We start from the raw sequence: 72,089 nt of genomic DNA, 5'->3' as shown, positions 1-72,089 counted from the left end.
CGGGAAGCAAGACCAAACGACACCTCTGTCTCCTCCTTGTCTGAGCTTGCCACATTGGTGTCAGAAGTGGGATGATGGTGGCACCCCATGTTCTGACCCGAGTGACTTTTCCCCCGCCGGTCGTGACCGGCCGGTGCGCCAAAAGAAGGCACCTGGACATTTGCAGGACTTTGTGTGGGGTAATGGGGTCGTCGGGGACGACTGACCCCTTAGGTGGGGGCTATGTAGCGGGTCAGGGCTGTTCGGGGTTCTGTTTGTACAGTTATGTTTTGTTTATGTTGCCATAGTGACGGGTGACGCCCTCTCGCTGCGACGGTGTGTCCTTCCGGGGTCAGAGGGCGCCCTGTGTGTTGTTGTTGTTGTTGCTGTGCGGTTGCCGCGCTGAGCAGTTAGCTAGCGGCAGTGTTCTTCTGCAGATGTCAATAAACGGCTGTGCTCCCTGGCTAGCTCACGGGAAGCAAGACCAAACAACACCTCCGTCTCCTCCTTGTCTGAGCTCGCCACAATATTAAACATATCAGGTCCCCATAAGGAGAATCATGTGCTAACGGCTGTCTAAATGACTCGGGTAAAGTTTGTAGCATGCATGCTTGTTGTTTTTGTCTGCTTCCACTTGTCTTTGCACTAGGATGATGTCGGCGTAAATGTGCAGTCATATTCGTTGTGTTCCCACTAGTGCTGTCAGCGTTAATCTCGTTGAAATGACGTTAACGCCACAACACGGCAAATCTCCGTTAACGAGCTACCCCTGATGCGTGGGGCTAGACGGCCAACACGTTAACGAGCTAACTGCGCTAACACACTAGTTCCCACCCATGTAATTGAGCATTGCGTGGCACATCCAACATACTGTTTTACTTTAGTCCATGACGCGCTTACCTTCAGGGTCATACGTTACATGAAAACCAAAATAATTCCAAACGCCAGATCTGAATGAGGGTGGGGAGGTTCAATTTGCCATGTTGCAAGGAGAGCTTAACTTCTGTCTCGCTAGCTTGCCCTGCGCTCTTCCTTCTGACAATGCTGTCTGTGTTGAAAGCTCAGTGGATCTGCGCTCGACAGTGCAGCCTAGGCGGAGTAGTCGAACGCAGATTCACTGAGCGCTCAACACAGACAGCATCGTCAGAAGGAAAGTTGATAAAATAAATTACAAATTTTGTATTGTTCGATACATATGCGTACCGAACCGAAAGCACTGTATCGAACGGTTCAATATCGATACGAGTATCGTTGCACCCCTAGTAAATAGTTGTCGATACTTTTTTTTTTTTACTTGGTAGCTGTAGGGGTGAGAAGCCATTTTTCTTTGGGAACCTTTTCTCCTGTTTTTGGTTAGGGAGGCAGGTAAGACACCTTTAATTTTCGTTTGGGGTTTTCTGTGAAGGTAAGCCAGCTGCATTTCATTTCTAGAGTTTATGTTTGTTGTTTTGGCCATGCTCACCCTGATGCCTGCTACCTTTTGGGACTCAACTGGCAACTGACTGGCTGTTGTGAAATCCGTGGTAGCTGTTTTTTGTTGGTTCGTCCTCCTTGAGAGCAGGGAGTGTGGGGGCATTTTTCCTTATTTTTATTTTCCTTATGTTGCACGCCAGTTTTCCCTGGGCTGGGGTGTAACAGCTTAAATGATGCCCTTTTCAGTGCAATCTGGAAATACAGAAGAACTTATGAAGGTCAATGACAACAAGCACAACAACCAAATTTTTAAAATTTGCTTAAGGAAAAGCACGAGGGTTGATTAGGTTCACAGGACACAAACAAATTATATTGTTGGTTGACAGGACAAAGTTGTTTTCATGTTACATCATCGTACTTGGAGAACAAATGAAGATGACAAGAGAATAAATTTAAGTTTCATCCTGTCAAAATGTTTAGCATGCACTGACTGAACTAGTCTCTGGGCATCCCACAAATAAGTTTAATAAGTCCAAGAAGCAAATATGAAAATAATAATAACAAGAGGAACCTAATAAACAGAAGAACTAACATGGCAACTTAGAATGAGCTTTTGGATCACTAGATGAACCTAACCTAAATAATGAAAACAAAATACAAGGACTAACAAATCTTAGCTAATAATAGCAACAACAAAAAGTTAACATATCTTCAATACTTCTATAAGAACTCAACAATACATGAACTCAAAATGCTTGGTCAGAGACCCAGCCCATGACACCATCCCAGCCACTCTTTTTGTTTGTACAAGCAAGCAAGACCATGCTACTTAACTCAAAGTCCACCTTTTTCCATCTCAGTTCTTGCAACAAACAAACCAGGAATACTGGTCCAGTCCTATAACTGTTGTAAATTAACATTCTCAATAACCCTTCCACAGCAAGTTCTGATGATCACAAATTTGGGTCCTAACTAACAATTAGGTATGTTTTCAAAACTCCAATTGACTGGAAGTCGACAAATGACCAAGATTCTCAAGGTCATGAACAGCAACTTCTCAGTTATTTCCATGACTATACATTTGTGCTGACAGGACTACTCGTTCTCCTTATAGTGTACAGACTCATTTACATTTTACATCAAGGTGATGCTCCTTGCTCCTTGTGTGTCTACTTCACCTTTGTCCAAGTCCCATGAACAACTACTTATTTGAAGACTGGGGATTAGGAGGTAGACTGGTTTACAAACACTTCCACCTTTGGATGCAGTGGTGGGTCCTGATCTTGCTTAGTAGCAAATAAAATCCTAGTCATAAACCCTGAAACACTGGTACATGGATCCCTTGTAAACGTAACCCACCCGAGGTTTACAGAATACTGGAATGTAGGTAGGACCATTTCAGTATTCTGAAAGTCAAGCAGCCAAGCCTATCCTAGCAGCCATAGGGACACTCTGAACAAGTCTCCAGTCTGCCCCCGGGCTAACACAATGAGTAGGACAACCATCCGTACTCACATTCACACCTAGCAACAATTTAGATTGACCTATTTACTGACACAAAAATAACAGAAGGACAGAGGCTCACATACCATTAGGGGAGATTAGAAGAAGGCATGGCAGAGAACAGAGGGAACTGACGAGACAGAAGAAGCAAAACTGAACAAATATAGATGAGCCAGGAGACTATCAGAATAAAACAGGAAGAAACACACACTGACACTCAGATGGCTATGTAGACTTGACACTGGGACTGGGGATAAACAGACATGGAGACCTGAAGGGAGAAAACAGACACACGTACATGAAAGAATAATGCATATACGTATACTCAGGAACTACAACATAATTAACTTATTCTTTCATAGAAACAAATAAGTCCAAAACCATACTCAACAACCTGTGCCAGCGGTGCATGGACCATGACACTGAACCATTGAGCTACATTTTCTTCTAAACATCTTACACTTAAATGATGCCCTTTTCAGTGCAATCTGGAAATACAGAAGAACTGATGAAGCCCAAGGTCAATGACAACAAGCACAACAACCAAATTTTTAAAATTTGCTTAAGGAAAAGCACGAGGGTTGATTAGGTTCACAGGACACAAACAAATTATATTGTTGGTTGACAGGACAAAGTTGTTTTCATGTTACATCATCGTACTTGGAGAACAAATGAAGATGACAAGAGAATAAATTTAAGTTTCATCCTGTCAAAATGTTTAGCATGCACTGACTGAACTAGTCTCTGGGCATCCCACAAATAAGTTTAATAAGTCCAAGAAGCAAATATGAAAATAATAATAACAGAAAAAAAGTTTTTTTTTCTCAAAGCATTGTTAGTTTTGTGATTAATGTCATCTGAAGAAAACAAATACCATTATTATTTTTGCAGGGTTACATTTAATCCAACATACTCTTTAGTAGTAGAGCTCTTTAGCCTCCAGCCTCTGAGGGTGAGCCCAACCACACAAGGATTCTCATTTCTGCCTCCTCTATTTGCATTCTTATTCTTTTAGTCACCACCCACTCTTTTTGTTAGCCCGGCAACTTGTGCAAGGATAGGCTTCAGCCTCCCTAAACCAGAATTTAATAAATAAAAGAAAATGGATGGGCAAGTCAAAGCAGAAATAGAAAAACAAAAAATGACATCATTGGGAACAAACTCATCGACAAACTCACAGATTTATTAGCTTTCAAACTCCAAAAAGTCAGCTGTTGACAGTGTTTGAATAAGATTCATCATTCCCGTATGTAGATTTACAGATAAATCATAAAAAAAAATCAAACAATCAATAAATCAAAGTGAGCCACTGCAGATGATGCTCTGTGAGGCAAGCCAAAAAATAAGTGTGTCATTCAAGCAGACTGTTTATTAGGAATGTAGTGGTTTGTTAAATAAATGCACAAGCAGCCAGCCCAGAGATATAATTTGTCCAGCATTCCCTGGGTCTGTCCTGTGATATTCTCCAGGGAGAAAACATCTCACCAAGTCCATTCAACCAAGACCAAAACCAGCTCCACAATCAGCTTGGTCATTCAAGAGGGACCCCTTGTCTGTATCACTTTCTCTCCCTGGTGGTAGAATCAAAAGTGATGCCAACACAATGTTTATGGAAACTGTCACTAATGAAGTGCTTTTTTTTTGTTCTTTTAGCGCTGGATTTTCTTTAGGTGACTGTATCCCATAATCTTGGTAACCTACCTACTGTCATTATGATATGGAGAACACAATAACAACTAAATCGAATCCTTTGCAAATAATTGACAGTAAATTGTCTTCAAAAAGCAAAGACATCTAATGCTGAAGCTAAAAGATTGCTTTTTGTTTGTTTTTGAAAAATATAATAATATTTTTGGTTCTATGTCAACAACATATCCCAAATAAAGTTTACAGCATGCTTCACTCTGTGGCATCATCTGCTTATTTAACAAAATCTAGATAAGATAAAAGAAAACGTTAAATGACGAAGCCCCAAAAGTTGTTTCTGTTCATCTGGACGTAGCGTTGTCAGTGAGAGAAATGTTTTGTCACTCATCCAAGTGACTTCTTCAGTCTCAGCTGACTGCAGGTTTCCCCAATCTTATAAACAGTACCTTTTCACAATGACTGAAACTAGCCGGCTGAATGAAAAATGGGCTCTGAGGTCAGTTCCTTGATCATTTATATGCAAATTGTCATGACCATTGATCAACAACCACTGATCAATGGCCATGAGGGAATGATTGCAATCACAGCATTGTAAGATGGTGAAAGTTGTACCCTTAGGCCCCCTCCTTGATTCAGAGATGGTCTTTCCCGTTTCACGTAAATGGCCTCCTTGACTCTGCACTCAAACTAGCGTTCCTCCTGCCCAGGATGTGCACATCCTCATCACTGAAAGAGTGTCCACTGGCCTGTAGGTGTGATTAGACTGTGAAGTCCAGGTCTGACAAGTTAGCTCTTCTGTGTTGTGCCATCCGCTTTGGTTTTCCCAATGTATAAATCATCGCAATCCTCCTGGCACTTAACAGCGTACACTATGTTACTCTGTGTTGGGGGACTCGATCCTTTGGGTGGAACAAATTTGGCGCAGCGTGTTTTGGGGTTTAAAAGCCACAGAGGTGCGGTGTTTAGAAAAAAATGCGTCTCAACTGCTCCTATACTCCTGACACTAGAGATGGCACGATACCACTTTTTAATGTCTGATATCGGTTCCGATATCATAAATTTGGATATCTGCCGATACCGATATGAATCCGATATAGCGTATTTTGTAATCAATAAAACAGTTTTTTTTATAAATATCTTGCTGCATTTTGTATAAGTTTATACTCAAGTTTTAAAAAACAAGAGACTGAAGCTATTCTGTTATACCTGTATGCAAAAAATACACTGCACCCAAAACATTTTATAGTTCAGCAACACTGATCAATCTAATAAATTTAAACCTACACCAACCTCCCTATTCTGGCTTTTTATAGAGTACTTACCTACCTAACTAATAGGGTTGCCAACTCCCAGCAAAAATATTAGGGAACCACCGTCCGCCCTTAATCGATGTAATCACCTTTAATTTAATGCAAGTGTAAAACAAATGCACAGAAATCAATTATTTTTCTACAATAATTAAATAGATTCAACATCTTTCTTCAACAGAATTACAGACTGCACAGATGGTACCTTCCCAAAGGAAAAAGTACTATAGCTTACTAGGGTGTATATTAGACTTATTAGTTACTATATGCAATAATGGATTTCTATACATTTAATCAGGTGACCACTTTTGTTGTAAGATTCAGATAATTATTTATTCAAAGTTTTTAAATGACATAACAAAGAAAAAAAATTTCTTTGTGCCCCCCTTTCCCTGTTAATGCCCCCGACAAAACTTTGCTAGACCCGCCCCTGCACAGTTACCAGCCGTCAGCTACGTAGAAAAAGGATCCTGGTGTTATTTGTCTCTCAGAAACAGTTCATAACTTCCCTTCAACTCATTCATGTCACCTAAAAGGTAAACCTGTTTCTCCATCACCTGTTCAGCTCTGATGATTCAGTAAGGACATCTCCTGGTTTCATCTTCATGTTTCCCTCTCATCACATATTCAAACACATATCATGACCAGCAGCTTTTAAAGCTGTGGCTCCAGCAAACCTCAGCTGATACTAGAAAGTAATATTAAATAAATTCTAACAACAGCTCATCAAGCTTTTTTTTTTTTTTTTTTGTGTCCCGTTTGGATCTTTAGCCATCAGAATTGTTGTCTTAAGGCCAAGAAAGATGCCAAGCGGATTTATTTTACCAAGTGGATCATCATGGCCTTGCCATATTGGTCCATTTGATTGACCTTTATTATAATTATGAATTTATTTTATTTTCAGTTGCTACAAACGGGACAGACATGACTGGGGGATAGGACAGGGAGAAAGAATGAAAGAAAGAGAGGGAGAGAAAGAAAACCAAAGGGGAGAAGAGACGGTGAGAAGGGGGGGAAGAAAGAAAAAAAAAAAAAACAAAACAAAACACCTGGGTCACCTGTATGGAGAAAAAAAACAGAAGAGAAAGCAAACAACAAAGAGCAACATAATTTAAAAAACGGCACCATCACAATAAACTAGCTAGCAGTAGATATCAGTAGATACTAGAGATGGACCGATCCGATATTCAGTATCGGTATCGGTCCGATATTGACGTAAGTTACTGGATCGGATATCGGAGAGAAATTTAAAATTTTTTATCCGATCCAGTGAATATCACAAAAGCACCTCAAAAACTCGCTAACATGGTATAACCCAGGTCATGACCTTAGCACGTCAGAGCAGTATGCGTCACGTGATCGAGCGGTTATCGTGTGGGAGAGCTCAGAGCCATCATGTCAGCAGTGTGGATTTATTTCAAACTAAAAGACGAAAAAAGCAAGACTGCCGAATGCAACTTATGCGATGCAAGTGTTTCGCGGGGTGGTAGCAGTGTGGGGAATTTTAACACCACAAACATGATTAAACACTTACAGAAACACCACGCAAAGGAGTACGCGGAATTTAGCCTGGCCTCCAAAGCTAAGCAGAAAAGTGTACCATATCAACAAACGCTTTTGGAAAATATTCAGAGACGTGAGAAATTCCCTCCGGAAAGCAATAGAGCGAAGCTGATAACGGAGAAAATAGTTGAATTTGTTGTGCTTGATGACCAGCCCCTTTCCGTTGTGGAAAATGATGGTTTTCGACGCTTAATTGAGCATTTAGAGCCTCGCTACATGCTGCCAAACCGGCATTTCATCTCGGAGGAAGCTATCCCAGGCAAGTACAAACAGGTGCGCAAGTTCATCTCCGAAAGTTTGGAAATAATTCCCACGTTAAGCATGACGACTGATATCTGGAGCTCGGACGTTTGTCCGTTGTCCCTGCTAAGCTTGACTGTACACTGGATAGACTCGAGTTTTACAATGCAAAAAGCAGTGTTGCAGGCCAAAGAGTTTCGTGGTTCACACACAGGAGTCTGTGTCTCCATGTGTATCTGCCCTGAGTAAGGCTAGTCCTACAACCAACTAAGATGTTCTTGAGTGTGGCTGGGACTGTAAACAGGGGGCAGGCTGGGTCTTTTCCGAACCTCTAGCATGTCTGGCTGTTTCCTCCTGTCGACGCACCTTCTCCACTACCCTTTTTTGAAGTTACAGATGCCTGTTGCCACAGAGGTGTTACTGCTCCAAGACCAAATCCTCCTGTGCCCTGTTGGATGTGACCAACCACGTCATGTTGCCGAAGAGCAGATTTGGCCTGTAGCTTAGATGTGGCTGGAGTCCACTTCCTCCCTTGCTAGGGTGGGAGCAGTGCCTCTTAAGCCTCGCTTTTGCACATTTAAACCCCTCTACCTGGCAATGACAGTATCCCGTCGCTATAGAGTGCAATGCTGCTGAGGCATTTGAGAAGTCCGAGCCACTTCTTAACGTAGGAGCTCACTAGCCTCTTTAGTCGATTGCATGATTAAGTGAGACCTCATACATTGTCAATGGCCACAGTAGTCTGCGTAATAACCTAAATTGAAAGCACCAGAGCTTCAGTTTTCCTGGGAGTGCAGTGTTGTTAATCCGCTGGAGATCATTAGCCAAGTTCTGCCTTAGTTGTTCTAGTTGCCAAGTATCATTGAGGTCTGCATTATACCACCGTCCCAGGCTCTTTATGGGCTTCTGTAATACTGTTGGAATTTGTTCTCCACTGATATAGAATTGATTGGCTGTCAGTTTTCCTTTTATGATGGAGATGCTGCGAGATTTACTTGGCTTAAACTCCATTCTTGCCCATTCGATGTTTTCCTGGAGCTTCTGTAGCAATCGCCTAGTACATGGTTTTGTTGTTGCAATGATGGTCATGTCATCCATGTAGGCTCTAATGGGAGGAAGACGAAGGCCACTCTAAGCTGAGCGCGTGAGCAGTCGCGCACTGCTCACATGGTCTCACAGAAAATCTGCGCTGCGCACACAAAAAAATCCAGTCTGAATTGGAATTAAAGTAAATACATGTATTTATTTTATTTTGCTGATTTTCTGTGCGTGGAGACTGTGTTAGCAGTGCGCAATTTCTCACATGCTCAGCTTAGAGGGAACAGTGCTCTTGAGTCTCTCACCTACCACTACCCACCGAGATGCCCGCATGACCAACTCCATTGCCATGATAAATGCCAGAGGGGAAATCTTGCAGCCTGTCATTAACTCCAATTCCCAGGTGCTGCTAAGCTGGTCACCAGGACATAAACACTCCACGGCTGAAGATTTATTTAAAGCACATAAAATGCATTTTATTGAAGAAAAGAAACAATGCGTGGGGTTGGAGAGTCCAGTCTTGAAATCATATGGACAGTCTCTTTAGGTTGGAAGAGAATCTGTGTTTCCTGAACTGTAGGACAGCATTACAGTGGGGCAAAAAAGTATTTAGTCAGCCACCGATTGTGCAAGTTCCCCCACTTAAAATGATGACAGAGGTCAGTAATTTGCACCAGAGGTACACTTCAACTGTGAGAGGCAGAATGTGAAAAAAAAATCCATGAGTCCACATGGTAGGATTTGTAAAGAATTTATTCGTAAATCAGGGTGGAAAATAAGTATTTGGTCACCTCAAACAAGGAAAATCTCTGGCTCTCACAGACCTGTAACGTCTTCTGTAAGAAGCTTTTCTGTCCCCCACTCGTTACCTGTATGAATGGCACCTGTTTGAACTCATCATCTGTATAAAAGACACCTGTCCACAGCCTCAAACAGTCAGACTCCAAACTCCGCCATGGCCAAGACCAAAGAGCTTTCGAAGGACACCAGGAAAAGTATTGTAGACCTGCACCAGACTGGGAAGAGTGAATCTACAATAGGCAAGCAGCTTGGTGTGAAAAAATCAACTGTGGGAGCAATCATCAGAAAATGGAAGACATACAAGACCACTGATAATCTCCCTCGATCTGGGGCTCCACGCAAGATCTCATCCCGTGGGGTCAAAATGATCATGAGAACGGTGAGCAAAGATCCCAGAACCACACGGGGGACCTGGTGAATGACCTGCAGAGAGCTGGGACCAAAGTAACAAAGGTCACCATCAGTAACACACTACAACGGCAGGGAATCAAATCCCGCAGTGCCAGACGTGTTCCGCTGCTGAAGCCAGTGCATGTCCAGGCCCGTCTGAAGTTTGCCAGAGAGCACATGGATGATACAGCAGAGGATTGGGAGAATGTCATGTGGTCAGATGAAACCAAAGTAGAACTTTTTGGTATAAACTCAACTCGTCGTGTTTGGAGGAAGAAGAATACTGAGTTGCATCCCAAGAACACCATACCTACTGTGAAGCATGGGGGTGGAAACATCATGCTATGGGGCTGTTTTTCTGCCAAGGGGACAGGACGACTGATCCGTGTTAAGGACAGAATGAATGGGGCCATGTATCGTGAGATTTTGAGCCAAAACCTCCTTCCATCAGTGAGAACTTTGAAGATGAAACGAGGCTGGGTCTTCCAACATGACAATGATCCAAAACACACCGCCCGGGCAACAAAGGAGTGGCTCCGTAAGAAGCATTTGAAAGTCCTGGAGTGGCCTAGCCAGTCTCCAGACCTCAACCCCATAGAAAATCTGTGGCGGGAGTTGAAAGTCCGTGTTGCTCGGCGACAGCCCCAAAACATCACTGCTCTCGAGAAGATCTGCATGGAGGAATGGGCCAAAATACCAGCTACTGTGTGTGCAAACCTGGGGCCCGTTCTTCGTACGTCGCTTACTACATCCAAGATCAAATGACACATCCAAGATCAAATCATCGCGCTAACCGTGAGCTCGCTAATCCGGTTCCCCGAACACACCTGCTGTTGACGATTAGTACAGCTGGACGCAGTAATGTGACATCACTGGGTGTCGTAAAAGGGGCTACGCATCGATAGTAGAAACATTGATCGGCAACCCTCTGATTGGTCGGCGAAAATGTCGACGGAGCGCGCTCGGCTCGGTATTTTTCGGCAGCAGAGCAAGAACTCTTGAGTGAGGGATTTCAGGAGTTTCAGAGTTTAATCAGAACGCAAGGGAACACTGCAAAGGCTGCAAAAGCAAGGAGCGAGGGCTGGCAGGAAGTTGCTGACAAATTAAACTCGTAAGTAATTTAATAATAACAATAATAATGGAGTGGATTGATATAGCGCTTTTCAAGGCACCCAAAGCGCTTTACAATGCCACTATTCAGTCACTCTCACATTCACACACTGGTGGAGGCAGCTACAGTTGTAGCCACAGCTGCCCTGGGGCAGACTGACAGAAGCCAGGCTGCCATATCGCGCCATCGGCCCCTCTGGCCAACACCAGTAGGCGGTAGGGTAGATTTATTATATTACACTATATTATCCAATATTATATTACATTATATTATAATATGTTATATTTTATCCTCTTTCACATTAGAGCCACGACAGGACCCACTAGAACATGGGAACAGGTAAAAGTGAAATATAAGAATATCCTACAGAATGGTAATATTTATCACTTATATTGCTTTTAGTCTCTTGGAAAGAGACCCTGGAATAATCTGTTTGTTTATAACAGCAACCAAGAAAAGGGCAGAGGAAAAAAACACAGGTGGTGGTCCTGCACCCCCTCGTCAACAAGTTGGTTAAGTGAATAATACCCTCACGGGAAAATCGATATCTCTCTATGAGCACACTGTCGCGCTGAGCTAAAGGATCCTGTCTATCCCGCAATATACGCTGAATTCTGAGGACTCTCCTTATCAATCTTGCACCTTCCGCAATGGGTGGCTCGCGTATACGGACAGGACATGGCTGCGACAGGCTTCCCAAATCCACCTTCGCTTTTATAGCCGTGGTCTCTCATCTTGATTACACGAAGTAATTTACAATTGCTACTCTGAAATATGAATTAAATCTGTAATAATCACATACATGTAATAGAATGTTAATAGTACATTTCCCTTTTTTAGGAAATGACCTGTGTGAAATCAATAAATGGATCAAGTGCTGCATTGTCTTTAGTTACATTGATGTTATTTATTTATGGTGAAACAGTGGTGGAATATCGCTGTTGCTTTCGTATGATGACGCGGACATACCTGCGTGGCCGCGATCTAATCCTGTTTACATAAAGTAAACCTGCTCCCGAGCAGGTTTACGCTTACGGCTCTGTTGCTATGACAGCAAGTCCCGGATGAGCTTCGGGGAACCGACTGATCCAGGATCACGCGAAATCGTCAACAATCTAATCCGGCTAACCTACTTAGCGAGGTACGAAGAACGGGCCCCTGGTAAAGACCTATAGTAAACGTTTGACCTCTGTTATTGCCAACAAAGGTTATGTTACAAAGTATTGAGTTGTATTTTTGTTATTGACCAAATACTTATTTTCCACCCTGATTTACGAATAAATTCTTTACAAATCCTACCATGTGGATTCATGGATTTTTTTTTTTTCACATTCTGTCTCTCACAGTTGAAGTGTACCTCTGGTGCAAATTACTGACCTCTGTCATCATTTTAGGTGGGGGAACTTGCACAATCGGTGGCTGACTAAATACTTTTTTGCCCCACTGTATTCTGCAGAGTATGATCTGCCTGCCACACTTAGTGCACAGCAGTGGGGGTTACTGGAAAAGGTCCTGACAGCTCTAGCTCCCTTTGAGGAGTTAACAAAGGAGGTAAGCGCATCATCCTCATCTGCATCTGATGTCATCCCTATTGTCTGCGTCCTTAAGCGCGTGCTCTCCTGAGAAAACGAGGCCGACGATGGAATAAAGAAAATGAAAGGCACTCTTCTCGAAGCAGTTAACAGACGCTTCAGAGACGTGGAATCCGAGCCACTATACACAGTTGCAACACTGCTGGATCCAAGATATAAAGACAGGTATGTAAGGCTTCACTCATGTTATTTTAACAGATCAACTTGTTGTGTGTGTGTGTGTGTGTGTGTGTGTGTGTGTGTGTGTGTGTGTGTGTGTGTGTGTGTGTGTATAAGTGATAGTGCATTAGAGAGAGTGTGTCAGAAAATGGTGAGGACATTCTAGATTAGTTGTGATAGACTTGTCATTCAGTCAGGACACCACCATTGCGCATTATAACGTATTGTCTGATTCAGAGTAGTACAGCAAAGTATGTTGAGGTCTTTATAATGGGCATGGAATAAAAAGCAAGAATGAGGAATGATAGTTTAATCACACTGCTGAATGCTACTAATGATAAATTTAATGATTGTTTAATATTCAAGTTTGGACTTTTTTCATTTCAGGTACTTCACGAGTGTAGAAACCTCAAAACAAGCTAAGGATGCTTTGATGGCAGAGGTGAGGAAGATGGAGTTTTTGAGAACTACATTAAACTCCTCAGAGCCAGCAGAGGGGACATCAGCAGTCTTGGAGCCAGCAAAGAAGACTCCATGGGTGGAATCTTCCAGCCAAAGCAGACTTGAAAGTGTTTTTGATGAAATCCTGAAGGAAAACACTCAAGATCCTGTTCCTCAGTTAGCCACGACAAGTGCACGTATTGAAGTGCAAACTTACCTTAGTGAGCCAACCATTCAACGCTCAGATAATCCACTGCTGTACTGGCAAGCCAACAAACTTAGATTTCCCACTCTGGTTTCTACAGCAGCTAAATTTCTCTGTGCACCTACCACAAGTATTGAGAGTGAGAGACTCTTCAGTACAGCCTCCATTATCATTAATGAAAGGAGAAGCAGGCTGACAGCTGAGAAGGTTGAAATGTTGATCTTTCTGAAGAAGAACCTACCTCTCATGTTAAAGTGAAAAAAAAAAGTTACAACTGCATTATTACAAGAATGTTGTTTGCTCTGCTAAAATTGCACCTTTTTTCAGTACCAAAGGGGTTTTGAAATTTGTATAAAGTTGCACTTTTATTTACTTGAATTTTACTTTAAATACTTCAAGATTTAAAGTTCTGCATAATGTTGCACTTTTATTTTGATGAATGTTACTTTAAATACTTCGAGATTTAAAGTTCTGCATAATGTTGCACTTTTATTTTGATGAATGTTACTTTAAATACTTCGAGATTTAAAGTTCTGCATAATGTTGCACTTTTATTTTGATGAATGTTACTTTAAATACTTCGACATTTAAAGTTCTGCATTATGTTGCGCACTTTCAGGATGGATATTTTGATAGTGGTGACAGCTAAACAGTGCTAAAGTTTAAATAAAGAGATATGCATTGTTGAAGTGAGCAATATTTTGGGTGCAGTCTTTTTCTTGCATGCAAGTATAAGAGAATAGCTTTAGTGTTTTGTCTTTTTAAATTTGACTTTGAACTTATACAAAAACAGTTTAAAAAATAGATATATCGGATTTATATCGGTATCGGCAGATATCCAAATTTATGATATCGGTATCGGTATCGGACATAAAAAAGTGGTATCGTGCCATCCCTAGTAGATACTAAATAATAAACGATATTGTGCAGCACGCAAGATAGACAGCGCACAATGTGCTTTGAGGCAGCAGCCAAGAAAGCTGAAGTCCGCGTCTGTGAATACCCGTGTGTACACCTGTGTGCATACCTGTGTGGATCAGCATGCTTGCATTCCAAAGGTTTCTCCATGTAACGATCTGCTAGGGAGTGTGGGGGGGCCACAGCCCCGTCCTCCAGGGTATGAAGCAGGTATGGAGGAGATCAAAACTCCAGACATCCAGAGGCCCCCAGAACACAACAGACCAAGGAAGACCAACAGAGGGGCAGCCGCACCACTGTCCCAGTAAGAGCTGAGGAGAGTCCCAGATGAGGGCTCACTCAGCAGCCGCGGAGCAGAAGCCAGGGGGAGTTGCAGTGACGCGCCCGTGAGCTCCGCCGGCAGCCAGCTGTGCCTGAGTGACCGAGCCCCAGGCCGAGAGGCCGGGGGCACCCCACCTCCGAAGTGGCCCGAGCGAGCCCCAGGCTCCAGGCCCCGATAAGCGGCCGCCAAGGAGTGAGCCGGTGTGTACCCGGACGCCCACCCCCAGACCCAAAGAACCACCAACACACCGACACCTGAGGGAGTCCGCCACTGGCAGGGGAAGTGGTGGTGGGGGGAGATAGGCCTCCAAACCTTGGAGGGCCTGAGATGTCCCCAGAGAGGTGGCGTCTGACACCCAACCTGACATATAGACACAGAAATACAGGCACACACAGACACAAACATCCATTCCCACCCTCATGCTCTCATATGCACTTACTCCACACTCAACCAACGTGGAGACAGACATAAAGAGACGCTGTACACACGATCACACTCCCCAAGCGTACTCTACGAACCGGGTCTAGGTACCCTTGCCCCTGGAGGGGGGAACTGCACCCAGACCCAGGTGGTGTTACCCACCTGGGTCTGTAACAGCTCATCAAGCTTAAACGTGCTGCTGTTGTTTATCCGCTGGTCTCCTCTTTCTAGCGCAAAGTGGGCGATAAACAAACAAGAAAGACGGGACTTGCGACAGAAAAGCCGATCAGCTGATCAGTTTCATGTTTGAAGTAATAACAGGAGAGGGAGGGGGAGTGAATGAGAGAAGAAGATGCAACTGCGCAGCAAAGACAGAATAACTCCAGCTTTGTGTCTACTTTTTAATTCTAACTGAAGTACGAGACAAATCGCTTCCTTTTCACTTCAATATGGAACTGCGATGGCCAGTCCATCTGTGGCTCAATATATCAGTTGTTAACTTAACGTGGAAATACTATGCAAACATTCGGGGATGAACTTACACACTTGTTTTACTTCTCTGGGATAGTTTTCGCTGAGATGAAATGCCGCGGTTAGGAAGCATGTAGCGAGGCTCCAAATGCTCCAACAGACCACCGACAGGTCTCGCAGACAACAGTTGCTCTATCACGTGACACATACTGCTCCGATGCGCCGAGCTGGGTTACGCCAAGTAGCATGTTTTGTGAGGTGATTTTGTGATACTTTGGATCGGATTACATTTTTTATTTCTCTCCGATATCCGATCCAGTAATTTAGGTCAGTATCGGACCGATACCGATACGTAATATCGGATCGGTCCATCTCTACCTGACACATAAGGGATCACTAACGTTTGTCGCTAAGGGAGCAGTTGTTCTTCTCTCCTGGATCGGCTGGAACTTTTTTTAGCCGCCTTCCCAGCTTTGACAAATGTCCAGCTGGCATAACCACATTTACTCAGAGCCTTCTTGATGTGATGTTCTTCTGCTTCCCTGTTCGCTCTATTTTGTACCATCCTGATCACACCCAGTTTGTGCTCTAGCAGATGATCAAACCTTAACCTCCTAATACCCGAACTCTTTCATGGCATGCATTTTTAATTTCTCTTGGCTTTTGTGGCTGTTTGGGACCTGATGAATTTAAAAACAAAGAATTACCAAATTTTTTTTTTTACCTGATTTTTGATTATGAGAAAAATGAGATTCAAATAGGACAATTGTTTTAAATTTCAATAGAACAGTGGCAGTATAATGTCCTCGTAAGTGGATATCAGGCCCTTGTAGAGCAAAATCTCGTATTTTGGTCTAGACAACCCAAAATGTGATGTCCACATATTTGGACGCCAGGTCCTAGGAGGTTAAATACTGTTCCGTATGTGTAGGTTTATGGTACACATCAATTTTTCAATGTCCCCCATTACTGATGGAAATCTCACAGTCTTAGAAGGCTAACCTGCCACTTTCCTTATCCTCCCTGGTGGACATGATGTATTTGTCTAACTAGTTAATGTGATCAGTGAATTGTGGTCCATCCTGAAATTTGACTTCCACCCAGGTGTCATCCACATATCAGAACCAATGACTTGTGGTCTAAGGAGCTTGGAAAGAAAAGTGTCTGCACTTCTTTAAGTTGCTTGAAGACGTTTCACCTCTCATCCAAGAAGCTTCTTCAGTTCAAGGTCACCTTCACCCGTCTTCACACCTTGGCTTGTGTGAATAGGTAGAGGATCATTAGCGGGTCCATTGTTCCTCTTGAGGTTACACATCCACAGGGCTTAAATCTGGGACTCTCCACCACTTGACCCTTGAACTGAAGAAACAATGCCCTGGATGACTGAGAAGCTTCACAGACAATGACTTGGTGGTGTTACAGGGTAGAAAAACAAAGCCCTCTTTCTTAACAACTCAAAATCAAAACTCCCATGTGCCTACTTTGTGTAAATGTTGAAACGTGATAGGCTTGTGTGACCTTAGATTCACCAGCTGTCCCCACCTTTCTTCCTCCAGTGTTATTTGAATGTCAAATTGTTTCATGGCTTTGTTTACCCTGTAATCCTTTGGTGGCAAAAAAGATCATTTATCTACCTCAATTCCTCTTAAGTATTTGCATTTAAACAGACATGCCTTAACGTGCCTTGGCAACACTCCACTTTCTGTGACTCATAATAAAGCAACTGAACAAAGAAAGTAAGAAAAGTGGGACCCACATGAACAAACATAATAAACGAATCAAAATTACTTCGTGTGCATGCTTCATTCTACTCATTCTACTCCAATGTAGTGTACAATTTTATTTAAATGTTTAGCCTAATTGTTTCTTCAAGAAATTTTACTTTAAGTAGATTTTTAGATTCAGGTCATTTTTCTTGCTTTTCTGGTTAATATGGAAGTGAATGCCAAATGACCTATGGCATCGCCTGCAGTTACAAAAGACTCTAAGCAAAGTAAATTACCTTCATTTATAATTACAAAAAAAAAAAACACTCACAAAAATGTCTCTTAACAAGGTTGACATGCTTCGGTGATTTTGTTGATGGTGACCTTTGGCGGACTCCTAGATTTAAAAACAAGGTATGATGAGTGGAAACCCAGAGCAGATGTAAACAGATGTAATCTACTGGAACAGAGCATGCTAAACAAATTATTGATTTGTTTAAAGTACAACAACCATTTCGTCCAAACCAGGTCTCAGCAGACCGAGTGGCTCAATTTTTTGCATTACTAGATGAGGACTTTTTTCAATGAGCCATATTTTCACAGAAACCTGATAAAAGAAGGAAAAACAAAATGTAACAATCATATAGATATTCAAAATAATATAAATAAATTTACAGTATATTGTCTGAACCAAGCTCATATATGAAAAAGGTTGGTTACTAAGATACTAAGGTCACTTGAACACATAAAAAAGGAAGAACTTCAGGTACTCAAGAGTCTCTGTATACAGCTCAGCAGCTACAGACACGGCACAAGAATAACCGGCTTTAACAAAGTCAAAGGACAAACATGGCTTTGTTTCTGCAATCAGAATAATGTGCAAATAACTTAAACACAATAGAATAACGAGTCAAGTTCCCATCAAAAAACCTGATCTCCAGGGCAAGACATAAATTTCGGATCTCATTAGACTGATGGATGGAAAGATAGATATGTCAACTTGGTGTTATGATTGTGCTAATTCATTAAAAACAATGAAGAACACAGCTCTGAAATAGAATATTTATAACAATGAAATACACGAAAACAAAGTGTTATGGACACAGAAACACAAGACTGAAAGCAAGGAAAATATGTTCCTGAATTTATTTACCTGCACACTTGCATACAGATGACGTAAATACAAATGTGAAACCTATTTATTTTGTTTCCAGGTAAACACAAACTAATACATTTTAAAACATCATCAGTGATTAGCATAAATGTAAATATTATAAAGGCACAGTGTTATTGCTAAGCACTTGTATGCCATAAACGAATGCAGAAAAGCAATAACACTGTGGCTTAACAATAACAATAGATTTGATATTGGCGGGTTTTATTGTTTGTTTGTCGTTAGTTTTTTTCTTTTCTTTTTTTCTCAAGACACTAAAATAGCTAAAAACTAAATTAATTAAAAATAATAAATAAACACATGATGTTTTGTTTTAACAGAAGAAAAGAATATAATAATAATGCAAATCATTTGTGAAAACAATCAAATATTCTCAGTCTTGTAAGAATCAGCTCAAGTACCACAATCAGGGAAATAGTAACCCATGAAGTACAGTTTGAAGATTATTGTGCTCTTGCTGTTCTTTCTATGAACTGCAGAAGGTCACCAGCTGTTTTACTAGGGCAGCAAAAACACTTTGGTTATACCAGCCATCATCTCACTTCCTGTACGGAGATCCAGTCATCTGTATTTCTAACACTCAACTTAATGCTGTTTTGCTAGTTAGAAAGCACAAATACATCTATCACCTCCATTGATCCGGAAACCAAGTTTCATGTCAGGAAATATTGCTTTGCTTCTGGTTTGCTTCAGATCCTGTCCGATCATAAAATATTCAACTACCAAGTGTCTACTGAAGTGCAAGGTTTACAGAGCTGTGTTCATATTATTTCTCATATAGGGTTTTGTGACATGGTGCTGTGGAGATACAGAAATTATTTTACTGCTACCATATATTCTTTATCATTAACATTGCATTAAACAGTTTATTAAAGCTACTGGTATCATATTAACCTTTTTATTACAGGTGCAGCTATAATCATTGTATACACATTTGCATGTTCTGCTCATTAAAAGAGTCGATTAATTGATTAGTTACTGTAACTGATGCATATTATGTTCATTTGTGACGCAGAAGGGGTTGAACCCTGACATGAATAAAACCATTCTCAATTGAGCTGTTCGGTGAAGATCGATGCTGGTGTTGCAGTATACATCTTCCCACGCATGTACTCAATAAATCATTGTTTGACTGCACTCTTCTGGGCCTCTGTTTGTTTGTTCCATTGCTCAACATTTTCGAATTCGGACAGTGCTCATACCAGAAGCTTGGGCAGTTTGACCAAATGCAGCAGCATCATTTGTTTTCAGTCACTTGGAAAGACAAGCTCTCTAACACTGAAGTTTTGTCCTGTGTAGGAAAGCCAACAGTGTACCCAATGGCCCTGACTGCTCAGCTGTGTTGTGGTCATGATGCTTGATGGCAAACTGCCCAAGGATTTACCCTATGGTCAATGATCCAGTTGGGCTCGCAAATGCAAGTGCTACAAACGTGCTTTAAAGCCCCAAATTGATCCCCTAATATTATAGAAGCTGGCCTCATAGTGCATTCATTAAAGATATGCCATCAAAGCAGATGTGGAGCGTTGAAAAGAAAAACAAGATACTACAATGAAGCACCATAGAAAATGTCAAGTAAACTAGCATGCCTGCAGCAGACAGAACAGCCCGTGATTTCAGTCAGTGGGGACAACATTCTTGTATTTCCTGTGAGGCAGAACCACCACCACAGGAGAGAGAAATGGCTTCTGCGAAACCTTAAATGATACACTGGCTTAGAAAACATTTGACAGTAGTAAGTGTCTGGTAGCATGAATCTAGAGTGGGTCAAGTGGAATGCAAACAAATTTCCTACAGAAACATGTCATGACAAGAAGCACCATGGGTCTCTATTATGGTTAGTGGTCTGCACTTCACACAGTTGATTCCAATGTGAACACACACGTCAAAGACCAGAACAGTTTTGTTAGAAATTTCCCCCCAAATTAACATTTTGTTCCTGTGCTGCACTCCTTAGAGACTGTTTTAATATTTCAGCACAGAAAAACAAATTTTGCACTTGCGAAAATTTTAATTTGTTATTTTAATTGTTTCCTATCTTATTATCATTCCTAACTTATAAAAGTTCCATGTTAACTAAAAGAAAGGCAGGCAGGGCCATTTACAACCACAGAACTGGACTTAAAAGAAATTTTATTCTGTATTTTTGTAATTTTGGGTAGTTCCTGTGTTCGTCAATAGGAATATGACAGCAATATAAATCCATGTATACTTGTTAAAAAATTTGTGTAGATATGCCTTCACCTTCCACTCAATTAAATGTTTACTGGCTGGAGTTTAGATATAAGGAAGAGATGCAACTGGTGTCTCGAGGCAATGCAAAATGCAAATCACCCACTCTGCTGATGTTAAAAGGAAGTGAAAACAAAAACATGAAAATATAAGTGAGTGATCAGCACCCTGCAGTGGTCAGAGAGAGAAACTAACAAACCCTCTTCTCATATCCATTGTCTGCTCCTTAACAGGTTCAGGTCATAGGGTCAGCGCTCCTCCATGGTCTCACTGAACTCTGTCACACACACACACACACACACACACACACACACACACACACACACACACACACACACACACACACACACACACTCTGACTCACTCACTGGCCTGCACCAGTTACCAGTCACTTTGTGGAGCATTGGACTGCCACTACCTCATAAGACTTTGTTGTTATACTATCTCTTACTGTACATTACTAAATCTCCATTTGCACTATTTGCCTATTTGCACTACTCTGCCTGGTTTACACTCATTGTCATTTACCCTTACCTGAATACTGTATATTGTATATTGTATAGCTTTCTTGTTAATTTGTATTGTATTTATTTAAATTTTTACTTTTTAATTATTTTATTTGCATTTTTTAATCACTCTCTTATATTTAAATGTTCATTGCTATTTCATCTAGGGTTTGAGAGTAACGAAATTTCTATTCTCTGTATGTCCTGTACATGTGGCAGAATTGACAAATAAAGTTGACTTTGACTAGAGAACAGATATCTCTCTCTCTGCTGCCACTTTCCCTAGACTCAGCTTCCATTGAAGAAGGCATGTCAACAGGATTGAGGACTTCTTCAGAATGTTCCCATCTCCAGCAAGACTCCTCTGACAATGAGAGAGAGCAGAAAACTACCAACTATGTAACTCCACGGTCCAGTGTTTTCTGTACTAAGAAGAGAGTAATCTGGCTGCCATTTACCGGTTTTTTCAGACCATAAAGCACACTGGATTATATTTGTAGTGTTTTGTGTTGTTTCACTTTAAATTTGTTTAGAAGGAAAAAGCTGAAAATGTAATTAGCTAAAAGATGAAATGTAAATAGTTGTTTTTTGTATTATATGATTGATTTATTACTTTTTATGTGGAGTGAATAAATAACAGTATATTTACGGTGGCCCCTAGAGACAAAGCAAGTAAAAACTCAGAAGCATGTACAAACTCCAAAACACATACAAAACGCAACAGAAGTGCTCCAAGATGCTAGGGGCAGTGTTGAGCTTTTGTTACTTAGTGGCTACACAAGCCAGGAAGTACCAGATTTGATGTGTGGTGGTACCAGGTAAATGAACATTTTTTTTAATTATTTGAATATATACGAGTGTTTGTGTATAAATACACGAACAATACACATATGCTTTTAATTGTGTAATTTAAGTGATCTAGGTAGCTCTGTTTTGGAAGTTCAGTTAACTCTAGAAAGGTGTTTTGGAGTTTGTACGTGCGTTCTCTCTAGGGGCCACCATATATATTTATATATAAACATTTATAAATAAAACCAATGTTTGTTTGTTTTTTACATTAGTAATTCCTTTTGTGCATAATTTTATATTGTTGTTAATAATAAATTAATTAAAGCAACAAAACGACCTGAAGAGCCGGTTGGGAGCCGAAAGAGACGGTTCTCTAAAAAGAGCCGGAAATCCCATCACTAATACGGTAAATAGACTCTCTTCCCAGAATCTGGTGGTTGTGATAAAGCCTGGGGGCAACTCATAGCTAGCTGATCACAGTCTAAAGAAAATAAAGATGGTGCCAAATGTTAGAAGTCAGCAAACACATAGGACTATCATTTCTGACAGTGCTACCTCTAGCAGCTCTTTTGTGTTCTATGAGCTGCACCTTCCCTTTTCTTTTCTTTTCTTTCATCCTTTTGTGATGTATTTATTTTTTTCTATCCTTCCTTCAGCAAATTTCTTCCAGTTTTGTTTACTAATATTGGCATTTGATTATCTGATTTAATTAATTTTTTAACTATACACAGATGCATACCCATTTATTTATTTTTATTTTGGCATACACATGTATGAATGCACAGGTGTGTACATGCATATGCACGGATGTTATTATCAGTATTCCATTATAATTATAATTTTTCAGCGGTGGTTTATCCTCTGGCATTTTTGCTGTAATTTCCCACAATGAACTCCCAAGACTAGATCTTCTGAAGTTCTCTGCCCATCACAGAAAACTAGAGGAAGAACAACTCATTTTGTTGGCATGGTGTTTGTATCGTTCTTTTTCTTCTCTCTCCTCCCCTCCTTGATGTCCACACTGTATGATTTGACTGTGTATTTCTATACTAAGCCTCACCCTTCTGCGCTCTCTCTCTGTGTAACCTTTATTCAAATGGTTTGAAGCAAACTTCAGTCATTCATTACAATGATTACATTATCTTCTTTTCTATGTTGTACTTTAACATGATCATCCATTAAATCCACCACATGTTAATATATTTTTCTGTATGTCTCACTTAGTTAACCCGAGAATCACTGCAAAATATGTAATAGACAAGTGAGTGTCCATTTTACACTTTACTTCTCCATGTACACACATGCAGAAGTTTTATGTAACAGCAGAGGGAGATATTGTATTTCGAGGCAACATGAAAATAATCACAGACAAGCATTTAAACAGACATTATAAATAGGGCTAGATATTGTCACTTATTTCTATAACTGATTTGATTCCGATGGTCCAGATTCGATTCGATTCTCAATTCAATTTCGATTCAATTTTGACTCAGACAGTCAGAAATATAATAATTCTGATCATTTATCATTACATATTTTATAAACAAAGCTGACACTTTGCCAGATGTGCAAGCATCACAGCAGATCCTTTTATGTCAAAGTAGCTGAGGATAAAACACAGAAAAACATGACTGAGATTTTCCAGGCCTGGCTTTTTAAAGCAGATAACCCCTTAAAAATATTCTGCAGTAGATAAAAAATGGAAGTTTGCCAGGGTCAAAGGTGAATCATGCCAAAAAAAATATAGGCATTAAAAGAATTTAATTGATTAGAGTACATTGCTCATTCATTATATTGATAAGTCAGATTGAATAGACTACATACCTAGCTATACATATAATTATTAGTGCTGTCAGCATGACATTAGCGCCATAACCGCATTAATGAGGACAATCTCCGTTAGCAAGTTATCGTGGATCGCCACGTGCGTGGGGCTGCACAGCGTCAACGTGTTAGCACGGTTAGCTCGTTAACGCGTTGTTTTAAACCTCTGTATTATTTAACATCCAGTTTTTTTTATTTTACTTTTGGATAAAGTAGAGCCGGAGGAATTCAATCTCTTTGAGAAGCAGAGTTTCACACAACTATGGTCACTGCAAATTGTGTGGGTTCACTCTGCATGCAAACAAAAGGATAATCTCAAACGGCATCACATTAAAAAAAATATTGTTATTATTTCATTTTACAGAGTTGAACTCCAATGCTACCAGACTTCTGTCAAGAAATTCACATCAAGGAGCAAAATGAACAATGAACAAAGGACACTACCAAGCAACTATAGTAACAAAAATGAATATTTAAAATTGATTTTGCAAAGCATATTTCCTCAGTAGCAAACAAAATTAAGTTTCTCTTCACAGTCATGAGCCCCCCAAACACCCTCAGTCCCTTCTGTCACCTGTATGGCTGCACACTCCATCCTGGGATCAGGACATGCTGGTTTCCCCCCTTCATCCCAGGCCTCGTAGTCCATCTCCTGCCTATCCACCCACAGCCAGCCTGCCTGTCCAACCAGAGAGAAGAAATGCAAACCAATCCAGACATGTTCAGCGGGATTATGTTTTTTCAGTTCTCTCTGGATAAGCAGCATCTCGGTCTCAGATGCCACACTGGCCAGGTCATCGTGGTGCTCCCTGCAGTACTCTAGAGCTTCCTCCCAAGTCTTTTGCTCCTCCACTACTACTGCGCGGTAGCAGAAGAATGCTTTGTGTTCCTGTGAGTTTGCATCATTCCACCCGTTTTTCTGCAGACAGCCACTGTCTTCAACACCGAAACAGTCGTTAGGCTCACCTGGTGACCAGAAACATGTGGTAGTCACTCCACCCCCTGACCACAGCCATTGCTCCCTGTTGGAGCAATTTCTTTCCGCTCCTATCCAGATACATGGCCAGGATGTACTATTGAGAATACCAGAGAGCTGCTGAAGTTTGAGATTATCCTGTTCATTACTGACAGGAGCCAGGTCTGTGTATTGCTGCCGACAGTGTGTCAGAGCATCCTGCCAATTCTTTTCATCTTCAATATAAACATACTTGGTAAAAATTCCAGAGAAGCTCAGCAGGATGCACATGAAGAATAGATCCATTGTTTACTTGTTTTAAAGTATTTTGCTCTAATGATAAAGGTTAAAAGAGGAGGGATGGTACTTGTCAAAGCTGTGAGCCTTTCGTATTTGTCACAAAATATTTGCATTGAGGCGGCCCTTCCCTTCACTGAACCTATAGTATTTAGCAGCCATGTGACAAATCACACGTGCTGTTCATTTGTATTTTAGCTTTGGTCAATTCATGTTTATATTGTCCTCTTGTGAGTAGAATTGCAACAAGAATCTAACAAATACAGTGTGATTAATTCGTCATAAGAAAGTAAACAAGCAAGATTTTTTGAATTCTGAAGTGGATCTAAACTTGAATGACCATTTTGGTCTGCTGGGGCGGCAGCATCTCTGCTGGGGACAGGAAGAGACTGAACAGGGTGATCCGAAGGGCCAGCTCTGTTCTAGGATGCCCTCTGGACCCAGTGGAGGTGGTGAGTGACAGGAGAACGGCGGCTAAGCTGTCATCCCTGATGGACAACATCTCCCACCCCATGCAGCAGACTGTGACAGCACTGAGCAGCTCCTTCAGTGGGAGACTGCGGCACCCACGGTGTGGGACGGAGAGATTTCGCAGGTCTTTCCTCCCCACTGCTGTCAGACTCCATAATAAAGACTTTAACTGATCAAGCACACACATCCATACATATGCAATAATACTAAGTGCAATAATCCTTTCTGTCATCGTTGTATTTTTACTCAGTTGTATATAGTATTTGTATTTGTATTCTATTTTTATCTTATTGTATATTTATTTTATTTTATTCTACTGTATATAGTATTTTATTTTATTCTATTCTGTACAGTTGTGTACTGTATTTATTCTTATTGTATTCTAATTTTTGCCTCATAACTTTTGCACTGTCCACTTCCTGCTGTGACAAAACAAATTTCCCACGTGTGGGACTAATAAAGGTTATCTTATCTTATCTTATCTTATCTTATCTTATGTCTGGTGCTTGTTTGTGAACATTTTCACGTTCTGTATTTCTGTATTAGTATGCATTGACACCTCATCTGATCTTCTAAAATTAGAAAAAAGAAACAAATTAAGAACCCAATTAAGTAGTCTGCAGGGGTCTTTTATTTAAATAATGGATGAACTTGGTCACTACAGGATATCTGGTTCTGGATCATTAAAGATGAAAATCAAGATTAGTTTCATTTTTCTCATCTGAGGTTGATAGTTGTTTGAGGTAAAAAAAAAACAAAAAAAAAAACGGAAACAGCAGGGACAGGCTTGGGGCGTCGGAGGATGCCCTAGAAACATCTTCCTTGGCGGGCTCAACCTGGGGTTGTGGTCACGACCTGGTTACGGGCTCTGGTGGCTCTTAGATGATGGTTTCCTCATGGCTGCATGCAGCGGGGCTGGGGGAGGGTCTGTGCTGACAGACGAAAGGTTACTGATCTAGCTGCCCCTGGGTGGGCCTGTGGCGAGCATTCTGCTGTGTCGCCGAGGTTGTGGGCGGGTGGGTGCATGGGGGCTCAGCCCTGGCGTGAGGAGCCAACTGGGGGGCTCTTCAACTCGAGGGGAGGCTGTTACATCCTTGAAGAAGTCCTCTGGTCTCCAGGAGTTCACTCTGCAGGCGGGGGAGAGATATAGGAGAGGAGCATAATGAACTTAACCTGGGTGTCTATTGTCTTGTGTAGTCTGGGAGATGAGTGGCCTCTCATCCTGTAAAGAGTTCATGCAGAGCCATCCATATTTTCTGCTAACAAACAAAGCAAAAAAAACAAAAACAATCATAAACATAAGATTATTTGCAGAGGTTCACATTGTCGGAGGTTCACTGGGATTTCCTGGACTGAAAATACCGAACAAAGTTTTCATTTGCTTTAAGGCAAAATGCAAGTGTTGCTTGGCCTTACGTCAGACAAACAAGTCATATTTTTGTATGATAACATAAAACTAATCACAAACATAAGATTAGTTTCACAGTTTTCCTCACACAATAAAGCCCAGGCTTTGTTGCACAGAAGACACTAAACAAATTTTTAATTTGCTTAAGGCAAAATGTAAGACAAACAAATCATATTTTTGTATGCCAAGTGGAAGCAGTTTTTCATATTGTTACGTCATCGTGCCTGGAATGAAAATTTCAAGAAAACAAAAATACAAAGTACATGTTTAAAGGTGGAGGGAGCACACTTTGAGACAGACATGACTGTGACCTAGTCTCATTATAATGTATATATACATATGTATATGTATATACATTTGTATATATACATATATATAAAAAAATAAAATAAAACGCCCCTGCGGGCGGTTTATCCTTCAAGCTCGGGTCCTCTACCAGAGGCCTGGGAGCTTGAGGGTCCTGAGCAGTATCTTAGCTGTTCCCAGGACTGCGCTCCTCTGGACAGAGATCTCCGATGTTATTCCAGGGATCTGCGCGAGCCACTCGCCTAGCTTGGGAGTCACCGCACCTAGTGCTCCGATTACCACGGGGACCACCATTACCTTCACCCTCCACATCCTCTCGAGTTTTTCTCTGAGCCCTTGGTATTTTTCCAGCTTCTCGTGTTCCTTCTTGCTGACAGCACTACTGGGAACACAACGAATATGACTGCACATTTACTCCGACATCATCCTAGTGCAAAGACAAGTGGAAGCAGACAAAAACAACAAGCAGGCATGCTACAAACTTTACCCGAGTCATTTAGACAGCCGTTAGCACATGATTCTCCTTATGGGGACCTGATATGTTTAATATGCTGCTGAGAATATAGCCCAGAAGAAGCGTATAGTATAGCTTTTATTTTGGAAAGAGACATTTCTCTGTAATAAACTCTCTTTTCCAAAGATGAGTGATTCCTCAATCAGATATATTTATTTTTTTACTTTGTTGTTTCAGCAACATTAAATTTAAAAACTGTACTTTTGAGTTAAAATATATTTTTATAATTTTAATAAATGACAAATTAAAAAGGCGTGAACATTTTTTGTACTGAAAAAATATCGAACCGTGACACCAAAGTATCGAACCAAACCGAACCGTGAATTTTGTGTATCGTTGCACCCCTAACACACATATATATATATACATTAGCGGTTTTAGATACGGGCGATACGGGCGGTTGCCCGGGGCGGCATCGTGGTGGTAGGCGGCATCACGGGCATCGGCAAAAAAAAAATGCTCGTACTCATGCTCCCCCGACTTCAACCAGCACATATTGGGAATGGTACAGGCACCGATCGGTTTTCTATCGCCCATTTGCTGGGAGTAAGGACGCCCTTCGTTTGCGAGGTGCGCCTGCTGCTTGCGGCGCAGACAGGAGAGGGCGGGGCGGCGGGGGATTTTCTGACCGGCTGGAGCAGCATCTAATAACCAACTCGCAAAGTAAAACAAAATAAAAACAAACCAACAAACACGAAAACACCAGACATTATAATACAGACTTATAATCAGAAGAAATCTGGATTCTCAGGTACTCAAGCATTATACGGATCAGGAGGGTGGATGGGTGGTCTTGGATGCATGTCTACAGGGGCAGAAAGTGATACTGGTCAATAGAGCTGGGCGATATGAGATTTTTTCATATCACGATATGTTTTTTTCATTTCAGGCGATAACGATATCTATCACGATATAAGCCAAATAACTATATTTGTAAGATTTAAATGTGCCGTTGCTCACAAGTAAAATGTGAAATAATCAGCAGCTTTTTTTATTTAAATATTTATTTCCCATAATAAGTTCAACAGGGTAGATGTACTTAAGGAACATGAGACTTTTTCAGATAAATAAAGGCAAATATTGCAAACTACACAAAAGGCAGCCGCTAAAGCGTTTAAGTTTCAAAATAGAACAAACGAAACAGACTAAATTGTCAAATCCACTTAGAAACAAAATATTAATTCTAAAAATAAATCTTAGTTTGTTTTACAGAAGAACAGACAAAACTGACTAACTTTTGTCAATATCAAATAAACTGAGAACTAAAAGGAAATTCTCAATCTCTCCTTGTTGTATAGCTTAGCTTTTCAAACAGTTTTAACAGTTACTTTAGTCTGACAAAAGCCGAATGACGAATTAGCGCTTCCAGTCAGAGACTGAGGCTACGTCCACACGTACACGGGTATTTTTGAAAACGGAGATTTTCCGTTTTCGTTTTAAAAAAGAATCCCGTCCACACATAAAGGCAGAAATGAAGGAAAACGCTGCTATGAACATGCCAAAGCAGCAGGTGGCGCTAGATTCCTAACCGTGCAGAAATGTTGGCCAATCAGAAGTCTAGAAGCCTCGGTTGGAAAAAGTAAACAAAGCTGGGGCATAGAAGCAGAACCGAGTCGTATGTGTGGACGGACAGTAACTGTGTGTATATGTAAGCATTTAAACACTGCAGAGAGTAGAATTAACAGTATTGTAGAAATTCATTTCACCGAAACAATAACGTGGCACAGTGTGACGCATGCACCAGTTCATTGTATTTCCAGACTTGCTTTCGGCACAATTTACAGTGCACGCTACTCTGTTTTTTGTCAGACTTGAAATAGCCGAAATACCTTCACACTACGGAACTTCTATGGCTCTTCCGTTCGACAATCTCTCCGGCGTTGGAACCATCATCTGTTTTCTCTTCGGTCACGCTCGGTTGATTTTTCTAGTCGGCACACTCATTTCCTCCATCACCCGCTGGCTGCTTCCCAAACAAACACACGTGCGGCTTGGCACTTGTGCTGTACGTTACAAGTCACGCGACGTGACGCTGCGGCTGTCATTGGTTCGGCTCTGCGCTACTTAATTTGGATTGGCTGATCTTTTTTTTTTTTTTTTTTTTTTTAAGAGGACAAGAGCGGCGAGGTCTATCGCGATAGCTTAATTTCTCTATCGAGTAAAAGTTATATCGCGATACATATCGTTATCGTTCTATCGCCCAGCTCTACTGGTCAACATATATGCCCCAAATTCTCCTCAACCACAATTTTTTCACGAAGTCTGTAACACTGTGTGGAATATTGGTAATACAAATATTGTAAGTGGAGGGGATTTTAACCAGGTCAGGGATGTGTTTTTGGATAAATCCTCCCGTCCTAGACCAAGTAAGGACCCTGTTAAGTGCTGCTGTAGACGTTGTGTCAGAGAAACTGAGCCTGGTGAATATATGGAGACTTCTTCGTCCTCAAGAAAGAGACTATACTTTCTTTTCGCATCCTCACTCAACCTACTTTCTGGTGTCTCGCCCTCTGGTGATTCAAACCGTTGGGTCCTCCAGTGGTAACATTGCAGTAATGGATCATGCTCCCATTGACCTTGTTCTTTCTAGTAATGATAATGTTAAACCTTCACCCAGGTGGCGTCTGAACAACTCACTATTGAAGGATAAGGGTCATTGCGAATGTATAAGGGAAATGTGAGTGTAACGAGGGCTCTATTGACGATGTTGGAATGACCTGGGATGCTTTTAAGGCTTACCTGAGAGGGCGCCTTATCCAGTATAGCTCCCCGATTAAAAAAGCTCAGAGGGACAATCTGATGAACAGGATGAAGCTGGAACAGAATATCAAGGAGCTCGAAAAACAGCACATGCTGCACCCAGAGAGGGAAATGTGGAACAAATTAATTAAACTTAAATTTGAGATGAACAGCATACTGCAGAAAAAAGCAGAATATGCAATGTTTTGCCTGAATCAAAAGTATTTTGAACAAGGGGAGAGAACAGGTAAAATGCTGGTGCACAGGGTTAAGCAGATAAAATCTAGCAACCTTATACCATCTATTTTTGATAATAATACTAATAATAATAATAATAAGTTGACCACCTGTAAAAAAGAAATTAATGATGCTTTTACTAAATTCTGTCAGGAGCTGTGCACCTCCAATGGAGGAACAGAGGTTGTCAGATTTCTTTTCTTCTATTAAAATTCCCAACCTGTCCGAAGACCAAAGAACTGTATTAGAAGGAAAGGTCACACTAGCTGAAGTTAAGCAGGCAATTGGTAGTCTTAGATTGGGCAAATCTCCAGGCAATGACGGATTTCCTTCAGATTTTTATGAGGTGTTTATGGACGAATTAGCTCCAAGACTACTGCCAGTGTATCAAGATGCGCTTCAAAAGGGGAGATTACCACTTAGTATGCAATCGGCAGTGATCACGTTATTACACAAAAAAGGGAAAGACCCACAGTATTGTGGGAATTACCGCCCAATTTCATTAACCAACGTGGACGAAAAGATTATCTCCAAGATACTAGCTTTGAGGCTTGAGAACGTACTTCCTTGCTTGGTGCATAGGGATCAGGTCAGTTTCGTGAAAAACAGATGTTCTGCAGATAACTTAAGTAGGATATTGCATATATTCTGGAAGGACTAATTTAGATCTTTCTCCTTAGACTCAGAGAAGGCCTTCGATAAAGTTGAATATCCCTTTCTGTTTTATACGTTGAAGAGATTTGGTTTTGGTCCCATTTTCAGGCGGTGGATTCTGATGATGTACATAGATGCAATGGCTACAGTCACTACCAATGGGATAATGTCATCCTCCTTTTCGTTAAGTCGGGGCACTAGACAAGGTTCACCCTTATCACCTCTCATTTTCGCCCTGTTTTTGGAGCCTCTGGCTGTTGCTCTACGTGAATGTAAGCAGATCAGAGGGGTGGATTTGGGTCAAGAAGAACATAGAACTTGTTTGTACGCAGATGACATTTTATTGATTGCAAGTAACCCAGAATGAGCGGTTCCTGCAATCTCCTTGATTATTGATTCTTTGTCTGCAATCTCTGGCTACACCATAAATTGGTCGAAGTCCGAAGCTATGCCCATTTCTAAACTGTGTCCTCCAGCCATTAGGAGCTCATGGCAGTTCAAGTGGATGCTCGAGGGTTTGACCTACTTAGGGATTAAATTGACTCCTGGTGTAGATAACATAATGCAAGTAAATATCTCCCCAGTGATTCAAAATATTCGCCCGCTTTTGGAGAATTAGGTCAAAATGAATCTGTCCCTTTTGGGCAGAATTAACCTGGTAAAGATGATCATTGCTCCTAAACTCCAGTACTTTCTCCATATGTTACCTATAGCAGTCCTGCATAACGCTTTATAATACATGTGTGGAAGGTTTTGTGTGGGCAGGCAAAAACCCATCCTTTAATCGGTCCACATTATATGCTGCAAAAAGATAGCGGCGTGTTGGCATTATCCAAGATGGTCTGGCATCATTAAGTATTCTCTCTTTCTCAGTTAGTTAAGATAAATAACTCCCCTACGGAGAAGCTGTCATGGGTTGCGATTGAGGAAAGTCTTGTGGCTCCTACCTCTTTAGAGGCCTTCCTCACTCAGAGAGGAAGACCAGTACCGTTTAAAGATCCAGTGTTGGCTTTTATACAAGAGACCTGGTTTAGAGCTCACCAATTTATCAACACTAGCCCCTTTCTCACCTCTAGAGCCTTTATCTGGTATAATAAGAAATTATTAATTGGTAAGAAACCGTTTCATGTACAGTATTAACATAAATGTTGCCATTTGATGCATTGTACCAGAGCTTAAAGCTAATTTGCATCTGCACTCTACTATTGTGATATTTTGCGGATTACATGCAAAAGATCACAACAGCAGAATATGAAAAGTAAGTCACATAATATAGTTAAATTCTGCTCAACAAACCACTAACATATTAAAATGCTATTAATATGTTAGTGGTTTGTTGAGCTCGTGCTAGGTATGGTTTCCTTATATTGCTGTTTCTTCAAGAACACCACACATTGACTGTAAAAGATCGACATAGCCTCAAGGCCTATAAAGTGAAGGCAGTGTAAAAGTGTCCAAAGCTGCCTTCCTCCTCAGGACAAAAACAACAGACACAGCCAGTTAAGACAGAGTCAGTCTATCACTATCAATCATGGATCGGCCTCCCCAGAGCCCGGACCTCAACATTATTGAAGCAGTGTGGGATCATGTTGACAGAGAACTGAACAAAAGGCAGAAACATCCAAAGAAGCCTGGAGAACTATTCCTGTAGACTACTTAAAGAAATGATGAGAAAGCTGCCTAAGTGAGTTTAGACTGTGCTGAAGAATAAAGAATAAATATTGACTTCCAAGCTCATTAAAATTGTATAAACTGTGTGTTTCCTTGATACAAGAAATGACTGCACCTATTTACCATTTCCTTGTAAAATATAAATGGAGAGGTGGCTTAAAACTGTATCGTTCTTTGGCATTTCCTTATGTTTGCATCTTCTTGGGTCTCATAAACAGGTAGCAAAACATATTTGAGGATGACAAGGCAAAAGGTTTGCCAGCGGTCTCATCCCTGTTACCTTGACACAATGTTTCCCTCTATAGCAAAAGAAAAAAGAGAATTTCATTTTTAGAAGTTCATTTTTAACTAGTTTATTACTTTAGCTTTACATTTTCTTAACCTGATAAGACAGAAGAACAAAAAACACCAGTGAGTAAAATTCAAATAAAGAAATGTGCTGAACATGGTCCCAATACTTGCAGAGCAAACAAAATTTTATACACGTCTTCTGCACAGCCAACATTTCAACAGGCACACTTGCGCAAATAACTATGAATTAACTTTGTTACTGCTGCGGGAGAAAGAACAAGTTTTGTTTTGTTTGTTTTTTCATTTCATCAACATTTTAGTTTTATACCATTAAAGCATTAAAACAAAAATATGAAATGATTTCAAAATAAAAAAGAGGCCTTACATAATCATTTGACCAGATAGACATGAAACAAGTGAGATAAAAAAAAAAAAAAACTCCACTAACTGCAATAAATGAAGGCTATTCAAATAAATTTTGCAAAGTAAACTAGTTCAGTAGCAAATAAAACTGGGTCTCTTTTCACAATCATGAGTTGCCCAAAACACTTCCTCCTGCACACTTCATCTTGGCGTCCGGACACCAGGGTTTTCCCCTTCACCCCAGGCCTCGTAGTCCATCACCTGTCTGTCCATCCACAACCAGTCTCTGGACAAGAAGCGCAAACCAATCCAGATGTGTTCAGTTGTGTTATGTTTCGGTAGCTCTCTCTGATTCAGCAGCATCTCGGTCTCAGATGCCACGCTGGCCAGATCATCGTGGTGCACCCTGCAGTACTCTAGAGCTTCCTCCCAAGTCCTGCTCTCACTTAACACTTCCACACTTACCACCATTGCAGAAGAAGGTAGAAATGGGTGTTCTTTTAACGTCATGCCATTTCTCTTTATGAGTACAGCTGTAATTTTAATTTGTTCTATTTTCAGGTTTATCTAATGGCCAGAAAAACTTGGAAACCTCCCCTCCTCCTGACCAAAATCATTTGTCAGTGGAGCTCCTTGCCAGTCCTATCCAGATTTTGACACTGACATTGCTGAGCTCCCGAAGTTTGCTGATGTCATGTTCATGTTTGGCAGGGGCCAGGTCTAGTTCTTCTGACAGTAACTCTGAGCTTCAAGCCAAAGCATCTTCTCATCAATGTGAACATACTTGCAAAAGGTTTTAGAATAGCTTAGCAGAAGCAGGATGCACCTGAAGATTCGAACCATTGTGGTTTTGCATGTAAAGCAATAAAGATCTAAAGAGGTGTGTTGGTGTATGATGGATCTGTGAGTCTTTTTGTCTGTCAGAAAGTATTTGCATATTTTCATAAAAAATTGTAGTGATTTATTTATATACTACATTTGTACACAGTATCCATTCGCATGCAACTCCTCATAAGAACCGATTCTAAAATAGGAAAGCTCAGCAATTCAAAATGTAAACCCATGTTAGTTTTTTCCCCCTTTTTTATGTAAAAGAGTCAAGTAATGCTTTTCTTTGAGGAAGTAAAAGTTGTGGTAATTTAATCAGGTCAGCTTATTGCAGGTTGGTTGTCTAAAAATCCTATACAATTTTACGTGCTAACAATAAAATTGTAAATTATTATTACAATTTTATTGTTAGCACGTAAAATTGTAATTTTGTTACAAGGTCTTCCCTTAGGGCTGCTGTGAAAGTCCCTTTAGAAAGATGGATTACGACACCCTTATCGATTTTTTTTAACTTGCTTTGGGAAATTATAGTTCTTCTTTCACTTCACACTGGAAAAACAAATCAGATGTGTAATCTTTCTGACTGTCTGAATCAAAATCGAATCAAATTGAATAGAATCCGGGAACCATGAACTATAACAAGTTAAGTCAAGAGGCTTTATTGTCATTCCAACCATGTGCAGTGGTACAGTAAACAGTGAAACGAGACAATGTTCCACCAAGACCATAATGCTACATACAACATAGACAATAAACACAGGACTATATTAAGTCCAATGTGCAAAAAGTGCAAAAAACCAAAACAAAGACAGTGCAACACCAGACAGAACAGAATGATACAGATACAAGATGGTGCAGACACAACAGTGCAATAGAAATGTGGAAAAGACTGAGAATTGTGCAAAAAGTAACTTGGTTTATGAAGGTGTGCGTGTGTGTTTGTGTGTGTCAGTCCAGTCACTGAGTGTTCAGGAGTCTGATGGTTTGGGGGAAGAAATTGTTTTGCAGTCTGGCAGTGAGGGCCCGAATACTCCGGTACTTCCTGCCAGAAGGCAGCAGGGTAAAGAGTATGTGTGAGGGGCGCGTGGGGGCCTCCACAATCCTTCAAACTTCAAATCAATTTGAGCCAAAAGAGTAAAACATGAAAGGCAGATATCTTCTATTAATCACCAGAAGATGTTGCATAAAAATAGATGACATGTGCCAAAGTCAGGTGTTTAACCCTTGTATGGTGTTCGGGTCTGTGAGACCCGTTTTCAGTTTTTCTCAAAAGAAAAATTTAACAATTAATTATTTTTTCAACCTGAAATTCATTGGCTTTGGCTTATTTTCTGTGAAGAACATAAATCTGAACAAATTTTCGATGACCACATACTGTACCTCCCCCCACGCATTTACATTACATACAAGGTGTTCGGGTCCACTGGACCCAGGTCTAATAAAAGTGTTGAAAGTGTAGGTCCTGTGTTCCCACACTCTGTCCTCCTCCTTTCTGGTGCTGCTGATAGTGTTTTCTTCCCCTCCTGCTCTCGCACAAAGTTGCAACATTGTTGAAAATTCAACTATCAACATCGTCTGCTCTGACATTCCCGCACATTTTACCCTCTTTCTTGAGGGATCCAAATTTTATTTTCTCATACCCTGTCCCTCCTGCAAATTAGGGGCATAATACTATAAATAAGACTTTGCCAGTGTGGTTCTTTATCACAACTGATCAAGATGGCAAAAGATTATCTGCTGCGAGGGCCATGCAATTGATTTTGGAAGAGAGAGGAGCTTTGGATGATGATGTTGACAAAGAGGTTTCAGAATATTTCACATTTCTGAAAATTCAGAGTCTGACAGTGACTTTGAAGAAGAGGATGAGGTTGAGCACCATTTAGTAACAAAACGAAGACGAGTACCCCATCAGCAGCCAGCTCCAGGACCAGAACAAGCCCACCAGACAGCAAGTGAAGAAATATGGATGTCAATAAATGGTGAAATTGAATGGTCTTCTTGCCCAAGAAATGAGCCACCCTACAGAGCTGTTACTGTGATAAGCCAAGGCCAACACGGCTGACAGTTACTCATGTGCAGGACATCAAGTCTTCATTTGAGCTTTTCATCCCAGATTCCATCCAGAAAATTATTCTGGTCTGGTTTGCAGACCGATACCGATACGTAATATCGGATCGGTCCATCTCTAGTTTGCAGTAATCTAGAATGAAGGTGTGTTTTTGGAGAGAGGTGGAAGGAGATGGACCAAATTGATCTACAGGCCTACTTTGGGGTTCTTATCCTTGCAGGAGTTTTCAGGTCCAAAGGGGAATCCACAGAATCTTGTGGGATGCAGAAACCGGCACGAACCTTTCCGTGCATCAATGTCTCTGGAAAACTTCAACAAAATTTCCAGGATTATCCGTTTTGATAACCGAGATGACAGACCAGCTCAACGGCAGAGAGACAAGCTAGCTGCCATCAGGACAGTGTGGGATAAGTGGGTGCACCACCTCCCCCTGTTTTACAACCCTGGGCCTAATGTCACCATTGATGAGCAGCTGATGTCATTTAGTTGTGAAACATGTTGCTTCACGTGTAAATGTGTTGTGTCTTTCCACTCACTTCACTTGATTATAACTGATTTATTTTTTTATAACATTTTATAAAAAAAAAACAAAAAACGAGAAGCACATTAATTCATAAATGTGATCTAACAAAGGTAAAGGGAAAAAATTAACCATGTTTGCTGTTCATATGGCTTGTAATTGGGATGAAGTAAACATCTGTTGAGTAATTTAACATAAAATTGTTTGATAGAGTTAATTTGGAAAGCCAAAACTCTAGCGGGTCCACCAGACCCATGAACACTGGCTGAGTAACAAAAATATGAACACCACACAAGGGTTAAAGTGGGACAGTGGTTTTTTTTTTATTGTTTTGCTACAACACCAAAACAACTGCAGGTGTCCCTGAGTTGTGGCTGCAGAACTTCAGCATCTAGCTAGCCCTACTGAATAAGAGCAAGCATAAAAGGAGGAACATGTTGTGGCAGGTAATTTCCAATGCAACTTTTCTATCAGCTCAACAGACATCAGCAAACACACAAACTGTTTGTGTGCAGTTTGTTGCACAGTGTGTTGCTAGCTAAAGGTCCAGCTGCTGCATTTCAAAAGAACAGAAAAGAAGCTCTGGTGCTCATGGTCAGAGTAAGGTTACATCAGAAGTGTAGCAGAGATGAGTTTGCATTTAAGCTGATGATGCTTAGATTAATTTACTGAATTACAATTTTATGCCAACTATATACTTTCTATATAAAGGCAGTATACACAGCATAGTTTCAGTGTAGGGGATGTAAATCCACAAGGAGAAACAGGTCAGCTGATCACATCATGTTCACTAAGAAAACCTACTGAAGCTCACATTATAAATTTTTGTCAGTTGTGATTATTTTTCTTGTGCTGAGACACGATACAGATCTTAGTGTTTTATGACGAGCTGAATTCCACTGTAACCTCTCTATTCTCATTCTACTGTTTAGGTGTGGAGGCAAAGTGTCATGAACCGCAGTGCATGCACACAAGCGGGATCCAAGAGCAGACTCAATGCACCTAATGCGAGCAAGAACAGTCTTTATTGTTTTAACAAAGGGTGACCCTGGCTTGGAGCATCCGTCAGCGCAGGGTTAAATAGTGCTCCAGGTATCCATGGGATGCAGGTGTGATGGTGATGACCCAGCCCAGGGGTGTGGCCACCAGGGCATCCCACACACTCCTCAGACACAGGGCCACGGACCATGACACAAAGTCACCCACTACAATGTAAGCAACACAATTTTGTTTTTTAATTCTCTTTCACTGCTTGTGTCCCACATAAACGATTCAAACTAAGTTAATTTGTTAGAATTAGAATATTAATTAGAATAATTTTTATATTCTATTCTACTAATATAATTTTATTATTATATTAATATAGCACAAGGTTCAGTTACCTTTGTACATTTCAAAGCCTGTATTTTTTTCACTTTTACTGGAGTAAAAACCATATGTTCCTGTACGTCTTAAAAAAAATACATAAAAGAAATTAAAAAAAAATAAAACAGGACTTAAGCCACTTCTGCTAAGCCATTTCTTGTCAAATTGTCACATTTGATAACATGTCACATTTTATCAAAATCTAAAGGTGGTGATGATTGTTAGGTTTGTAGCTTGAACCTATTCGCTGGAACGTTGAAGACAATATAATTACACAGCAAGCAAGACACGAGTAGGCAAAGTTCTTCATGTTTCTCGTGCACGGGAGAGAACCGGACAAACGCCGTTCCTTCGCTTGACCCCAGTTGCTCTCGTCCGCTCCCCGTAACACTGATCTTTTATTGAGGTTACATGAATAAGCAAAGGTTCATTAACATATGACGTCTACATACAAACAAAAAGTACCTTGCCTGTGTGTGACCCCATAAATGACTTCCCTAAACCTGCTGGTCTGGAAGTCCAACAGTTCATCTAAACAAAAGGCACTTAGCCTAAAACAGATATAGCCACGTTTATCCTACCATAAAACAATAAGACAAGGTACGACCTCTTCCCATGCTCCCAGGATGCACACCAAGCCTTTGCAGCCTGCTAAAGATCACACATCCTATCACTACACAATTGATTATACACCTCTAAGCATATATGGTTAAATATTTCTAAACATAAATGACAATCAACAATACAAACCCTAACAATGATATTTTAATATCTGGAGTTCCTGGCTGTATTTGTACATCTTTTTGTCAACACAAACAAGGATGTTCCTCATAGATATAGTATATATCTCTGTCGTCAAACCTCATCAACAATCCATGCAAAAAGTCAGTAGAATGCCAGACAGCTCATGTTGAGAAATCAGTTTTGCCCCGGTTCTTTTTTATTCCTCGAGCATCCAGAGACGGCACTGGACTCAGTAGTCATTTTCACAAAAGCTTTATTCATCTTTACTCATCTTTATTTATCCTCATTTAAGCATGCATTCTTCTAGAAGGGAAGACTTGCCAGGCCAGTGCCCCTCTGCAAAATCTTCACTCCTTTGTCTGTGAAACACAGTTTTGTAGGAGCGACCTCATCATAAAACCTCCCATGGTGAGCTGCAAACTCTGTGTCTGTGGCTATGTGCACAAGCACGTAAATGCCTGTGTGTGCACGTACCCGTATGTCTATGTAAGTGCACATGAGTGAGTGTGCGTGTGGATGTGTGTGCGTAACAGTTAAAACACTATGTGCGTATATCTCTATGTACGTGCCTTCCTGAGGGTCATAAAAGTCCATCTCCCTTCCAAACCAAAGTTATTTAGTTACAAACTTTGAGACTCCCACCCAGGCATGCCCTGAGGAATTTCCACTCAGCATTAACTCCTCTTTGTCTTACACAGTTCAACTGGGGGAGGGTCTCCTAAAATCTACTCCTAAGTTCATGACACAGTCAGGTCTTTATTTATATCCAGGGCAGTGTCAGTGTCTCACAATTCTATATCCTATCTAACACATTCCTAAACTCTAAAATAAGCTAAACATTCCTACACTCTGCACACTGCAATATGTGTGGATTCACTCTGCATGCAAATATGAGAGTAGTCTCAAAATGTGAGAAACATCACTGTGAACAACAAAAAATCTGGAGTTTAATTTACTAACTTCAGGTTACACAGTTAAACACACATATGAAGTGGTGAAACCCAGTGCTTCCAAGATTCAAGGAAATTTGTCAATAAAGAAACCAAAAAATTGCACATCAAAGAGCAAAATATCAATAATATCAAAGGTGACAATGAACAAACACCATCTATACCAACCTTAATAAATAATTCAAATGAATTTTATAAAGTAAATTCAAACTGTAATCTCTCTTCACAATCACGAGCCTCCCAAACATGCAGTCCCTTCTGTGACTTGTATGGCTGCACACTTCATCTTTGAGTGTGGACATGTTGGTTCCCCTCACCTCACACCAGGCCTCATAGCCCATCTCCTGCCCATCTACCAATAGCCAGTCCCCAGGCAAGAAACACAAGCTAATCCAGCTGAGTTCAGTGGTGTTATGTTTCTTCAGTTCTCTCTGGATCAGCAGCATTTCAGTCTCAGACGCCACACTTGCCAGGTCATCATGGTGCTCCCTGCAGTAATCCAGAGCTTCCTCCCAAGTCAGTTCCTCCTCCACCACTATTGCACGGTAGCAGAAGAATGTGTTGATATTCTGTGGGTTTGCATCATTCCACCTGTTTATCCACACACAGCCACTGTCTTCAACACTGTGACAGTTGTTAGGTTTACCTGGTGCCCAGAAAAACATGGTAGCCGCTCCACCTCCTGACCAAAGCCATTTTTCTCTATCTGAGGAATTTCTCTTCAGTCCTATCCAGATACATCTATTGATACTACCAGAGAGCTGCTCAAGTTTGAGATTATCATGTTCATTACTGACAGGAGCCAGGTCTGTGTATTGCTGCCAACAGTGTGTCAGAGCAAGCTGCCAATTTTTTGGCCGTTCAATGTAAAATTACTTGGTAAACATTACAGATAAACTCAGCAGAAACAGGATGCACATGAAGAGCAGATCCATCCTTAACTTGTTTTACAGAATTTTGCTGAAAAAAAAAAGAGGTCTGATGATGCTTGTTAAAGCTGTGAGCCTTTTGAATTTCTCAGAAAACATTTGCATTGGGGCGGCTCTTAATTCACTGAACCTGTGGTATTCATGACCCATGGAAGAAATCGCAGGTGCTGCTCATATGTATTTTGATTTAGGTCAATTCATGTTTATATTGTCCTCTTGACTGGAGTTCATAAATACAATTATCAATACATAATTATCAGAAATTCAACAGGCTCATTTTAATTCATATTACATATCCTGCTTCTATTTGTAAACATTTTTCAAATCTGCATTTCTGTCAGGGTCGGACGGTGCCCCGACCGGTCGACCTGCCTGTGTGTGTGTGTGTTCTCCTCTCTCTCGCTCTGTTTTTCTTGACTCTGCTGCGATTGTTACGAGGTCGCGTGGCAACGAGAGACCTCCAACCCAGAAGCGCTGCCGCTCTGAGCTGCCTCACCTGAGACCAAGGCTGTATCCCAATTCAGGCAGCCTTAAAGTACGCAGCCTCAACGATCCTCAAGGGCCGCGTACTCAAAGACCACTAAGGCCGGAAGTGCGAGGCTTGCGAAATGGGACGGTCTAGCCTCTGTTGCGCTGCCCAGGTTGCCTAGCAACCATGATACTAACAGCTGGAAACGTTTCATACAGCTTTGTTTGACAGAAATGAAAGAGAAAATCTTATGTTCATTTGTTTGTTTGTTTCTACATGAGCTTTGATCATTCTCTGTAAGATTAAGCTCAGCTATTAAACGGCGTATATTTTGAAGTAAAGGCTTTAAAACCAAGTTAGTACAAACGTCACTAATGTTACATAACTTTGCCGACATGTGGCCAACAGTAATGTTTTAATGTTCTTCGTTATTAAACATTTGCACATAAATAAGTGACATAATATTCAGTACTTACTTTTCACAGTTTACTCTTCGGCTGCTCCGCTTCTGCCGTCTGCGGCAGAATTATCCACACCGACTTCCGCGCTATGAATTGTGGGATATATGGGACCACGAAGTCTACACTGCCACAGCCTTAAAATTCAGGGAAATGAAGGATGCATTTCAGGGCCGCATTTCGAGCAGCCTTTGAACTGGGACAGCCTTCGGCGCGCCGCTGTGACGTAATCGGCCTTGAAATGCGTACTTTAAGGTTGCAGACCCTGAATTGGGATACAGCCCGATTCCTCGCCAGCTGCTGCCATCATCCACCATCGTTGGCAGGACTATTTAATGGTGTGGCTGAGCGACAGACATCGCTGGAGTATTGCACCAAGCTCGGTAGCTAGCGGAGGGAAGCTAATCGTGTTTGTTTTTGCCTGCTCCCAGGAGGAGGAAGGAGAGACTTTACGGAGTTTCGGGAGTTTGTGGACACTGACGCACTGCCACGCATCACAGAGGAAAAAGGGGAGAGGATCACTAAAAGGATTTGAACTGTGGATAACTGTTGACTGGTTTTTCTTCACTGTAAATAAAAGCACTGTTCAACTTAAGCAAGAGGTCCGCATCTGGGTTCCCTAACTCACCTGCCTTGACAATTTCTGCATTGATATAGCTAAAAACATCATCTGAGTTTGTAAAATGAGTTATAAGAAACCAATGAAGAACCCAATTAGGCAGTCTTAGACTTAATGGATGAGTTTGGTCACTTCAGGGTATCTGGTTCTGGACTATTTCAAGCTGAACGTTAAGATTTGCTCCAGTCCGAGGCTGTGCCCCCCCCACACACACACACCCCCTCTAGCAGATCATTACATGAAGGAACCTTTTAAAAAAACCAAAAATACAAGCGCGTCCATGCTCACAGGTGTACACACGGGTGATCACACCCACAAACTACACCCTTTTTGGCTCCTACCTCAAAGCACACTGTGTTCTGTTGATCTTATGTGCTGCACAATAATGTTTAATATTTAGTATTTACTGTCATATTCCCATATATCATTGTGATGTTGTTTATTCTATTACTCTTGTTCTCTTCTGCTTGTTTTCTTTTTTCTTTCTCAGCAGGTGATCCAGGTGATTGATATTTGCTTTTTTTTTCTTTTTTTTTCTGCTCATTCTGTTGGTTTTTGTCTTTTGCCCTTCTCCCCCGTCCCTCTTCTCAGCCGTTTCTCTTTCCCTCTTTCTTTCTCCCCTTCTTTCCTCCAGTCAGAGAAAACTGCACCCACCCCACCATCCACTCATCTTCCAGACTACATAAGACAATAAACACCCAGGCTGAGATCTTCCTCCACCTCTCCTGTATCTCCCCCTCCTGCAGAGAGAGCCCCTGAGGAGAGGAAAGCTCCTGCAAGATGTGACAATCTTCCCCACCAGTTGAAGAGCCCCCCAGGTGGCTCGATGCACCGGCGGCACCCTGCTCCAGGGCTGGGCCCCGGAGCAGGGTGTAATGAAAAAACAACTTATAAATAATTGTTTAGCTTGAATTCAAATAAAAGAATGATAGCAATATGTTAATGAATACAGTAACACAAGATGTGAAAAAGCATTTAAGACTATTGGTCACACATTGGTTCAAAATTTATATTAGAATACAACATAAGACATCTTGAAGTTTTTAATGAAATTGCAGTACAGTGTTATCAGCAATTTACAAATGAAGAAGCAAAGCTTTATCATTTCTGCTTATGGCATAAATGCAGCGGTGTATGTCACACAGTGAATTAGCTAAATATGAAATGGTAATATAGTACCTTACAGTCCCATGCAGAGCTACAAGCAATGTGAGAACAGCAAGGCAAATAGTTTTGCAAACAGCCTCACCTTTCAAAGCACTGGTGAGAATAACACAGCAGACACTACAGGTACATTTTCACGCGGCCTGCAGAGAGGGTTTTATTAACATATGAAACCTACATCACTCTGAGGTAAAATCCTATCTAAGTTACTTTTCAAGAATGAAAACTTAGATAAGATGTGCAAGAATAGCCTTGGGAAAAAAACTGCAGTTGTATTTAAATATGTTTGCTATTTTTCACTTTCAAAAGGTCAATCTTCTAACAAGACAGAAATAAAACAAATGCACATCAAAGATATCAATCAGGTATTAGCCTGGAAATCAAAACTCACTACTAAGCTCAGTAGCAAATAAAACTGAGTCTCTCTTCACAGTCACGAGCCTCCCAAACATTATTACTTCTTGTCACCTGTACGGCTGCACACATGTGGACATGATGGTTTTCTGCCTTCACTCCAGGCCTTGTAGCCCATCTCCTGTCCGTCTACCCACAGCCAGTTCCCAGCCAGGAAATGCAATCCGATCCAGATGTGCTCAGTGGTAATGTGTTTCTTTAGCTCTTTCTGGATCAGCATCATGTCAGTCTGTGATGCCACGCTGGCCAGGTTGTTATGGTGCTTCTGTAGCAGGTTGAAAAAGCTACATGTTTATTTTTGTAAGAAAACCAATTACCCCCTTATTTTTTGTTTATTATTGTGACTTATTTTGACATTGTTATGTGTTGCCAGACCATGGTTATATTTCATTATGCCAGTAGATGGTGCTCTTGCACTGCTGTGGAACTACCAGAGAGACTCTAGCTATAGGCTTTGCGCATGCGCAGCTCAGAAATAAATGAGCTCCAGCCTGAGCAAGACGCTAACTTGGGTGTCCTCTCTATTAATCCACAGTCTGCTCATATTTGGCTACGCAGTGCTCTCTAGCCTGTGTGCCGCTTGCTGCCGGTCCAGATTCCCCTAGGTCTGGTGCCGGTAACAACTGGGGGCTCGTCCGGGATCGTCTAGTGGTGACGTGTGTGCCAAACGACCAGAACTGGTGTCCAAAGTCTCAGGGAAGGCTGCATTGAGTGCGTCATCCAGGGAGCCCAGGTCACAGTCAAAACGTCAAGATGGCCACTGTTACCCCACGGCGGTTGTTGATAGTAAAGATCCAGAAAAGACTTTGTGATTTGAGTGTGAGCCAGCTGCGCACAGTTGTTTCTTCAGTGGAGGATGGCAGTATGACTCGCAATGTTGATGGCTTAAGTGAACCAGAACTGTATGACCTGATCGTTGGGTACATCAGAGGTGAAAAGTTGAGAACGTTGGAGGATGAAGGTATGGCCCAGCTCTTGCTCCTCGACGACATCGTGAGTGACCTGCTGTCAACGGACGTCGGAGGGGCTGGAGATCATCTCGCCGTGCCGCTTGAGATGGAAGACATTCCTAACCAGCAGCAGGAGTGCCCCACTTCACCCCACACTGACCCCACACATCCTGACAGACACCTGGCTATGCCAGCTGACCACATCCCCACTCTACCATCACACCCTAACAAAGACTCTCACACACAGCCCATTCTACCACAGGACAGAGACATCTCCACCTTTCCCTCATCCATGCTAAGAGACACTGATACGCCCACCAAGAACTTCAACATCCCAGCTTCAGTGTCACCGGCGCCTAGTGTCGCTGGGGTTTCCCCTGGCAGGGTGAGTCGTCCGTCCAGAGGATATGACCAAGTTTTGAATCTCAGTGATGTGGCAGCTTTGTTTTCACGCAGAGAATTCAAGTTGCATGGTGGACAAATTTCAGATCTTGGCTCGGATATGTCCCACAGTAGTCTGTGCAAACAAATTGATGAGGGGTTACAAGAAGGGTTTACTGAGTGTGAAATAATCAGAACTGTGCTAAAGATAATGAAGCCTGGTACTCTCAAGGAAATCTTAACCAACAAAGATGATTTGACAGTTGATGGTTTGAAGATTCTCCGCTCTCATATTCGAGACAAGAATAGCGCTGAACTCTTTTAAGAGCTAAGTAATGCTAAGCAGCAAGACAAAGAGAGTGCACAGCAGTTTTTGTACAGAATTATAGGGTTAAAACAGCGTGTACTATTTGAGTCACGACAGCCTGGTGCAGACTTTAGCTATGACAAAAAGCTTGTGCAGGGCACATTTCTTCACACACTTTATCAAGGGTTCAATGAAAAAAACAACTATGTGAGACAAGACCTCAAACCTTTTCTTAATGACTTGCAGGTTAGTGACGACTTTTTGCTTGAACAGATTACAAAGTCCACCAGTGAGGAAGCTGAGAGACTGAGGCGACTGGGTACCACATCTAAAATTAGACCTGTGACTATAAGTGCCGCTCAGCTTGCTAACACTGACTTGACTGAGCAAGCGAAGGTTGACACTGAGCTACAGACTAACCGTGCAGCTATTAGAGAACTGACTGCCCAAGTGTCTTCATTGACCAGACAGCTAACTAAAGTGGTGAGCTAGACTGATAGTGTGACATCTGGAGACTCCTGCTCGCCCCTGAACCGCCCTCCAACACCTCCAGCTGAGAACCGGGGGAGATGTGGTGATTGTGTACAGCAAGGCAAAGTGAGCTGCCCCCACTGTTTTACGTGTGGCCAGCCAGGACACCGGGCTATTGGCTGCCTGCGGCGTAAGGTGTCGGGAAACGGGGTGAGGTCACTGGAGAGGGGCTGCCAGTGACCGAACAAGCCGAGGAGTCCCCAGCACACACCAGTTTTGCTAAGACTTCAAGTGTGGTGAGATCAAATGCACCCAGTCCTGTACCACCAGTGAAACCCACTGCACAGCTTATTGGGAACAGATGTATGGTCTCATGTGCCATCAATGGAGTACCACTTAAGATGCTGCTTGATTCAGGGGCCCAAGTGATTATGGTATCAAGAGCGTGGATAGAGAAAAACATCCCCCACATTAAGATCAAGCCACTTGAGTCCCTCCTTTCAGACCAGCCTCTGGAAATAGCGGCAGCTAATGGTACAGACGTTCCATTTGATGGTTGGGCAGACACGGAACTTCAAATTCAGAGTGTGAACTATGGGCATGTCGCCATACAAGTGCCAGTGCTTATCAGTCAGCACAACCTTAACTGTCCTATTTTAGGCAGCAACGTAATAGCTGAAATCCTAAAAACCAATAAAGAACAGAGAGGTGGGGCTGACCTTTCTGCGCTCCTCAAAGAAGCTTTAAGTGTCAGCAGCAGTGCAGTAGATGCTCTAGTTTCAGCACTTCAGATGCCCACCCCTGATGAAATAGATCCTGAGAGTAGTGTGAGAACAGGAAAAAAAGGTGTAATGATTCCTGCAGGACAGATTTGTGAAGTAAAGTGTAGAGTCAGAGAATGGCCAAGAGGTGGCCCAAAACTCTTCCAACCAAATCTAGAGAAAAGCTGCCCTGAGGGTTTGGAGTTGTTCCCAGCTTTGGTAGATGTCCCCAGTGGGTTGACAAAAATTGTTAAGATTCCCATTCAGAATCCTACCAAAACATGACATTCTCTCCAAAAGAACAGTCTTAGGTACTGTTGGGTAGATAGCTTGTACTGGAAGGACTGTAAGGTGCTTGTTCAGGTTTGCAGCTACCACTCCCCGGAGTGTCGGCCAGAACACTGCTCAAGGCCCGGATGAATGTTCAGAAGGGAGACAATGAAGACACCGAGGATAGTGCAGACTCTTGTATTGACTTCACACAGTTGAAGGTAACAGGGATTGTCAGAGGAGCAGGTATTGCATACAGGTTTAGGTGCGTGGGCATGGGTGTGTGTGTGTGTGTGGTCTCTGAACGGAACAGAAAGAAAATGCTACATTACTAAAGTGTTCACAACAATATCTCCAGAGTACATCAACATAAACACAGGCGGGAAATAAACTAACATCCCCTTTAATACCATAGGCCATATATTACCCACGACTCACACATAGACCCCCTGAGAGAGCTAACCAGGTACACAGCTATACCCAACCACACGGCAGGAAAGTTAGCTTAGCTTAGCTTAGCACCCGCTAGCGGCACAGACAGAAACATAGTCATTTCCCCCCTAACCTTGGTTACAGTCCCAAACACATCTTATTATCACATCCTCACACATCACCAACTTACGTTGCTCATTAACGCACACTTCTCACGGAATAACCAATTCTCTGCCGGTAATCTGGAGCAGAAAAGCTCAGGTGCTTTGCCCACGTTTCTCCCTGGACATAGTCTCTCATACAAAGCGGTGGGGTGACCTCTACTGGCCACTCTAAAAACTACAGGTGAACTAACAACTGAACAGAATAAAACCATAACTACGGGGCCTTTTGTACAGCCGCCCCCAAATGTATGAAGTACATTTGCTCACAACAAAAGGCAATTTTACAAACAAAGTCACGGTGATTGTCCTTTGTCTTCGTCCGGGAGGGCAGGCAGCAGAGATGCAGCCCACGAGCCAGGAAGCACGAGGCAGCTGAGGATCTACGATCATCAGCACTGAACCTTCTGTGACATCTGCGGGGGATGACCGCCATTTCTGCCGAAGCTGCAGGCTTGGAAGGTACAGCCGGATGAATCGAGACCAGAAGTGGTCAGCCAGCACCTGGGAGTGCTTCCACCTCCGGCGACTCAGGAGCTCTTCTCTGGGGTAAGCCACTTGAGGAAGTGCTCCGCGAAGACCCTCTCTGGCCCTGGATGGCGCAGGCGACTGTCGACGTCCTGGATGAACAGGCAGGTGACTGGATGTGTCGGATCCAAAACTAAAGGATGGGAGCTGGTAAATGCGAGATCTTCAGAGCGGCGAAGACGTCCACCTACACGGATGACCTCATTCTCGTGGTCGAACTCAGGGGATAGTGCGAGGAGACGACTGCTGCGACTGATGGATTTCCCCTGCTTAAGAAGTCGATACTCCTCAGGGAAGCTCTCCTGTTGAGCTTCTCTCAGGACGTTCATCTCTGCTCGAACGTAGTCATAAGCCGATGAAGTTCCACCGCCTTTGGCCGCCCCATGCAACTGCGTAATAGCAGCTTCCAGCAGCTGTGTCCAGGTGTCATATTTGCTGAAGTTCGAAGTGGCGGGGTCGAAGGTGGTAGAAAATCCACAAAAGGTCTATTTATGGAGCTCAGATGGGCCTGGAGGCTCAGCCAGGGTGCCACTGGCATCCTTTTTGAGCTCTCAGCGAAGGCGGTCGCACTTTCTCCTCTCCTCCTCACCCTTATCTTCCCTGCTTCGCCTCTATGTCCTTGTCTTGTCTTGTGTGAATTTACTTTCCCTGGAACAGTCTCTCACTGTCGTTCTCTAAACCTAAAAGAGAATTATGGATTTGATCAACTGGTCTCTGAGTGCTATTGACACCCTTTTCTCAACGAGAAGTCGGGGCTCGGGAGAGCCTGAGTGCCCTGGAGGGACTTTCCCTGCCGGTTACACGATGGACGGGTGGCAGAACTGGAGGACCGTGTGCCTGGCGGGACTGTCGATCGAGGACGCTGAAGATATCTACCTATTCGGAACCATGATAACAGGGTTCATGCTGATCGGCGTTGGCTTAGCCCTGGTTTATCAGAGAAATAAGAAAGCGGAACCGGCTGTTCAAACCCCCACAAGGCTGCCCGCTGGATTCGAAGCGACGGGACGAGGTGCGACCTCTCACAACGAACGTAATATGGTCAACACCTTGGAGACGCTTACAGCTGCTGTGAAGGCTCAAAACAACACCATTGAGCGTATGAGGGGAAACATCAGAGAGAGGCCTGCTCAAAATGAGACCCTTGAGCGACAGTTGGAAAACATCGCGGAACGGATCACTGCAGTTGTGAGGTCTCAGAATCAAAAGACTGACAACACCACGGAACAGAAGTTTGATACCATCATGGGGAGGCTCGCAGCTCTTCAACGGGAGATCGAGAGACCAGCCTCGGAGTGCTAGAATTCGAGCTGCTCACAAAGGAGAAATCAACAATATTCAACATTTGGACACCACGGCCCCAGCTGCAGGCCCAAGGCTGGAGCCCACCAAAACAACTCCCTGATAACGACTGTGTGATGACTATTCTTCCCGCCCCATGAAGGACACCTGGATTGGCTGGAGGACTGTTTACTTAGCCTGATAGGCCGAAGGACACTGTCTCAGCTAAACTATGGACACGCACACACACACACTTACACTGATAAGCACTCACTCATCCCCCTCCCTTTCCAACGCCTTCGATGCTTGTGCCCTACCGGGGATGATAGCAGTCAACTGGACCAGCACAGATGCTGCAGGACCGGATGCGCTGTCTACGCCGGCTCTCTCTTACCCTTTACCCGCCCCTGTTGCTTGTCTCGTGTTTCTATGGTGTATTGATAGTCATGTGCTTTTGTGCTGAGGTGTTTTTTCTTTTATCAAACTGTTCTCCCACTAGGAGCTCAGTCTGAGTGGAGTTTTTTTTCTCCTCCTCTTACCTCATGTAGTGTATTTTCGTTGTTTTTTTCCTATCAGCCTACCTTCTGACATGTCTGCCCAATGTGATGTTTGTGTAAAGTTGGTCAGAAGGTTCCTTTGTGAGTGCGCATGCGCCATTAGCGTGCTGCCTGCTGTAACCCCTAATTTCCCTCAGGATGAATAAAGTATTCTGATTCTGATTCTGATTCTGACTTGGCTCTGGAGGCCACTGTTCTGGACCTAGGAGCAGGAAAGGAGGCCCTTGACTCCATCTATTGGGTCTGGTCAGCTCGGGAAGGGACTTCCCCCGGGTTATATCATCTGCGGGGTTCTGGGCTGAGTCCACATAGCGCCAGGTGTGCGAGTGAGTTAATTCCTGGATCTCAGCCACGCGGGTGCCGACGAAGACCTTGAAGTGGCATGACTGGGACCTCAACCAGGTGAGTACAGTTGTGGAGTCAGACCACAGCACTATCCTCTTTATGTCCAGAGTGATCTCATTTCTAAGGAGACGGGAAAGATGAGCTCCGGAGAGGGCACCACACAGCTCAAGTCTAGGCATGGAGAGAATGCGTTTAGGGGCAACACGGGAGCGAGCCATCAGGAAGGCTAGATGTGAGCTGCCATCACCTGTCACTGTTCTCATGTAGGCCACTGCGCCATAAGCCTGCTCTGATGCATCACAGAATATGTGAATCTCTCTCTCACTAACTGCCTCCATGATGTGCTTTGGGAGATACGGGCGAGGAAGCAGGACTTGTGCAAGGAACAGCAATTCCTCTTCCCAGGTTTTCCACTGCTGGAGTAGTTCTGGTGGAAGCTGCGGGTCATCCCATCCCCTCTGTTGATCCCAAAGGCGCCTCACCAGCATCTTGGCTCGGGTGGTGTACGGTAGGATAAAGCCAAGTGGGTCGTATTGGCTTGCGAGAACTTTATAAATATTCCGCATGGTGGGGGCACCATAACTGATTTTGCGGTGTCTGTAACCCAAGGTGTCCGTGGGGAAGTGCCAGCTAAGGCCCAGAGTTGGCTCAGAGGTGTCTGATTTGTCTTGAGTGAGCCAAAGTTCTGCACTTGTGGATCTGAGGTCTTCAGGTAGGTGGCCAATGGTGCTGGGTTCATTACTGGCCCACTGGCGAAGGACAAATCCAGCAGAAGACAGGAGGGCTCTTAGCCTGTCCACTAGGTCCCGGGCTTCTTCAGGGGTCGGCACGCTCTGGAGAAGGTTATCAACATAGAAGCACTGTCCCACAGAGTGACGTAGCGGATCATCTCCTTCCGTGTGGTCCCTGGCGTGGCGCTGCAGAGCGAAGGTTGCACAGCATGGGCTGCAGGTTGTACCGAAGGGGAGGACCTGCCATTCGTAAACGGCCACCGGTTCCTCGGGGTGCAGATCCCGCCACACAAACCACAGGAGGGAACGATCCTCGGGAAGAAGGCAAATCTGGTGGAACATACCTTTAATGTCACCACTAATGGCTACGGCATGCTCTCGAAAGCGAAGGAGGACACCAAGGAGCGATGCACTCAGGGTAGGCCCAGGTAGAAGATGTTCGTTGAGGGCTTGGCCTTGGAACTGGAACAAACAGTTAAACACAAGGCGATCTTTGCCATTGTGGCTAACAAGGTGGTGAGGGATGTACCATGACTCATCTGCTTGAGCAACCTGAGAGGGGGACACCTTAACCACCGAACCGGCCTGGACCAACTTCTCTATCTCCGCCCGGTAGATCTTAGCTCGTTCTGGATCTTTCTGGAGCCTTCTCTCCACACTTCTCAAACTGGGAACGACAGCGTTAGGGCTAGCTTTAAGGTGTGGCATGTTCTCGCGGCGAAGGAGGGGGGTGGCATAGCGTTGGATGCCCTCGACATCTACACGAACTGTCTTCTGCTCTAGCAGGCTAACTGCATAGTTATCTTCTCTTGAACGGGTAACCACCTTGCCTTCTGGCACCGGGACAACATCTACCTGCCATAACTTCTCTACATGTTTGAGTAGCTCACTCACCTGGGGAGGAAGGGCAGTCGTGAAGAGGCACTGTTGTGGCAGCGAAGAGGAACCTATAAGGCTGGAGGGACCCTGTAGTGTCCACCCTAACCTGGTGCGCATAGCAGCAGGACCACCCGGTGGACCAAGACGGACAGCTTCAGTTGGAGTGATGAGCTGTGGGTGGTCACTGCCAATAAGAAGGAGAGGTTTGACCTTCTTGAAGGACTGGAGAGGCAGGCCTCGGAGGTGTCTGTACTTCCGCTGCAAGGACTCCACTGGGTAGCTGTGCTCGGCTAGGTCGATACGGGTGGTGGTGAAGGCGTTGCGGACTTTGTACTTCAGCTTAGGTTTGCCACCAGGGGAGATCTCAAATGAGACACATGATCCATGCAGAGTTTGCACATCTTGCCTGATAGTGCGCAATGGAAGTGTCTCTGGGATGCCTTGAAGGTCAAGCTTCTGGGCAGCGGTGGGTAGCAGCATAGTTCTCTCTGACCCATCATCCAAAACTGCGTGAGTGCTCAAAGTCTTGCCATTATGGTGAAGGATGACTGGGACAACCTTTAACAGGACTTGGCCGCTCTCTGTAGGACGATCGAGGTACAGGACGCCCGTAGGATTCTCACCTTCTCGTGGGAGAGCAGACACTAGGCCATGTGCCTTTAAGGGCTTAGAATTCACATCGTGAAGGACCTGCAGATGACGACCCTGACACAGGCTGCAGGGTTTCTTGAGGGTACACTGTGCTGCCTGATGGGAGCGTGCGCAACGCCAGCACCTCTTGTTAGTCTTTATCCAGTCTGTGAGCTGTTCGCGACTCAGCTTGATGACCTCCTGACACTGACTCAGGTGATGGGCACGGTTATCGCAAAAGGCGCAGTAGGGTGGCTGCCTAGCTTTGTTTGGAGTGGTACCTAGTGACCTGGGTGAGCTCTCTCCACTGTGAAGAACCGCAACAGAGCGTCTGCTTGGTCTGACATCAGGCTTCTCTCTGGTGATCGCTGGAGTGGGCAGGCCGTCATAGTCCTGACACCAGGATTCGTACTTTAACCAGGTAGCCAGGTCATCCAGGGTGTAAGCCTGACCAGAATGGTTATACATGCACCGACGGAAATCAGCCCTTTGCTCTGAAGGAAGCTTACTAAGGAGTCGAGCCACATGGGAGCCACACTGTAGTTCGACCTCCCCATCAGGGCCTAAAGTCTTCAGCATGCCCACGAGCGACTGGATGTGGAGAGAGAATCGCTCAAATGCGGCTGCATCCCCTCGGTGGATGTCAGGTGAGTCCATGACAGCAGCAATCCTTCTCAGGGCAAGCTGGTGGGGCTGCCCAAGCCTGTCGTTAAGAGCGTTCATAGTGTCACTGAAGGGCGTGGCAGAATGGAGGTAAGCGTCCGCTATCAACTTTGCTTCCTCCAGGTGTAGGTGATCTAACAAGACTTGGTACCTGAAGAGCTCTGAACTCTCCGGGGGCAATAAGTTCTCTAGCGCCATCTTTAGACGAGCAAATTCCCCAGGATCACGGCATGAGAGCTTGGGAATGCTTGGACGAGGCCCCCTGTAGGTCAAGAAAGGAGTAGATGAGGATGGGGGTGGAGTTGGCAGTGCTTGCAATGGAGGGGGGTGTGCTCTCGGAGGCGGCGCTGGAGGGTAGGTGATCCTTGGCTGAGGAGAAGTGAACCCTGGCCTAGATTCATGTGGGGGGATGATCTGACTCTCCTGTGCAGCCATAGACTCCCTCTTCAGATCCTGGAGCTCTTTCAGCATCGTATCGATGCGGTCCGCAACTGGACCCTGGCTGGAGACAGACTCCTCCTTGAACACAACAGGAGGAGGTGGTGGAGGCCAGTCCTCTTCCTCTTCAGCAGGGGGTGGCTGGAGATGAACAGCAGGGGCTCTGGGCGGTGGACTGAGCTGCAGACTCTCTGCACGGTCCAGCAACTGCAGCAAACTAGCATGAAGGGCCTGGAAATTAGCCAGCCCGGCTCTCATCTCGTCATGCGACTGCTGGAACAGGAACCTTTCACGCTGTATATCTTCTAACTCTGCTCTCAATGGTGTGACATGGCCGTGTGAGCCGTCATCAGAGGGGTCAGACGGAGGATGGTGGGAAGAACGGTTGTCGCCTCCTGTCTCACTTTCCTCCTGGTAACCTGCACCAAGCCCGGGGAAGTCAGTCTCATAAGCTTCATAGCGGAGGGGACGACGTACATTACGCCGTGGGCGTGCACCAAGAGCTGAGAAGTTCTGAATATCATCCATCTTGTTAGGGTAGAAGCAGCTTACCATCCGGCTCGAAGGACCATTAATGTTGGGGAGATAGCTTGTACTGGAAGGACTGTAAGGTGCTTGTTCAGGTTTGCAGCTACCACTCCCCGGAGTGTCGGCCAGAACACTGCTCAAGGCCCGGATGAATGTTCAGAAGGGAGACAATGAAGACACCGAGGATAGTGCAGACTCTTGTATTGACTTCACACAGTTGAAGGTAACAGGGATTGTCAGAGGAGCAGGTATTGCATACAGGTTTAGGTGCGTGGGCATGGGTGTGTGTGTGTGTGTGGTCTCTGAATGGAACAGAAAGAAAATGCTACATTACTAAAGTGTTCACAACAATATCTCCAGAGTACATCAACATAAACACAGGCGGGAAATAAACTAACATCCCCTTTAATACCATAGGCCATATATTACCCACGACTCACACATAGACCCCCTGAGAGAGCTAACCAGGTACACAGCTATACCCAACCACACGGCAGGAAAGTTAGCTTAGCTTAGCTTAGCACCCGCTAGCGGCACAGACAGAAACATAGTCATTTCCCCCCTAACCTTGGTTACAGTCCCAAACACATCTTATTATCACATCCTCACACATCACCAACTTACGTTGCTCATTAACGCACACTTCTCATGGAATAACCAATTCTCTGCCGGTAATCTGGAGCAGAAAAGCTCAGGTGCTTTGCCCACGTTTCTCCCTGGACATAGTCTCTCATACAAAGCGGTGGGGTGACCTCTACTGGCCACTCTAAAAACTACAGGTGAACTAACAACTGAACAGAATAAAACCATAACTACGGGGCCTTTTGTACAGGTACATTGGAAGAGGTGACTGAAGTAAAACCTGTCAAGTATCTCTCTGCTGACGCAGGGTCATCAGCCCATACAAATGTAAAAGTGTGTTCAGTTCAGCTAGGTAACGGAAAGCACCAGACAGAAGTCAATGAAGGTCAGAGATGGCATCCACCTGTTGATTTGTCCTACCTGACAGAGGATGAACAAATGGTAGTTAGAGACATGTTGTATGAACAGTCAGATGTTTTTGCCCAAAGTGACTCTGACATTGGTTGCATCTCAAGCTTGCAGTTGAAAATTAATCTGAAAGACGGTACGCCTGTCCAGACATCCTACAATTCGGTCCCCAAACCTTTGTATAAAGAGGTAAAAGAATATGTTCAGAATTTGCTGGACAACGGCTGGATCAGAAAGTCCACATCACCCTACTCATCTCCGGTGGTGTGTGTCCGAAAGAAAGACAAAAGCTTACGCTTGTGTATTGATTTTCGGGGCCTTAACCGTAAAACCATTGCTGACCGCCACCCACTACCACGCATCCAAGACCTGCTGGATAATTTGGGGGGCTATTCATGGTTTTCAATACTCGACCAGGGTAGTGCGTACCACCAGGGCTTTGTTGATGAAAGCTCAAGACACCTGACAGCATTCAGCAAGCCTTGGGGGTTGTACGAGTGGATCTGCCTCCCATTTGGCCTTACCAACGCCCCAGCAGCATTTCAGAGATGCATGGAGGGGGTCCTTGATGGTCTGAGGGATGAGTGCTGCTCACCATATTTAGATGATGTGCTTTGCTTTTCCAAGACATTTCATGACCATGTTGATGATCTGAGGCATGTGCTTTGCCGCCTGCGAGAGCATGGTGTGAATCTATGTCCCAAAAAATGTGAACTGTTTAAGCGTCAGGTCAGGTATGTTGGGCGCTTGGTGACCAGTGAAGGTGTCCAGATAGACCCAAAAGATCTCGAAGCAGTGGAACATTTGAGAGACAGAGAGCCAAAGAACGTGGGAGAGGTCAGAGCACTCCTAGTGTTACTAGGTTATTACAGGACGTTCATTCAGGACTTTTCTAGAATAGCGAGACCACTGTTTAAGCTTATTGAGAGTCCCAGTGATCCTAGCCTGCAATGTAGCTCAACTAGAGCCAAAATCAAGTTAAAGCGCACAAATGGTGGTCAGCTTCCTTCCAAAACACCAGTGCAATGGACAGCAGAACATCGTACTGTGGTGTCACGTCTGGTGGATATGTTAACCAGTCCACCTGTCCTGGCTTACCCAGATTTTAGTTTGCCCTTTGTGCTACACACAGATGCATCAAATGAAGGCCTGGGGGCTGTGCTTTATCAGCAACAGGGGGAAAAGCTCTGTGTCATTGCTTATGGTTCCAGGACACTCACGCCTGCTGAGAAAAATTACCATCTCCATTCTGGCAAGCTTGAATTCCTTGCCCTGAAGTGGGCAATTTGTGATAAATTTAGGGATTACCTCTACTATGCACCCACTTTCACAGTGTACACAGATAATAATCCCCTCACATACTGTACATCTTGAGCACAGCAAAGTTAAACGCTGTGGGACATCGGTGGGTGGGCGAATTAGCTGACTTCCATTTCACTGTAAAGTATAGACCAGGCAAGTCCAACACAGACGCTGATACGCTCTCCCGCTATCCATTGCCACTCCAGGAACACCTCATGGAGTATACTGAGACACTGTCCCCAGAAGTGGTTTCTGCAATCTGGCAAGGAGACAAAGCCATGAGAGACGGTGATGTACCATGGGTGGCTCCACTGCACTGTGTTGATGACACACCCCCTGAAGGTGCCCCTGTCATCACCCCAGAAAACATCAGGGCTGCGCAGAGGGAGGACCCCCCTATCTGTGAGGTGATAAACTTGAAAAAGAGTAGATGGAGTCCTAATAGTAAAGATAAGAGACAGCTAGGACAAGAGACACGTAGGCTAGTACATGAATGGAACAGACTTGTACTTGAGGAAGGAATACTGTATAGACAGACTGGACAAAGAAAACAGCTGATCCTACCCAGTAAGCTGAAGCAAACTGTACTGAAACACCTACATGATGATATTGGACATGTTGGTGCTGACAGAGTCATTCAGTTAGCAAGGGAGAGGTTTTACTGGCCTTTTATGCAGCGTGAAATTGAGGACTATGTCATTCGCCAGTGCCCTTGTATCAAACAGAAACAGCCAAGTGTCCCAGAGAGAGCACCAATGGGCTCGATAACAACCAGTGCCCCCTTTGAACTCATTTCGGTTGACTATTTACATCTAGAACCAAGTAAAGGTGGCTTTGAGTACATTTTAGTCTTGGTAGATCACTTTACCCGTTTTGCCCAAGCTTACCCGACTAAGAATAAATCTGGCAAAACAGCAGCTGAGAAAATCTTTCTTGACTTTATCCCGCGCTTCAGGTACCCTGAAAAGCTGCATCATGACCAAGGCCGGGAGTTTGAGAACAACCTTTTCCAAAGACTCAAACAGCTGGCAGGAATAGGCCACTCTCGAACAACCCCCTACCACCCACAGGGAAATCCTGTTGAGCGTCTAAATAGAACACTTCTACAAATGCTACGGACTCTTCATGAGGAGAAAAAGGCAGAATGGAAGGATCATTTGCCCCATATAGTCCATGCATATAACTGCACAAGACATGAAGCAACGGGCTATTCACCTTTCTTCCTCCTTTATGGAAGAGCCCCACGCTTGCCTGTTGATCTGCTTTTTTATTTAAAACCTGAAAAAGAGTCACAGTCCAGACAGGAGTATGCACAAAAGTGGGCTGCACGCATGCAGGAAGCCTATAAAATTGCTTCAGAAAACAGTGCAAAGTCCTCTGCAAAGGGGAAAAAGCATTATGATCAGCACATCAAAGGCATTGCACTGCAACCAGGAGATCGAGTGCTTGTCAGAAACCTCTCCGAGCAGGGTGGTCCAGGCAAACTCAGTGCCCACTGGGAAAAGAAAATTCACAGAGTTGTTGAGAAGATTGGAGATGGACCTGTATATAGGGTACAATCAGAAACAGGAGACAAAACCTTTCGTGTCCTGCATCGAAACCTCCTGCTGCTTGTGACTGATTTGCCGGTAGAGCAAGATCAGCCGGGACGTCAGAAAAGACAAACACAAAGACGGGGAGAGACAAACCCCAATGAAACAGTGGAACATGAGTCTGATCATTCGGACGAAGAGGAAGGGTACTCATACAGCCTGAGAACGATACCTGTGTATCAGTGGAGGAGAGTTAACCCCAAAAGGCCTCAGCCGAGACCACACAGTGAACTGAGAGCTGTAGCTCCTGAGTTCCAGCCAATAAGACACGAAATGGAATCAGTGGAAGTGCAGCAGGGAAGTGCAGTCCCACCAGCTGTAAATACAGAACCAGCAGATTTCCCAATGCCTGTTGTTTCATCACCAACTGTGGAAACCCAGGAGGAACCTGCAACTGAGGATCTTATGGAGGACACAGGGTCGGAGAGCTGTGTGGATAACAGGGACCCTGCCCCAGAGACACCAGAATGGGATGTGCCACCAATACGGAGGTCGACCAGAGCTGTGAAACCCAGAGAGGTTTTTACATATAGCCAAATGGGACAGGCTTCATATCAGCTCTGGAGACCTGGAGCAAACATGATGCTTGCGTATGTTCCCTGCCACATGCCACTTTACCCAGCTGTTCCTGACTGTTATTACCCCACACCAGTATGGACATGTTAGACTGGTGACCAAAAGACCTTTTGGCATTACTCCTGGAACTGTAACAGTTTTGACTATTAGACTTTAAAGACTTTGGGCAAACGCCATGAAGTGTGTTAGTTTGGTTCCAGATGTCCGGAGCCATCTCTTAAAGCAGGGGAGAGTGTAGCAGGTTGAAAAAGCTACATGTTTATTTTTGTAAGAAAACCAATTACCCCCTTATTTTTTGTTTATTATTGTGACTTATTTTGACATTGTTATGTGTTGCCAGACCATGGTTATATTTCATTATGCCAGTAGATGGTGCTCTTGCACTGCTGTGGAACTACCAGAGAGACTCTAGCTATAGGCTCTGCGCATGCGCAGCTCAGAAATAAATGAGCTCCAGCCTGAGCAAGACGCTAACTTGGGTGTCCTCTCTATTAATCCACAGTCTGCTCATATTTGGCTACGCAGTGCTCTCTAGCCTGTGTGCCGCTTGCTGCCGGTCCAGATTCCCCTCTGGTGCCGGTAACACTTCCTGCAGTACTCCAGAGCTTCCTCCCAAGTCTATTCTTCCCTCACTACTTCAGCGCTGTAGCAGAAGAAGTGCAAGTGATCATCAGGATAATCACGCCACTTGTTGTTATAAATAACACCGTAGATTTGTTCCGGCTGATTGTCTGGTTGATCACTTGCCCAGAAAAAGCTAGATACCTCCGTGCCTCCGGACCACATCCATTTTTGACTTTCTGAGGAATTCTTCAATCCTATCCAGATATGGTCATTGGAATTGCCAAGTTTCCCAAGTTTGAGATTATCCTGTTCATTACTGACAGAGGCCAAGCCTGTGTGATGCTCCCGACAGAAACTCTGAGCTTCATTCCAGGACTTGTGTTTCTTAATGTAAACATACTTGCTAAAAGTTCCAAATAAGCTCAGCAGGAGCAGGATGCAGGTAACGATCTGATTCGTTGCTGTCTTGTTGGAAAGAGTTCTGGGGAGCGGTGAGATGTTTGAAAAATATTTGCTGGAGCTCTGAGCTATTTATCAGGATTTATTTGCATAGGGCGTTCCTTTGATTTGCTTAAGGTATCAATAATTTGTTTATCCTTCAGATTTTTCTAGATTTCTGCACTAGTAGGACCTACAACCGAAAAAAAGAAAAATACAAGACAGTTAAACAAGAGTGATCTGTGACTGTATAACTCTGCAAGTGCTCAAAGTTCCTCCAGAATGAGTGAGTTCAGTCATGGGATTTAGATCTACATATCAGGATCTGGGTTATATTGAGAAATTTTATTTGGTGCCATCATTTATTCACAGCATTCAGGAAAGCCAGGGAGTTCGGAGTGGTTTGAGTGGGGAAATATGTCAAAAATCAAGAAGCAGTACTTTTTGCCGATACTGTTTTTCTTTTTCTATTCTATTGGTGTTGGCCAGAGGGGCCAATGGTGCGATATGGCAGCCTCGCTTCTGTCAATCTGCCCCAGGGCAGCTGTGGCTACAACTGCAGCTTGCCTCCACCAGTGTGTGAATGTGAGAGTGAATGAATAGTGGAATTGTAAAGCGCTTTGGGCGCCTTGAAAAGCGCTATATAAATGCAATCCATTATTATTATTATCATTATTATTCCTCAATGATAGACCATGACGCTAGGATAAATGTGGTTTTAAAAGAAAACACTTGAAAAGAGACATTCTACCTGTTTTGAACTTTTCAAGATGGAATCTGTTTTTTTCTATGCCTGTAAGACTGATCTATCGCAAATAACCAACATTCAAAACAACCAGGAAGCATTAATATCGTGAAATGTTAAACATATAAAATAGTAGTTAGAGACGCTATTCTTTTACCTTATCAGAATCAGAACACTTTATTAATCTCAAAGGAAATTATGATTCTTCCTATGGGTTGGAGGGGAACATGATTTGTTGACCATTAGGGTGGAGTTGTATACCTCTCTGGGGATATTGAGTGGGCATGGTGTAACACATCTGTACTTTATCAATGGCATTTCAATGTAGTGTCATTTAAGCAACATTGAAATCATTATTATAAAGATGTTCTGTAAATCTGGTCAGTGCATAACTATTCTAATGACACAATTGGAACTGGAGCATTGATTGAGCTGTATATATTGTTTTTGTTGTGTTTATCAGTAACAAGACTTTTTCACTATTTACAAAAACACTTTGACCATACATTAACCAAGTATTCTACAAACACTTAGATCTACCTTCCACATTCTTTGATAAGGTAACACATTGTTCCTTATTGTAGAGTCTTTGAATCCCTTGCAATTTTTGCACATTGTTACACATCTGGTGATCATCACTCATCATAATCTTTGTTGGGAAATTTTTGCAGCCCACCTACTGCCAAGCCAACTTTGTTTACAAAGCACTTTAAGAATAGCGAGCACTGGCCATCTCTCCATTTGTATCCCTGTAGCATGTTGGAGCAAAAGTCCTCTGTCAGCTTTTGCAACTGAAACCTCATGAGCAGCTTCATTTATTATGCGCCTGTTAAAAATATTTCACAGCCTCAGATAATAATTAGATTGTATGAGCAAACTTTGAGAGAGTTTAACAGTTGACTTTCAGTGCACGTGATCATTGTATGATAGCAAACTGTAAATGACAGCAGAAAGTGTCTCTGCTGCCCTCTACAGTAAGTGTTCAGAATGGTTCTGTCAGGGTTCCTGGGTGCTTGACCCAGTGTTTTCAGTTTGTTCATGTTCTCTGTTTATTTTCCACATGTTCACAGTTTCTGTTTTATTATGTTAGCCATCTGTCTGTGTGCATTATGTTCTCTTCCACTTCCCGTGGATCATTAGTTAGATTAGTTCAGCTGTCTACTCACTGGTCTCTAATCATCATCGTATTTAAACCCTCAGTTCCCTCAGTTCATTGTCTTGTCATTGTTGTCGACAGTTTTGCATCTGTGTTCCAATACAGTTCAGTCAGTCTTTCAGTTCACCCAGTAAGTTAGTTGTCCATCTCATGTTCTGTTCATCCTGCCCACATAATAAACACCAGCCTTCACCAAGCCACGAGTCCAGCGTTTGGGTCCTCTCTTCCTTCCTTCCACACTGTGACGCCCTGATAGGTTCCTGCAAGTGCTTCCACTAAATGCAAACAGTTAAGGTTGCACCTCCAGTTTTTTTTCTTTGCCCTCAATGTCAAAGATGGTTTCAACATCTTTTATTTCTTCTTTGCCATCTTTATCCTTGGAATTAGATTCTAATTCCAGTGGTGGAGACGAAACACCCGACCTCAACATTGTTTAACCTTTCTGTACTTCACTGCAACCTTTTTAATTTGGCATGCAGTTTCCCTCTGAATTTTTAAGTTCCTCAAACATAGTTTTGTAGATTCTATGTTATAACCCTTGAATGCTTCTCTCTCTACTCAAGCTATGCAAAGCATTGACAGGTATGGGTAAGTCTACTGCTAAACACGATGACTTGACCAGCATTTTGTACTTAATTTGGTTGTTGCCTGATATTAACATTGGTTTGACGATACTCTTTCACAGCACTTTACATTGTAAAGAACTCTGGACTGACATTGTGATTGTTTCAAACTCTGAGTAGAAGCTCTGATTAAAAACAAAAAAGCAAAAGTATATAAAAGAGTAATACCATGACAAGGTAATTGCACTTTGTGTCATTTAGCTCAAGTCATTTTGCTATGAATAAAATAAAATAATAACTAAGATTTTTTGAAAAGTGTGAGTGCATTCATAGTGTTACTTAAGTGCAGTTGCGTATGCAGTCATGCAATGTCCACAGAATATAAACTACGCATAGCAAAGCCTGTTAAAGGTGACTGAACAGTAGTAGTCTGTTGAAGTTCTCTTTGAAGGTATTGGTGTGGCTCTAAACCAGAGCGAGAGTGCACACAGCTGGGTGTGAACACAATGAGATGCAAAGTGCCGTGAGGCATAAACTAAACAGAAATCAAACAGAAGAAACATGCAAACAAGGCTAAAACAAGAGAAGATTCCAGTCCTCTTTAAAAGGCACAAAAATCTTCCATGATTTGATGGTAAAATATGCTCAAATCATAGCCTAGCCAGTTAACAGCAAGATCAATGGATTAAAGGAGGGGGCCTAAGGGTACATTTTTCAACATCTTACAATGCTGTGATTGCAGCCATTGCCCAACTCTCTCTGTGAACGGTACTCATGGCCATTGATCAGTGGGCTTTGATTAATGGTCATGAGAATTTGCATAATTATGATGAAGGAACTGACCTCCCAGCCCATTGTTCCCTCAGTGGGCTGGTTTCAGTCATTATGCAAATGTACTGTTTATAACAGGGGTGTCAAACTCAAATACACAGTGGGCCAAAATTCAAAACTGGAACAAAGTCGCGGGCTAACATTAATATTTATTGAAAAAAAAACCTTCCTCCAGATATAAGAATGAATCTTTTCTTATGGACTCAAATAAGTTTAGCTGGAAAACTGAATATGGAACAAGCAAAGCTTAATACTAAACAATATATATATTAGCTGTATAATACCAGTAGGCCAGCTCTAATAGTAATTTGGTATGGCTTCGCGGGCCAAATGTAATTAGGCTGCGGGCCAAATTTGGCCCGCGGGCCAGAGTTTGACACCTATGGTTTATAAGGTTGGAAGCCTGCACTGAGCTGAGACTGAAGAAGTCACTTGGATGAGTGACGAAACAGTCCTCCCACTGAAAACACTACGTCCAGATAAACAAAATCAACTTTTGGAGACTGAGGATTAAAAAGTACTTATTATAATAATAATGGATTGGATTTATATAGTGCTTTTCAAGGCACCTAACGCGCTTTACAATGCCACTCTTCATTCACACACACTGGTGGAGGAAAGCTACGGTTGTAGCCACAGCTGCCCTGGGGCAGATTGACAGAAGCGAGGCTGCCATATCGCGCCATCGGCCCCTCTGGCCAACACCAGTAGGGTAAAGTGCTTTGCCCAACGACACAACGACCAGGACACAGAGCCCGGGGATCGAACCGGCGACCTTCCGGTTACAGATACGCTTCCCAACCCCCTGAGCCACGGTCGCCCTTATTGTTCATGAAGAAAGCAGAATGCTGTACAAGCTCAAGATTATGATGGTAAATGGTAAATGGCCTGTATTTATATAGCGCTTTACTAGTCCCTAAGGACCCCAAAGCGCTTTACATATCCAGTCATCCACCCATTCACACACACATTCACACACTGGTGATGGCAAGCTACATTGTAGCCACAGCCACCCTGGGGCGCACTGACAGAGGCGAGGCTGCCGGACACTGGCGCCACTGGGCCCTCTGACCACCACCAGTAGGCAACGGGTGAAGTGTCTTGCCCAAGGACACAACGACCGAGACTGTCCAAGCCGGGGCTCGAACCGGCAACCTTCCGATTACAAGGCGATCTATGTTACCTGATAAATGTGTGATTAAGGTTTTGTGTAATCAGTTCAGCTGAGACGAGTGATAATGGAGGGGATTTTACTCTGTCATCAAGGAGGAGCAAACTAGTTCCACTTTACCACAACAGTAAAATAAAAAAAGATGACATATTTTTTTAATGCTATGTGACCGGTTTACTAAGTGAGGCAAAATACTGTAATGACACAATCGCAGACATGGTCTACTAATAGTGGTCTGTAATTTATATAATGAGATACAGCCAGTTCACTTCAGTATAAAACAGCATTGTGCAGAGAGAATGCAAATTAGTGGCTCAATAATCGCGAGGAGGGAGTGTGAGGTAGAGCACTGCAGGCCTACTAACCAAAATAATGCAGTGTGAGCTCAGGTTTCACGCAAGTTTTCCTCTCAGATAGTTGAGAAGAGAATGAGTGTGCTTTTGATATAATAAATAACTTGCTGAGCACGGTGCAAAGGGTTCTGAGGATTAGGACTAGGTGTAGCGCATTTACCTGGTAATCCCCCACCCACTTTGCCTTGATCTCAATGAAGTTTTCATCTAGGAAAAGAGGTTAGGAATAGGGACTAGGAGGGACTTTTGGAATGTACCCATTGTCTCATCATTTCCCTCTCAAAAACCTGCTTCTTAGATGGAGCACCTGAAATCAGCAGGTCCTGATAGTATGGAACAATTTGTCCACAAGATGGAGCCACAGGTTCAGGCTTGGACTGGATGAGTGGTTTCCAAACAAGTAATGTCATGTACTTCCACTTCTGAATAATCTTTCTCACATCAGGATGATGGACTTCAAATTGTTTCAAAATTTCCTTACATCCCATCTCAGATTGATGGGCAGCAACAAATGCTTCTGGTAAGATTGCTGCTCCCTGCAGTATGCTTTTTCTCCTCCACCTCTACTGTGCTGTAGTAGGAGAAGTGTAAGAAGAGAATTTGCATAAAGCAAAGCATAGGTCTTGCTCAATGTCACATTGGACAAACAAATTAGAGTAGAATTTTGCTTTAATGGTTAGCTTGGAAGTGCATTAAATACAAATTCAAACAAAACAAGTGATTTTGGACATTAGACATGAAAGATTTATCAGAGGCTCAGTATTAGCAAACTTAGCTACTTTGGACTTGCATATGAGAGCATGAGGGTGGGGATGGATGTTTGTATCTGTGTGTGCCTGTTTGTTTGTGTCTATATGTCAGGTCGGGTATCAGACACCACCTCTCTGGGGACATCTCAGGCCCTCCAAGGTATGGAGGCCTATCTCCCCGACCACTCCCCCTGCCTGTGGCAGACGCCCTCAGACATCGGTGCATTGGTGGTTCTTTGTGTCCGGGGATGGGCATCCAGGTACACACCAGCTCACTCCTGGTGGCTGCTTGTCGGGGCCTGGGGCTCGCTCGGGCCACTTCGGGGGTGGGGTGCCCTCGGCCTCTCGACCTGGGGCTCGGTCACTCTGGCACAGCTGGCTCACGGGCACGTCACTGCAACCCCCCCCCCCCCCCCCCCCCCCGGCTTCTGCTCCGCGGCTGCTGAGTGACCCCTCATCTGGGGCTCTCCTCAGCTCTTTCTGGGACAGTGGCGCGGCTGCCCCTCTGTTAGTCTTCCTTGGTCTCTTGTGCTCTGAGGGCCTCTGGATGTCTGCAGCCTGGATCTCCTCCATACCTGCTTCATGCCCTGGAGGACGGGGCTGTGGCCCCCCACACCCTCTAGCAGATCATTACATGAAGGAACCTTTTAAATACAAGCGCGCTCATGCTCACAGGTGTGTCACCACATCATTTGCCTTGGTCTGTACGTGTGTCTGTGTCCGACTTCACAGAGTTTGATTCTAGGCTTCACTGTTTTATGCAACAAAAACCGAGTGAGTCTGTAAATAAACCACTCAATTACTGTACAATTGTTTTTCTATGTGTGCATGGATCTGTGAAAATAACACGGACAAACCTAAAACACGGGCACTTTGGTGAATTTCATCTACTTGCATTAAGGGCTTTGACCGTGCCTCAATCATCTCCACATCATGTTCATGTACTGTCATCATCACTGGAACCATATTAAAATGTAAATAAAATATCTGCACTCATTTGTTCATATCAGACAAAACTGAATTTTAAGTCATATCTTCTAAAGAACCTGGTCACAAAATTAAGTCCCTTGACCATCAAGGCACCTTTGGTTTTATTATTATTAACCTTTATTTAACCAGGAAAAGTCCCATTGAGATTAAAAACCTCTTTTTCAAGGGAGTCCTGGCCAAGAGGCGACAACATGTTAAAATTACAAAGTTACATACATATTATAAGTAACAATTACATTTAAAAACATTTTTCTCTGGCTCTCTCAATCTGGACTTAAAAGCATTTAATGAAATAAGATCTGCTATCTTCCAGTCTTTTTGCATCATGTTCCATGTGAAAGGGGCAGCATAAGTAAAAGCCCTCTTTCCCAGTTCAGTTCTGGCAAATGGAACATTGAGCAAAAAAAGATCGCTTGAACGCAGGCTGTAAGAAACAGTACTCCTCCGTGTGAGCAGATCGCAAATGTAGGTGGGCATTTGTCCAAGCAGGGCCTTATAAATAAAGATGCACCAGTGAACAAACCTCCTGGAGGACAACGAAGGCCATCCCACTCGAGCGTACAGATCACAACAATGGGTCAAGGCCCTACAGTTTGTAATAAACCGTAAAGAGGCATGATATACTGAGTCAATCTTATGAAGACACTGGGCGGAAGCATTCATGTACAGCAGATCACCATAATCTAAAACAGATAAAAATGTGGCATTTACAAGACGCTTTTTTGTCTCAAAAGAAAAGCAAAATTTGTTTCGAAAGAAAAATCCCAATTTTAGTTTGAGTTTTTTCACAAGATTGTCTATGTGAGATTTAAAGGTCAGAGAATCATCAATTAAAAAGCCAAGATATTTATACGTATGCACCACTTCTATGAGGTTTCCCTCAAGAGTGGACACCAAAGGGACAGTTTGAGGAAATCTCTTCATGTTTGAAAACAACATTAGCTTTGTCTTTTCAGCATTGAGAACCAATTTAATATTGGTTCTCAATGCTGAATTGGTTAATATTTAAATTCTACAGCTCATCTGGGTTCTCGTCTAAATTTGCATTTTATTAGATGATAAGTACAGCACTTTGCAAAAGTCTTAAACCACCAATCATTTCTTTTGCTTGCAAGGAGTAAGACCTTCAGGACACTTTCAAGGACACTACTACAGTAACTGCTGTTTTGAATAAGTTCCTGGGTGCATAAAGGTAATAAAACATGCTTACAAGGCACAAGATTTGCCAGCAGTCCCACCCTTCTCAAACCAAGGCTTCCCTGTGTCCTTGAAGACTCATTACTTAAATACTTTTTTCTATTTAATTTCTGAGGCAAAAGAGAAAAAAGAATTTGATTCAAACTCATTTTTAACACTTTTATTATTATTGTTGTTGTTGTTGTTTACATTGTTTCACCAGCCACATAAGAAAGAAATAAAAATACAAATACACACCAGAGAGTAAAATTCAAGCAAACTAAAGTGGCCCAAATACTTATGGACCTAACTGAACGTCCTACACTTCTTCTGCCTAGCCAACATTTAAACAGATACATGTGCACACAAATATCATCATGTCAAAACAAAACAAAAAACAACAACTGAGTCGAAATGAACTTTGTTAGTGTTGCTGAAAAGAGATGAGTATAATTAGTAAGGTGTGTTTTTATTTTGCATCTTTATCAGTTTTATCAATATTGTAGTTTCTTATCATTTAGGGATTAATTTTACGTTTTTACAAGACACAAAATAAGTAGGAAACAACCAAACTCCGGTAAGCACAATAAACACACTACTTTAGTAGCAAATAAAATTGTGTCTCTCCGCGCAATCATGTGCCTCCCGGACACTCAGACTCCCTCCTCTCACCTGTAGGGCTCCACACTTCATCTTGGGGTGCGGGCACAGTGGTTTCCCCTCTTCACTCCAGGCCTCATAGTCCATCTCCTGTCCGTCCGGGAGTTTTATTAAACATAGACAGGCCCAGGACAACATCAGAAAGGTTTTGCACATATTGCGGCAAGTTGACAAACAAAAATTAGAGACCTTAGTGTTAAGCTTAGATGCCGAGAAGGCGTTTGACTCAGTGAGATGGTCCTTTTTATACAAAGTGCTTGAGAAGTTTAATTTTGATAAATCTATAATTGATATTATCTCAGAGTTATACAACAAACCAACAGCTAAAATCAAAATCAATGGGGACCTCACCGAATCATTTATACTGGAACGAGGAACACGACAGGGTTGCTGCATTTCACCGCTGCTTTTTGCTTTGTTTATAGAACCATTAAGTCAGTGGATTAGGCAGAGTCAGCATATAACAGGAGTACGAACGCCAGGAGGGGAACAGAAATTAGCATTATTTGCTGACGACTTACTTTTAACATTAACTTGTCCCTCACAGGCACTCCCCCATCTCATGGAAGCACTATCACAGTATGGTTCTTTATCGGGATATAAGGTCAATATAAATAAAACGCAGGTATTAACTTTAAATTATGAACCACCAGTCGAAATCAAGAATCGTTATAAATGGAAATGGGATGCAGATAGCATTAGGTATTTAGGGGTGGTAATACATCGTGACTTCACCAAAATGTTCAATGCAAACTATGCCCCTCTAAATGAATCCATAAAATCAGATATACAAAGATGGAACGCTATTCCATTTCTGGACCTACACTCCAGGATTGAATCAATCAGATTAAATATTCTTCCCCGACTGCTGTATTTGTTTCAGTCTCTACCGGTTACCATACCACAAAAACAGTTTGCGGTATGGGATAGAACATTGTCAAAATATATCTGGAATGGGAAAAAAGCTAGAGTTAAATATAAAACGCTTCAATTAAAGAAAGAAAAGGGAGGTCGTGGGCTTCCCTGTCTACGAGAATATTATTGTGCAGCTCAGTTAAGACCGCTGATTTGTCTCTGTTGTCCAAACTACACCGCCGGATGGAAAGATGGTGAAGGAGCAATAGTAAAAGAAATACCAGTTTCAGCTTTAATATCGGACATAAAATTGCAGAATAAAATACATATGGCAGATAAACCTATACTACAAATAATGATATCAGCTTGGAAAAAAGTAATATAAATTGGTGGTTTGGAAAATGCCTCTAAGGTTTTAAGATGGTGTGCATATGATTCAGATTTTACTCCAGATCAATATGATAATAGATTCAAAAACTGGATTTCAAAAGGTATAACCAATTATTATTCATTTGTCCATAAGGGTGCATTTCAAAGCTTTGAATCTTTAAGGAGTAAACATGACTTGGGATCTGATGATTTTTTTAGATATCTACAGATCAGAAATTATTTTAATCAAAACTTAAAAGTGAACCTAAACAAATTACAATTTGTAGAAACATTCTTATTACTAACCAAATCTGAAGTGCAAAGTAAAATTATTTCTAAATTATATAACAGCATCCGGCGGTGTAAAAACGACAGCACTCTGTATATTAAAGTGAAGTGGGAAAAGGAGGGTAATTTGACAATTACAGAGAAGTGTTGGGCTCACGCATGCAAGATACAGTGGGCTACCACTGGGTCTAATGTTTGGCGTGAATTTTGTTGGAAAAGCATTATGAGATTTTTCATTACCCCTGCTCAACAAAGATATCGAGGAATTGGTGATAAATGTTGGAGATGTGGGGGAGATGGAGCCAACCGTTTCCACATCTTTTGGGACTGTAAAGATATTCGCCAGTATTGGTCTCTAATCCATGATCATTTACAAAATGTTTTTTCATTTGTTTTTCCTTCAACTTTTGAGACCATGTTTTTGTGCAATGCACCAGTGGATAAACTGAATTCCAACGACAGAAGACTCCAGTATATCCTTCTGGCCGCAAGTAAAAAGCCTCTTACGAGAAGATGGCTTAAGCCTGAACTACCAACGATAGAAGACTGGATACATTCTGTACAAGAGATCTATACGATGGAAAAAGTGTCATTTTCTCTTAAACTTCAGAGGGATACCTTCTACGGAATATGGTCTAAATGGACAGACTATGTTAAGCATATGAGGTGTGATTTTGTGTATGATGTTACAACCCTGAGTTCTACGTAAACCTACCTGCCCTGCTGCCTCCTAACCCTAGATTTTTTGTTTGTTTGTTTGTTTGTTTGTTTGTTTGTTTGTTTGTTTGTTTGTTGTTTTGTTTTTGGGGGGGGGTTGTTTTTGTTTGTTTTTGTTTTTTTCTTCTTTTCTTTTCTCTTCTTTTTCCGTCTTCTTTGTTTTTCAATTATAAGTTAAAATGTGACAGCAAAGAAAATGTAAAAAGGCAAATTACTGTTATGTTCAACAGCTGTCCCAATAAAAGAGATAATAATTTAAAAAAATATATTGTAGTTTCTTATCATTTAGGGATTAATTTTACGTTTTTACAAGACACAAAATAAGTAGGAAACAACCAAACTCCGGTAAGCACAATAAACACACTACTTTAGTAGCAAATAAAATTGTGTCTCTCCGCGCAATCATGTGCCTCCCAGACACTCAGACTCCCTCCTCTCACCTGTAGGGCTCCACACTTCATCTTGGGGTGCGGGCACAGTGGTTTCCCCTCTTCACTCCAGGCCTCATACCATCTCCTGTCCGTCCACCCACAGCCAGTCTCTGGACAAGAAGCGCAAGCCAATCCAGACGTTATTAGTTGTGTTATGTTTCCTCAGCTCTCTTTGGATCAGCATCGTCTCAGTCTCTGATGCCACACTGGCCAGGTCATTGTGGTGCTCCCTGCAGTACTCCAGAGCTTCCTCCCAAGTCTTTTCCTCCCCGACCACTATTGCTCTGTAGCAGAAGAAGGTTCTTGGATAGCTATATACACTGTGCCATCCATTATTGTCAATACTGCCATAATTTCTGCCTGTTTCATTTCGTGGTTCACCTGATGCCCAGGAAAACCTGGTCACCTCCCCTCCTCCTGACCACATCCACTTGTTTGTGTATGTGGAGCTCCTTTCCAGTCCAATTAGGATGTAGCCAATGTTATTCTTGATCTTCCTAAGTTCTGCAATATCACGTTCGTTATTGACAGGGGCCAGGTCTGTGTAGTACTGCCGGCAGTAAGATAAAGATACCACATCTTGTCAACGTGAACATACTTGCTCAAAGTTCCAGATGAGCTTAGCAGGAGCAGGATGCAGGTGCAGATTGGATGCATCGCTCTCTTGATTTCAAACGGGTTTTGAAAATGTATGTGCGTGAATTGACTTTTTATGCTCGCTCATGAGAAAATATTTGCATAGAGCGGCTCTTTCATTCTCTGAATCACACCCACACAACCATATACACTGGTCTTAGTCTAAGTAATTCCTTTCCAGTCCTGACCAGATACCGTCATTAGGTGAGGTCTATCTAACACGGCAACTCAAAACTTCACCCCAAGTCTTTTTGTCCTCAGTATAAACATACTTGAAAAAACTTCAACACATTCTCATTTGAGAAATACACTGAGCTACTCCTTGCCCCCAGTGCATTCATCCAATGCAAATCAATTTAGAACTTTATTTATAATGTTTGTGCAATAGAGGGGCAGACTTACAAATTTAGAAGGAAATCAAAAAAATTTTCCCTCACTT

At 42.8% G+C, this 72,089-nt stretch overlaps 3 protein-coding genes and 4 pseudogenes across 3 annotated transcripts; 2 read left to right on the top strand and 5 right to left on the bottom strand.

Moving 5' to 3' along the window:
- Positions 1-12,630: 12,630 nt before the first annotated feature.
- Positions 12,631-13,647, top strand: LOC146547236 (zinc finger BED domain-containing protein 4-like). The gene is made up of 2 exons (XM_085264991.1): positions 12,631-12,749; positions 13,131-13,647. The coding sequence occupies exons 1-2, from the start codon at positions 12,646-12,648 to the stop codon at positions 13,645-13,647; spliced, it is 621 nt and encodes a 206-aa protein (XP_085121117.1). The 5' UTR covers positions 12,631-12,645.
- A 10,606-nt stretch (positions 13,648-24,253) lies between these two features.
- Positions 24,254-25,012, bottom strand: LOC146547235 (C-type lectin mannose-binding isoform-like). Its single transcript, XM_085263848.1, has one exon. It carries the CDS (start codon positions 25,010-25,012, stop codon positions 24,254-24,256), a length of 759 nt encoding a protein of 252 aa, XP_085119974.1.
- Positions 25,013-33,478: 8,466 nt separating this feature from the next.
- On the bottom strand, positions 33,479-34,500 carry LOC146547234 (macrophage mannose receptor 1-like; annotated as a pseudogene).
- Positions 34,501-40,324: 5,824 nt separating this feature from the next.
- LOC146547233 (macrophage mannose receptor 1-like) lies at positions 40,325-41,067 on the bottom strand (annotated as a pseudogene).
- A 7,935-nt stretch (positions 41,068-49,002) lies between these two features.
- Positions 49,003-50,436, top strand: LOC146547232 (uncharacterized). The gene has a single exon (XM_085265670.1). The coding sequence runs from the start codon at positions 49,140-49,142 to the stop codon at positions 49,746-49,748; it is 609 nt and encodes a 202-aa protein (XP_085121796.1). The 5' UTR covers positions 49,003-49,139; the 3' UTR covers positions 49,749-50,436.
- Positions 50,437-59,489: 9,053 nt separating this feature from the next.
- LOC146547231 (C-type lectin mannose-binding isoform-like) lies at positions 59,490-68,441 on the bottom strand (annotated as a pseudogene).
- A 2,510-nt stretch (positions 68,442-70,951) lies between these two features.
- LOC146547230 (C-type lectin lectoxin-Phi1-like) lies at positions 70,952-71,671 on the bottom strand (annotated as a pseudogene).
- Positions 71,672-72,089: the final 418 nt, after the last annotated feature.

Source organism: Mchenga conophoros, linkage group LG23 (genome assembly GCF_057382185.1).
Source record: "Mchenga conophoros isolate Kocher_MC1m ecotype Shallow Benthic linkage group LG23, M_conophoros_male_GT1.1, whole genome shotgun sequence".
NCBI lineage: Eukaryota > Metazoa > Chordata > Actinopteri > Cichliformes > Cichlidae > Mchenga > Mchenga conophoros.
This window is presented reverse-complemented; position numbering and strand designations above follow the sequence as displayed.

Excerpts from the sequence above, each read along its gene's own strand:
- LOC146547236 (XM_085264991.1), top strand. The coding sequence starts at position 12,646 with ATGAAAGGCACTCTTCTCGAAGCAGTTAACAGACGCTTCAGAGACGTG. Across the intron at positions 12,750-13,130 it reads GATCCAAGATATAAAGACAG|GTACTTCACGAGTGTAGAAA; the intron begins GTATGTAAGGCT and ends TTTTCATTTCAG.
- LOC146547235 (XM_085263848.1), bottom strand. The coding sequence starts at position 25,012 with ATGGATCTATTCTTCATGTGCATCCTGCTGAGCTTCTCTGGAATTTTT.
- LOC146547232 (XM_085265670.1), top strand. The coding sequence starts at position 49,140 with ATGGATTTGATCAACTGGTCTCTGAGTGCTATTGACACCCTTTTCTCA.